Genomic DNA, 72,089 nt, shown 5'->3' with positions numbered 1-72,089 from the left:
GGGTACATGTGTTGTGTTTGTTGACTCTTCAGAGGTTGCATGGCGTTTCACCTTTCTTTTTATGACGTCTTTAACAAAATGGGCAACAAAAGTAATGGACAACAAAAGTAATGGACAATAAAAGTAATGGACAATAAAAGTAATGAACAACAAAAGTAATGGACAATAAAAGTAATGGACAACAAAAGTAATGGACAATAAAAGTAATGGACAACAAAAGTAATGGACAATAAAAGTAATGAACAACAAAAGTAATGGACAATAAAAGTAATGGACAACAAAAGTAATGGACAATAAAAGTAATGGACAACAAAAATAATGGACAATAAAAGTAGTGAACAAAGAAAACATGAACAGAAACGTAAATATAAAAAATGTAATAGACAAATAAATAATTGACAATATATTAAATAGACAATGAAATTAACAAAATTAAATACCTCTAAGGGGCCGGGTGCACGTGCACCAAAACGTCCTCAAACACACTCAGTTTGTGTTGTGCATCTTCATGGTAAATGATCCAACTTTTCCTAATGGATCAACATTATACAATGGAAAGAAAACAAATGAAAAACATCAAATTTCACAACTTCAAATTACTAACTGATATATTATAATAAGACCAATTGATATTTTATTCATTATGGTCCCAGAATGGCATATAACGTTCATGTTCCTTGCCGAAAATTATTGTTTAAGAGTATAGTTTACTCTAAAACATTTTTTGAATGTGGCCTTCCAAATGTCTGCCAAATTTATAAGCAAAATATTTATAATTCCAAAAGTTACGATTTTATGACTAAACGATGACAAGGAAACATTAGAACTAAGAACTCTGCACATAGTAGGTAAAAATGGTGAGAATCTGTCAGAAACTGAATTTTTTAGTAAAGTCTTAAATTTGAAATTCGTGTTTTAGAGATAATTGAAGTTGAAGATATTGACAATGAATATGGGTAGTTCTAATTAATGAATTTTCTTGTATGTTTTAATAAACATTTCTTGGCACTCGTACTCGAATATAAGAAAGTTGTAGGTCAACATGTGTTGATATGATGTCAAGAAAAAATAACCCACCAAAAAACTAAATATAGGGATACGTTAGTGATAACTGTAAAACAGACACTGGGCCCCTTAAGTGTCTAACAGTAGGTTAGACATATACATGAATGAGATTGGGTGGATATAAATAGGAGCTGCCTCGTATGGGCCAGTAAGCCTTATGCAGTTACCTTCATTCTTATGTTCTTTAAGGAAACATATATATTGCAGTAACTTTATTGCCCATATATAAGTGATAAGGATCTCATCTGGTCCTCATTCATCAATACAACCTAATTAGACAAAGAAAATAGAGTTTGAAATCTGTAAATAAATCGATCAAAAAGAAATAGATGTCACAACTTCTGTCCAGGAGAGGAGAAAAAAAGTGGTTGTCATCTTTTCGTACAGAGGGACATAAGAAATATTGTCATTGGGCAATGTATTTATATAATATATAATAAAATACAGCATAATAACTCATTATTGTGTGTGACATCTGGTCCTCCAGGTGGCACCAGCTGCATATCCAATTTGTAGACCTTTCTACTACTTGTCTCGTTTGTGAGTCAGACAGGTGCATGCATCTCCTTATCCCTAATTGCTAGTAAATAGGAGGTGTTATGGTTATTATCACTACCGGTTACTGCCAATCGCGGACGCATTTAATAAAAAAAATTGTATAAAAAATCCATTTCTTAACATATTGGGATGAAATTTTCACGACGCTAATGCCAAATAATGGGAGATCTGTGTAAAATTTTCACTATTTTTCATACTTGGAAAAATACTCCTCGTACAACGAGCCCCTTAAATGGCAAAAAGCATAGCTGTGGTACGGCTATATTTCTAGTTAAGATTAAGAAAGCCTTGAGTTAGAAAGTATTCCAGAGTTATGGGTCGATCACCTACTGGTTGTCCAGCTGATAACCCACAGTGGGGTTACAGGGGCAGGTGGTGGGTTCACCAACTGAACTCCGTTGTTCATTCAGCTAAGCAAGTAACACTCTTCTGAATCTAGTTACACAATTTTTAAATATTACATACTTTTATACGTGCATATATATGTATATACATACATACATACATAAATACATACATACTTGTATTCACTTACACACACATATATACATACATACACATACACAAAGAGACATACTGAAAGTATGTCATACATACACATACTGAAAAAGTGTGCAGGAGCACTTTGCTTGCCACTCTCCATAGTGTATAGTAGGTCACTGGAAACGGGAGACATACCAGAAATATGGAAGACTGCTAATGTAGTACCAATATACAAAATGGGTGACAGACAAGAGGCACTGAACTACAGGCCAGTGTCCTTAACTTGTATACTGTTACGGCCCTCTCGGGACGCAACGGGGTCCTTACTCTGATGTTGTTAGAGGAAGATATATGTATCCGTTCCCAAGCCAGTAGTGGCTATCAAGGGATGAGATCCGTGACGCAAGTAACTTAAAAGGGAGTAGGGAAAGAAAGTTAAGAACTTAATATTATAATTAACACCATCACCGATTAAATATATAAAATAAAAGAGTGCACAAGGGGGGGAGGGGTATTAACACTTTACAAGGGGATTAATCCACAATCGATGTCTTCTGCTGAAGACGCTGGTGCCATAACTCTCGGTGCCGAGTCCTTGGTGCTTTCTTCGTGGCCTCACAACGAATTCTCCAAAGAAGTTGAGCCTACCCTTGAGGTTATCTTGAGATGGCCACCCTGATGGTACCCTGGCCACAGGTCAGCCAAAACACAGGTCCACTGGGGGCACCGCCGTGGAGGCCGTCAACCACACATCCAGCTGGTCTGCTGGCAGGTTCTGAGCCAACAAGGCTGGTACGGCCACTCCACGAACGATAAAAGGGGAACGCCCTAGACAGGAGCCTCGTGTGACACCACAAATAACTCTCCTGTCTTCCGTACCCCAGTGGATGATCGTCTCCAACAGTCGGTCCCAGGTAAATCCTTTTACTGCCACTCCACTGGCAGGCTAACACACCACAGTGTTCTTCCGGGGGGACGACTTCACAACAGCTGCAGCAAGGTTCAAGGTATGGAGACTGGCTGCCTCGGGTAGACTGACTCAACTCCCATCACAGCAGTCCCAGGTCGACTCTGTAAGCAGACACGTCATCAATAACAGGGACACTAAAACACCTTACTTACAGGCTCTCAGACAAACGCCCGACATATCCACTCCATAGATGGCGTTGTAGTCTGAGCACCACCTCACCAGAGGTCAGTGGCGGCGGTGTAGAGTGCTGAACGGGACTGGAAACTAGCCCTCGTAGCTGGTACACGGCGTCCTCACCAGGTGTCGTCGTCCTTTTGGAGGGGGTTTCGGGAGCTGACCCACAGATGGCGCGGTCGTTACGGCTCCGTGCTCGGACACTGGATCCGGGTTCGTAACATATACCATGCAAGGTGATGAAGAAGATTGTGAGAAAAAACCTAGTAACACATCTGGAGAGAAGAGACTTCGTGACAACCCATCAACATGGGTTCAGGGAGGGTAAATCTTGCCTTACAGGCTTAATAGAATTCTAAGATCAGGTGACAAAGAATAAGCAAGAAAGAGAAGGATGGGCGGACTGCATTTTTTTAGACTGTCGGAAAGCCTTTGACACAGTACCCCATAAAAGGTTGATACATAAGCTGGAGAAACAGGCAGGAGTAACTGGTAGGGCGCTCCAGTGGATAAGGGAATACCTAAGCAATAGGAAGCAGAGAGTTACAGTGAGGGGTGAGACTTCAGAATGGCGTGAAGTCACCAGTGGAGTCCCACAGGGCTCTGTGCTTGGACCTATCCTGTTTCTGATATACGTAAATGATCTCCCAGAAGGTACAGACTCATTCCTCTCAATGTTTGCTGACGACGCCAAAATTATGAGAAGGATTAAGACAGAGGAGGACAGCTTGAGGCTTCAAGAAGACCTGGACAAGCTGCAGGAATGGTCGAACAAATGGTTGTTAGAGTTTAATCCAAGCAAATATAATGTAATGAAGATAGGGGTAGGAAGCAGGAGACCAGATACAAAGTATAATTTGGGAGATGAAATACTGCAAGAGTCAGAGAGAGAGAAAGACCTGGGGGTTGATATCACGCCAGACCTGTCCCCTGAAGCTCATATCAAGAGGATAACATCAGCAGCATATGCCAGGTTGGCTAACATAAGAACGGCCTTTATAAACATGTGTAAGGAATCCTTCAGAACATTATATACCAAATATGTCAGACGAATCCTGGAGTATGCGGCTCCAGTATGGAGTCCATATCTAGTCAAGCATAAGAATAAACTGGAAAAGGTTCAAAGGTTTGCCACCAGACTAGTACCCAAGCTGAGAGGTATGAGCTACGAGGAGAGACTACGGGAATTAAACCTCACTTCGTTGGAAGACAGAAGAGTTAGGGGGGGACATGATCACCACATTCAAGATTCTCAAGGGAATCGACAGGGTTGATAAAGGCAGGCTATTTAACACAAGGGGCACACGCACTAGGGGACACAGGTGGAAACTGAGTGCCCAAATGAGCCACAGAGATATTAGAAAGAAATTTTTTAGTGTCAGAGTGGTTGACAAATGGAATGCATTAGGAAGTAATGTGGTGGAGGCTGATTCCATACACAGTTTCAAGTGTAGATATGATAAGAGCCCAATACGCTCAGGAACCTGTACACCTCTTGATTGACGGTTGAGAGGCGGGACCAAAGAGCCAGAGCTCAACCCCCGCAAGCACAACTAGGTGAGTACAAATACATATATCACTAGCCCATTTATATCACGTGATTCAAGATGAGGCTGGCAAGTCTGTATGAAAGGCATTATATCTGTGGTGAATCAGTTACCCAGTTACTAATCTTGCTCCACACCCATCCAAATGGGCGGCAACTTTACAGGCAAGTACTCTCATTATCTACAGTGGATGGGCTGCATTGGCTATTTTATAATTTTTTTCAAGTGTCGGTCTTCCTCACTGGTATTTTACCACCTCTGACAAAGCAATCTTTGATTAACATATTGGAATTCTTACAAACTTGACGCAGTTGAAAGGAAAGATTCTGCCTATTCTTGGTGAATCAGTTTTTCACGAAAACAGTGAGTTTTCCAGACCCAAAAGCTCTGATAAGGTCTAATCTTCACGAACAACTATGTAATTGGACACGAATTTTCCCAATGTTTTCAGTAGATACTTTGGTACCTCTTCTGTGTGCTGCTTTGTTTTCACCTGCTTGCTTGAAGTTTGTAATTCAGCTGCTCCCGTAGTTCCTTAACCACGAGTTGACACGGTCCGCTCATTTGGTTTCAAGGGGAAATATCGTGAGGAAATAATGACAGCAGCTAGGAGTTTTTATTGGTCTGATTCATCTTGGGAGACAGTTTGTTGCAATAGCAAGGTATTAAGTGGGGTTTAAAAGCTGGCAAATATTCTCTCCTTCATATTTTTTTTAACCAACCACTTGGGCTGGACGGTAGAGCGACGGTCTCGCTTCATGCAGGTCGGCGTTCAATCCCCGACCGTCCAAGTGGTTGGGCAACATTCCTTCCCCCCTCCCCCGTCCCATTCCAAATCCAGTGCTATGTAGTTGTAAGGGCTTGGCGCTTTTCCCTTATTTTTCCCTTTCCTATTTTCTAGTGGCTTCAATGGAATTCAGGTTTTAAACTTTGAACTGAAGAGAGCTTAGTTTCATGTAGGAAAAGATTAACTTCGTTGGCCAGTTCTTGATTTTGGGAAGTAATCCTGAGTTTATAACTAATTATTCAATACATTTTTCACAATATACAGCATCAGAAATACCTAAGCACAACTGCACTAAACAAATAGCAACAATGGTAAATGTTAACAAGTCTGTGATTATATATAAGAGCCTTCTGTCTCATAGATATTTTAACAGGAACCAAATGTTTGATCATCTTGCGACTTGGTCCTGCAGACCCTAGAAGACATAGAGACCGGAGAGGCGTAGCGAGGCGGCCAGGGCCTGGGTGGTGCCGGGTTGACCCTGTGGCGCTGAGAACATGGTCCAGGGGTTGCCAGCGCTGACGTTCCTCTCGTGAAGTTCTCGAATCAGTGTCTTAATACCCTCGCCTGCAAGCATCAGGAGACGTGAAGGCCAAACCTCGCTATGTCACACATCTAAATAGCAACTTATATCAGAGAAATACAGCATGGATTAATTAATATTTTGGTGAGATGAGCAGCACGTCTGGTTAATTTGAAGTTGTGACGATAATCTCCTTCAAGAGATTGAGCCTGCTCTTCCCTCCATAATTACGTCGTTGAAATTATATAAAACGACTATGGAAGAAATATCCAACAACGACAACAACACCAGCAAGGCTTGCCAGAGCGCAAAACGTTGCAGCCAGAGACACCTGTTCAGACTCAAACCGCCAAACTACATGTTGATCGCTACGGCTCCGCTGATTGGTCGCCGGTCTGGCTGCACCTGCACTCGCCCCCCCCCATACTACTTGATGTCTGGGGTCGCCACGACCTCAGACCTCAGAATATTCTGTGCTCTCGTTGTTACCACTCCTCCCGGCTAGACGTTAGCGTGTACTGAGGGAAGTGGTAGCTTAAAGCCAATATTCCAGCACCTCCCATTTAATTTTGTATTGCACTTCTTGTTATTTTGCCTTAACGTAACTTTTCATTGTGTCATTTAAGTATTCTTATTATTTTGATTGATTTTATTATAAGAATTTGTTTGTCCATTTTTTCATGTTTTGATTTATTTAACGTAATTAAAATTTCATTGTTAAAGATTACTTGTGTTTTGTGTGTCTTCTCCTTACCTTACCACAGACGAAGTTCCAGTTTTTCTATTTTTTTTATAACTGTGACGAGGCCATACCCCTAGCCTTAAACAGCCGAACACCAACGCGTTACCGTCACAGAAGTATATAAACATTATAGCTTGCATTAATCCAAACCAGTGTGCTAAAATTGATCTGGGTTAATCAGGACTCATAATAACTTGTTTAGTCAAAGGCAATGTTGGGTAATCAGTGCCAAGAATTATACTAGACGCATCTCAACAAAGTATACTAATACAATAATAATAATGATACTAGAGGCCAAAGAAGAGCATCAAGGAACTCTGGTTGTTCTGGAAATGCATCAAAATATATACGTACTGGTGAGAAGAGTACCCAGGAAGGTCAGGTCATCATAGTGCCCACCTCTGGAGTGAGGACATAATTGACTTATCAGATCACAACACCATACAAGGTCGGGGTCGTCATCTGTGAGGTCACGGTGGATGGTCAGGAAAGCCGATCACCTTCGTATGGGAGAGAAGACAGGGCGGCCACATCCATGCTGGTCGGAGCTTCCAGGGTAATACCTGAAGACGTGCACTACTGTACATTCACTGCCCAAGCTACTGAGTTTCTGCGATAGAACAAGAAGGCGATGGCATCTTTACTGCTGATTTTATAGCATGGAATTTAAGATGTTGAAGAGAGCTTTAGTGAAAAGGTTTCTTTAGCGACATGAGTCCTTTAGGGACATGTGTTCTTCAGCGACATGTGTTCTTCAACTACACGTTGTAACACCATAAATGGTTGTATTTAATATTTCAGCTAGGAGCCACACTCACATTCACAACGAGTGGCTTTCTATTGTAACCACTTAGACCCTCGCATCTTGGAATATATTTATATGGCCAAAATGAGACTAGAGTTCAACAGGTCTGGGGTCTTGTCTAAATAATTCACTCGCTAATTATCGTCCATTCAAAGTATGTGGTTAAGTCCATTAACACTTTATTATCACATCCTTCGGTATAGCAAGGACGTTCTTCCCCGCCCTTTGGCACGGGAAACAGGCCTTGCAATGTCTCCTCACAACAGCGTCCATTCCCAGCCAATAAAAATGCTCCCTCATCCGGCTTAGCGTCATGGTCCATCCCAAGTGACCTGCGGGATCCAAAGAGGGCGCAAGCTCTAGCGTCTTGTATCATATCATATTAAATAAATATTCAGATATATCATATCAACCGGCACCCGTCTCACACCGCAGGCCCTCCGAATTGCTGTGGCTCTCCGGCTCGCTGCCCCAATCCACACCAAATACAGGTGTATTTGTGGTGAGGCAGTGGCCGACAGGTACGGACGGCATGGCCTTCTCTGCCAAAGGACAGGAGGATGGCATGCAAGACACGGCGAGGTTAATGACATTATTAAAAGAATCCTTACTACAGCCGGTTGTCCAGCAGAGAAAGAGAGAGAGCCCCGTTACCTAATGTCCCGCAACTCTGATGAGCCTGTCGGTCGCCCAGATGGGATCACAGTGAACCCCTGGAAGAATGGTAGCGTTGAGGAGGGATGGGGATCAAGTTGTCAGCTCTGGGGAAATTATTTATTGCCCTAGTGACTGATGAGGCTAGTGACTTGCCTCCTCTTGCAGGTACGCCTAAGCAAATATTGCCAAACAGGAGCAAATTATGCCATATACCCCCTTGTGCTCAAATGTCGTATATATGTATAATTGTTCCAGCTGTAATGCTGGATATATCGGGAGTTCCATTCGGAACTTTAAGATTAGGATACTTGAGCACCGGGGATTATCTTTTAGGACTGGATTACCATTGTCTAAACCAGCATTTTCGGAGATTAGAAACCATTGTTATGAGTTTGATCATTCTCTGCTGGAATCTGATTTTAAAATTCTGGACACTTGTATAAATGGCCAGTCAGATTTGAGAGTAATGGAATCCTTATATATAAAGGAGCTGCGGCCTCTGTTAAATAGCAACCTTTCAGCTGTTCAATTGTACACTGTATAGTGCACAGTAGGCCCTGTAATTTGATTTATAGTTCATTCTGGTAGTTTAATTGTATTATAATTTTGTTTAGTTTACCATGTCTTTGCCCTTTCTTACTTATTTCAAGTCTTGACATTGTACATTATTATAATCTTTTATTTAGGATATATAATACATTTTTTGGTATTTAGTTTTTTGAATTTTTGAGTTTTTATAAGTTTTTGGTTAGTACTTTATAATTGTCGTTTATTCTGTTTGTATTTTATATACATTTTTTGAAGATTTGTAGTCATTATATGAATATTTGTTATAGTGTTTAGTATCTATGTGTTGGGTATCAAGTTTCACTTCTGATCGCTTCACGTAAGTTTAATAGAATATTTTGTTTTAGTAGTTATAAAATTCATCTTGTAGTATAATGGATTTTAAATTAGGTTTTATATATGTGACAGTTAATAAGTTTTATTTGTATTGATCACTTTAAGTGCGCTTAAGTGTTTTGTTTTTTAAGCATTTTCCTTTCTTTGATAGGCAATTATATTCAGTATGAGTTCTTTGTTTACCAGTTATTTGATTGTGATTTCTGTTTTTTCTTTTAGATCTGATGATGAATACGAGAAGTATTCGAAACGTTATGCATTTTAAAGTAAAGAATCTGAAACAAGATGTTCAGTATATCCCTGGTTTTCCTATTCATGTTAAAATATATATATATATATGTCGTACCTAGTAGCCAGAACGCACTTCTCAGCCTACTATGCTAGGCCCGATTTGCCTAATAAGCCAAGTTTTCATGAATTAATTGTTTTTCGACTACCTAACCTACCTAACCTAACCTAACCTAACTTTTTCGGCTACCTAACCTAACCTAACCTATAAAGATAGGTTAGGTTAGGTTAGGTAGGGTTGGTTAGGTTCGGTCATATATCTACGTTAATTTTAACTCCAATAAAAAAAATTGACCTCATACATAATGAAATGGGTAGCTTTATCCTTTCATAAGAAAAAAAATTAGAAAAAATATATTAATTCAGGAAAACTTGGCTTATTAGGCAAATCGGGCCTTGAATAGTAGGCCAAAAAGTGAGTTCTGGCTACTAGGTACGACATATATATATATATATATATATATATATATATATATATATATATATATATATATATATATATATATATATATATATATATATTTATATATATATATATATATATATATATTTATATATATATATATATGTCGTACCTAGTAGCCAGAACGCACTTCTATGCCTACTATGCAAGGCCCGATTTGCCTAATAAGCCAAGTTTTCATGAAATAATATATTTTCTCTATTTTTTTTCTTATGAAATGATAAAGCTACCCATTTCATTATGTATGAGGTCAATTTTTTTATTGGAGTTAAAATTAACGTAGATATACGACCGAACCTATCCAACCCTACCTAACCTAACCTAACCTATCTTTATAGGTTAGGTTAGGTTAGGTAGCCGAAAAAGTTAGGTTAGGTTAGGTTAGGTAGGTTAGGTAGTCGAAAAACAATTAATTCATGAAAACTTGGCTTATTAGGCAAATCGGGCCTTGCATAGTAGGCATAGAAGTGCGTTCTGGCTATTAGGTACGACATATATATATATATATATATATATATATATATATATATATATATATATATATATATATATATATATATGTCGTACCTAGTAGCCAGAACTCACTTCTCAGCCTACTATGCAAGGCCCGATTTGCCTAATAAGCCAAGTTTTTATGAATTAATTGTTTTTCGACTACCTAACCTACCTAACCTAACCTAACCTAACTTTTTCGGCTACATAACCCAACCTAACCTGTAGAGATAGGTTAGGTTAGGTTAGGTAGGGTTGGTTAGGTTCGGTCATATATCTACGTTAATTTTAACTCCACTTAAAAAAAATTGACCTCATACATAATGAAATGGGTAGCTTTATGATTCCATAAGAAAAAATTTAGAGAAAATATATTAATTGAGGAAAACTTGGCTTATTAGGCAAATCGGGCCATGCATAGTAGGCTGAGAAGTGCGTTCTGGCTACTAGGTACGACATATATATATATATATATATATATATATATATATATATATATATATATATATATATATATATATATATATATATATATTTAGGTGTACCAGCACTGGTTTAATTAAAGGGACCCACATCCTCAAAGAAGAAAATAAATAGTGTTCAGAGACGACCTTGTGGATTCTCACTGAATTCTTTAATCTTTTCCTCTCCTACCACCCCTGTTATTTCTTTTTTTTTTTATTTGATTTTATTGCAATGCTATAGTTTACAGAAAACACAAACTTATATAACAATATATCACTCAGTGTTCGAAGACCTCGTCCAGCTCCTCGGGGGTCGGGTGCGTACCCAAGATACAGCACGCATTTCCCCTCTGAACAGCGACACTGAGGCGCTGGAACATGAAACTGGCCGCTCTTGGGTTTCAAGTCTTCCCAATGAGTTCCACGCCCAGCTCCTTCAGGAACTTAAGTGCACATTTACCCCAGGCGCCCAGAGTCTCGGAGCCTATCGGCACGAACCTTTAACAACGTTCCAGGTCCCTGTACTTGTTAGTTTTCTGGGTCTCCCTGAAGGTGGCCGCCCCGCCTCCCTCAGCTGTGCTGTAAGGTAGATAGGTATCAGCCAATGTAGATGCACACGTGTAGTCCCACACGACCTGTTTACCTTCCCTCCACGGCTGCAGGGTGACTCCATCTGGGCGTTTTTGGCTGTTGTCAGGCTTGCACAACTGAGGTTCCCTTTGTGCTGGGCACCCAGCTGAAGCCAAACTTCTCTTGATGATGTCATTGACTGCTTCATGTCTGGCAATCTTTCCCTGTGTCTTACGACAGATGAGACCATGGCTGCCGTATTGGTCTGCCCGTGCATGGCCGCAAATACACTGGTGCTCGGTGGAGATAGGGGCGGCAAGGCGCAGAGCAACACCAATACTTAGGGTCCGATGGTCCAGGCGGGTGCCCAAGGCGGAATTAGGGACTGCCAACAGGAAGTCCCCGGCATGGGGCGCTTGCACAGCTAGAAGACGAGCTTTGTCCTTCCTGGAAGCTACCTCCAGCAATGATGTGGCGATGTTCTCCACTATGGGGCTATCCCATTTGGACTGTTTGCAGTCATTTGGAAAAGTCGGTCGAGGATGAGAGTTGACAAGAGTGTCCCACTGACCGGCTCCTTCCACGAATTTGGGATCATGAATCCCAATGGAGTCTCTTAGGTATTCCGGTAGTATTTACTTAACTAATTCACCTGTTGCACTGGTCGAGGATAAGAATGCCGGCAATGCTGTGTCGCCTTGCGAATACCTATTCCCCCCGAGTCTAACTGGGAGCGTTGCTTGGTCCCATTGGTCATCTTGCAGGGAGAGGTTTAACACTTTCACGGTTATTGACCTTAGGAGTGTGTCATATTCTGTTAATTTTGGGCTGTCGAAGGAGGAAGCACACCTTAGGAAATAGGTCAGTCTGGGCAAAGCCAGGCACCTTGTGAGTAGGTACAAAGCAACGTGGGCGTCCAAAGCCCCTATTCTTCCCTCCATCCTCCTCAGGTCGTTCAGCTTTTCTTCGAGGACTACCTCAATGGTGCTTGAGCCCAGAGGTGCCCCTAGCAGCACACTGTCGGTGGGAGCGATCACTTGGGCTCCTGGCAATATGATTCGCACTGCATCTATGGTTGATTGGCTAGATGAGATGATTTCACAATTTAATGGGTTTAGGGTGAATCCTAACTCCTCTCCCTTAGATTTCACCAACTGTAGATCTTCTAGTAGGGACTCCTGTGTCCCTACCAGGGTGCCATCGTCCAGGAACCAGATGTTGAGTTCGCTGGTCAACCTGCTTGTGACCTCTTTAACAGCCATGCAAAAAAGAAAAGGGGCAAGTGAGTCTTCCTGCTGGACACCTTCTGCAGAAACAACTTCATGTTCCCCAAACAGCAGCGTTGATTCCCTACTGTACCCTGCTGAGACGAAGGGGAGTAGAGAAGGAAAGCTTGTTCGAACTGCTTCCAGTACCACATCCCTTTTTACCTGGTTGAAGGCATTTTTAAAGTCTAATTTAATTAATGCCTTATTTTCTGGGAGGTGCTTGATATAGACTCGTGCTGCATGAGCTGCTGCTTCACAGCCATGGGGGACACCAAAACCTAGTTGATGGGGTCGAAGCATCGTCGCAGCGTCTATGCTAATTTTTCTGACAGCTGCCCTAGTAACAAGGCGCCGAAGTGTGTTACCCACGGCAATGGGTCTGACTCCACCATCTTTCTTCTTGAGGGCACAAAGGGTTTAATTATATCTGGGATCAACCCAGAGAGGCAGTCGTTGACAAACTTCGTGACCTCTGACAATAGTGTCTCGGCAACTTCTCCGAGAACTGGGTTTACCATCACCTTGAGGTGCTGAGGTCTTCCTCCAGTGTATCCCCCTGTCGAGCCTGGCGAAAATAACATGATTGCTTTGTATACCTCTGACGCTTGGAGGAATAGAGGTCCCATGTCTGGGACATTTGTGTCCTGAGCAGTGGGTTCCCACGGTACTCTAGGAGGGTGCTTCTCTCACAGCGAGTTGGCGGTAGCGGTATTTCTAGGGACGATTGTGTCTTCGCTGGTAAGTAACCTAATTGCCCCTACTATGTTGCTCTCTTCAATTTTTTTGGTCACTTGTGTTCCTAGTTTAAAATTGTCATTGGAACTCTTGGGTCTGCCACGACGGTTTTTGCGTTGAGGAGGGATGGGGATCAAGTTGTCAGCTCTGGGGGAAATTATTTATTGCCCTAGTGACTGATGAGGCTAGTGACTTGCCTCCTCTTGCAGGTACGCCTAAGCAAATATTGCCAAACAGGAGCAAATTATGCCATGGTTTGATGGTGGCTGCAGCATTAAGATTTGCAGACCGTTCATTTACTTTCCTTAAAACGTCTGTATATTTCCCTGCTGCAAATGGGCGCGCTGCTTTAGGAATGTGGGGAAGAGTTCTGGTGGTGGATGCTTTGATGACCCCAGGAGGTCATCTGATGACATGATATATATATATATATATATATATATATATATATATATATATATCATATATATTTATATATATATATATATATATATATATATATATATATATATATATATATATATATATATATATATATATATATATATGTATGTATATTATTAAATATGACCGAAAAAGTAAGATTAATAATTCTAACACGAATTTTCTCAATCTTTCGTACATTTCTTTTCACTGTTGGAGGTAATTCAAAAATCAATTCTCCAAAATTCATTTTTATTTCTCGTCTGACGCGACACGAGCGCGTTTCGTAAAACTTATTTTATTTTCAAAGACTTTAGTTTACAAATACACAACTGAATAGAACTTGCACATCTCCGATTTTGTTTATATCTACATTTGAGTGAGGTGGATGGGGTGAGGTGGCATTAATAGGGTATTAATTTCATCAACACAAGACAGAACAAGAGGTGGCATTAATAGGGTATTAATTTCATCAACACAAGACAGAACGCGAAACAATGGATATTGAAATGGAAGTGATTGTAGAAAGCCTATTGGTCCATATTTCATGATGCTTCTATATTGGAGCGGAGTCTTGAGGTGGGTAGAATATAGTTGTGCATTAATTGGCTATTGATTACTGGTGTTGACTTCTTAATGTGTAGTGCCTCGCAAACGTTAAGCCGCCTCCCATCGATGTATCTATCGATGATTTCTGTGTTGTTTACCAGGATTTCTCTGGCGATGGTTTGGTTGTGGGAAGAGATTATATGTTCCTTAATGGAGCCCTGTTGTTTATGCATCGTTAAACGCCTAGAAAGAGATGTTGTTGTCTTGCCTACATACTGAGTTTTTTGGAGCTTACAGTCCCCAAGTGGGCATTTGAAGGCATAGACGACGTTGGTCTCTTTTAAAGCGTTCTGCTTTGTGTCTGGAGAGTTTCTCATGAGTAGGCTGGCCGTTTTTCTGGTTTTATAGTAAATCGTCAGTTGTATCCTCTGATTTTTGTCTGTAGGGATAAGGTTTCTATTAACAATCTTTCAGGACCCTTTCCTCTGTTTTATGAGCTGTGGAAAAGAAGTTCCTGTAAAATAGTCTAATAGGGGGTATAGGTGTTGTGTTAGTTGTCTCTTCAGAGGTTGCATGGCGTTTCACTTTCCTTCTTATGATGTCTTCCATGAAACCATTGGAGAAGCCGTTATTGACTAGGACCTGCCTTACCCTACAGAGTTCTTCGTCGACTTGCTTCCATTCTGAGCTGTGGCTTAGAGCACGGTCGACATATGCGTTAACAACACTCCTCTTGTACCTGTCTGGGCAGTCGCTGTTGGCATTTAGGCACATTCCTATGTTTGTTTCCTTTGTGTAGACTGCAGTGTGGAAACCTCCGCTCTTTTCCATGACTGTTACATCTAGATAGGGCAGCTTCCCATCCTTTTCCATCTCGTAAGTGAAACGCAGCACGGAACTCTGCTCAAATGCCCCCTTCAGCTCCTGCAGATGTCTGACATCAGGTACCTGTGTAAAAATGTCGTCAACATACCTGCAGTATATGGCCGGTTTCAAGTTCATGTCGACTAAGACTTTTTGCTCGATGGTACCCATGTAGAAGTTTGCAAACAGGACACCTAGGGGAGAACCCATGGCGACCCCATCTACTTGCTTATACATGTGCCCATCCGGGCTCAAGAAGGGTGCCTCTTTAGTACAAGCTTGGAGTAGTCTCCTTAGAATATTTTCGGGTATGTCAAGAGGAGTACAGGCTGGATCACGATACACTCTGTCGGCTATCATCCCGATTGTCTCGTCCACAGGTACGTTGGTAAACAGCGATTCTACGTCCAACGAGGCTCTTATCCCTGTGGCCCGTGTGCCCCGCAGTAAGTCAACAAATTCCTTTGGAGACTTCAGGCTGAAAGCGCAAGGAACACAAGGAGTCAGCAGGCCATTGAGTCGCTTCGCCAGTCTGTACGTGGGTGTGGGTATCTGGCTAATGATTGGCCGAAGTGGGATTCCAGGCTTGTGTGTCTTGACATTTCCATACGCATATCCAGGTTTATATTCCCCAATGATCTTTGGCAGGTGGAGTCCGGATTTCTTGGCGTTCACAGTTTCGATCAGTTTGTTGACCTTTGCTTTCAATTCGGCTGTAGTGTCCTTCGTTACCCTTTGGAACTTAGTTTGGTCAGAGAGTATGAGGTTCATTTTCGCCAGATATTCGTCTTTTTTAAGAATGACATATATTGGTGACTTGTCACCTCTCCTGACAACTATCTCCTTGTTCTCACGAAGGCTTTTAGCTGCCGCTTTGAGCTCGGGGGACAGTATGGTGCTTCTGTAATTGCCTCGATTCTTTCCTCCTTCTGCAATAAGTTCTGCTTGTAAGGTATCTTTGGTAGTGACCTTCACAAAAGAAGGTTACTATATTCACAAACAAAACAACACCTACAGGAAAAACCTTTAAATATGAACCTATCCAAAATTATCAATTACTATACCTATCGCTCATAATCAATCTTTATTCCCTCAAAACTCCATATACATATATATTGAGCCCCGGTAGTACAGTCGGCTTCGTTCTCGACTCACAATCGGGAATTCCAGGTTCAAATCCTTGGCACGACATAAATGGTTGGACCACGTTATCTATCACCTGATGCCTCTGTTCCCCTAGCAGTAAATAGGTCCCCGGGAGTTAGTCAACTGTTGTGGGGTTGCATCCTGGGGAGGATCAGTACCTTGAAGGGGGGGGAACCTCTGTATAAGCCTAACATGTATAATACACACAGAGATCACACTAACGTGATGCATCAAATGAACAAATCCACAAGACATAGCTCGGGTGCAGGGGGGAGTTGTGTAAAACCCTGGTTTATGCCTCGGAGAGGCTACGGGATCCAATAAGTTCAGTAGAACTTCAGTTTCAACATATTTAACCCTGTCATAGCTCAGTCGATTAAGGCAGTGTCTGGGATGCTCCCGGACGCAGGTTCGAATCCTCGTCACGGCCCTTGTGGATTTGTTCATGTATAATACACTGGCTATCTGTACCTCGACACAAATAATGATTTAACTAATTATTCGGCAGCACTAGGCTGTTGAATGAGGCTACTTATAATACAACTCACACTTAAACTCACTTTAACAACAGCTATAAACTGTTTTAGAAAAGATTATATCAACTGTTCGGTGTTTGATTTGTTGACATGAGGTTCTGTTAAACCATTCATCAAAGAACCTTGTACAGTACTTGGGTGATTAGTAACATAAATATACAACAAACTACTACAAAGAATATAGAACAACTCAACGTACCTCTCTAAATTGGTGTCTTTCGTCTGAGTTTGTTGTAGTTTTATACGGAAGGTCTATAAGTTATAAGAGGAAAACAATTTTTGTGATGCATATATTTATATGTATATATGTATTTTTAATTTAATCCTGAAGACAGCATGTATCCAAACAATGATATATTAGGCATTACAAAATAATACTGATATAATGCGACACCGAAAACTATACAATAATAAACAATACAATCCTTATCCACCATCAGATATGTGACCAACGTGAAACTGTCTCTAGAGAGACCTCTGATACAGCTTAATCTTTTAAAAAAAATCATGTCTGTATAGCGATACGGTTATCTAGAATCTATTTTTTTCATCAGGTAGCTGTTATTCTAAGGCATAGTTATTGCTACCTGGCTAATTCACTGTGTGTACGTTCGATTCTATCTGTCAGTGATGTTGCCTCTTGGGACGGGGAGATTTCTGTTCTACCTCTTCCAGTGGGCAAGCCACCTAGCACTCCATGGAAGGACCTACCTGGTTGCTACCACTGGCACTTCTGACTCTACCTATGGTGATAGCGTGGTCACCCTTGAGTTTGTTGACCTCGGTCACTTCTCGTGGACTTTCGTGTTACTAAGATTAATATCCCCATACTGGAGTGCAGATTCCTATGGCATCACATCATCATCGTGGATCTGGCATGTGGTAGTCTCTAGTGGATGATCGCCACTCAATGATTCCTCACCAGCTTGGCACTGAGTACAACACCAGCCCAGCAGAACCTGTGCTGGATTCAAGGACATCACCGGGCCTCACGCACAAGAGGCCAAATTAATCACTTAAGTCATCCTTCATAATGTACCTCAGGTCTGCCTACAACCAGAATGATTCCAGATGGTCAAGGAAGTAAGTAATTATCAATAGAAGGCACCAAACCGGGAAGGCTGTGTAGCACCATCAAATGTATGGGATAATCAAAGGGCGCTAAATAACACCAAAAATGCCAATACGAGAACAAAAACGCATAAGGCGAACGATATCAAAAGTATCCGAGTCGCCAAGAATTCTATCGAGGGACAAGCGACCGCGAGGGATAGTCGAAAAACAAGACACACGCTCGTCCTGGAAGTCAGGACATTCAACAAGGATATGTACGATCGTAAGAGGAACAATGCAATTTGGACAATAAGGAACAGGGCGGCGCTCCATTAAGTGACCGTGAATTAAACAGGTTTGGCCAATACGTAACCTAGCCAGAGACCTTTTCCCACCGTCGGTTAAGGTGGTAGGAGGAAGGCCACTGGGACACACAACTCTTAAGAGTACGCAGTTTGTTACCAATAACAGAAGATCAACAACTCTGCCAGCGGGCAAAGATGGAGGCATGAATAACTGGGTAAAAGTTGGAATAAGGAATACCTTTATGGGAGATGGGACAAGTGCGGATAGCGTCCTTAGCAGCAGCATCTGCACGCTCATTTAAAGTGACACCAACATGGCTGGGAACCCAGCAAAACGTAACCGACTTAAATTTACTGGAGATAAGAAACAGCCAATGTTGAATCTCAATGACCACCGGGTGGACCGGATTAAAGGACCCTAAAGCCATGAGGGCACTACGAGAGTCAACTACCACCATGAAGGAGGATTGACACCGGAAAAGCAGGAGACGAAGAGCATAGAGAATAGCATAGAGTTCTACTGTGAAGATGCTAGCCTCCGGAGGAAGGTGACACATATAAATGTAGTCAGGAAAAAAAACAGAGTAGCCCACACCGTCAGCAGAATTTGACCTGTCGGTGAAGATGGGAACGGAGTGGGAGTGAGAAGAAAAGTGCTCAAGGAAGAGGCGTTTCAGAACTGTAGGAGGGGGTAAAAGCTATTGTGATGCGGGTCAGAGAAGTACAAAATTTGTGAATGGAGACCCTCCACGGGGGCAAGGACGAAACAATACGAGAAACATTAGTAAAACGAACTGAAAGAGAATCTTGTAAGCGAGACAAACGGACAGAAAGAGGAAGGTGGTGAAGAGGAACAGGAACTACAGGTGGGGAAAAAGTCAAAGCACGATAGAGGCGAGAGTGAGGATGCTGTAAGGATCGCGCAAGATAGCGAAGACTGTAGCGATTACGGCGATCCTGGAGAGACAAAGCCAGTGTCAGCGTACAAGCTGAGGGTAGGAGTTGAACGAAAAGCACCAGAGCTGAGGCGCAACCCAGTATGGTGCAAAGGATCAGGACGGCAAAGAGTAGGAGAAGCAGAAGAGTATGCAGGGCAACCATAATCGGGCTTAGACAGGACGAGAGAGGAATGCAAATAGAGGAGCGTGCGCATATCCGCTCCCCAAGAAGTACGGGACAAAACCTTAAGTAGGTTAAGGGCCTTAGAACATTCAACACGAAGGTAAGAGACACGGGGCGACCAAGACAAATGAGTGTCAAAGAACAACCCCAAAAGCTTCGTGGAATCTTTATACTCAAGGGGATGACCATAAAGTGACAAAGAGGGACGAAGAACAACCCGCTTCTGAGTAAAAATCATGGCACAAGTCTTAGTAGTAGAAAACTTGAAGTCATGATTGGTGGCCCAAGATGACACGGCATCAATCGCAAGTTGAAGCCGCCGTTGAAGGAGAGGCGAATCATCACCCCGACAGCAAAGAGTAAGATCGTCAACATAAAGAGCGGAGAAGGTTTCAGAAGGAAGGGAGGAAAGAAGACCATTGAGGGCAACCAGAATAAGAGTAGTACTCAGAACACTACCTTGGGGCACACTTTCATACTGCCGAAAAGAGGCAGAGAGAGTGGCACCAAGCCTGACTCAAAAGGTACAACGAGAGAGAAAGCTTTGAAGGAAGAGAGGGAGATTACCACGAAGGCCAAAAGAACGAAGTTGGGACAGAATATGGTATCTCCAAGTCGTGTCATAAGCCTTTTCCAAGTCAAAAAGGACAGCAACAACGGAGGTCTTCGCAGCAAAAGCAGTACGAATATAGACCTCCAAGTTCACCAGGACATCAGTCGTGCTGCGGCATTTGCGAAAACCAAATTGAGAAGGAGAGAGGTGGTGATGGTGTTCTAAGAACCACATCAGATGGACATTTACCATACGCTCAAACAGCTTGCAAACACAACTCGTGAGAGCAATAGGGCGGAAATCCTTAGGGGACGTACCGAGAGACCTTGGTTTCCGAATAGGGAGTACAACGGCATCGAGCCAGTCCTCAGGGACGGACGACGACTCCCAGACCTGGTTATACAGATTCAGTAAATACTGAGACGTGCACAGAGGGAGATGGCGAAGCATATTATAATGAACGTCATCCGAACCCGCCGCCATAGATCCGCAGAGGGCCAGGGCAGACTGAAGTTCAGAAAGAAAGGATTGTTATATTGAAGGCGGAGATGAGTGTGGAAATCTAAAGTATAAGATTCAAGAACAGGCTTACAAAGAAGGAAGGATTGAGGAAGATGAGAACCAGAGCTAACAGAAGAAAAGTGGGAACCCAGTTCAGCCGTGACCTTCACTGGATCCGCCACAAGAGTTCCACGGAGGTGGAGAACCGGCGAGTCATCTGGAACGAACTTGCCCGCAATCTTGCGGATCTTCTTCCAGATCTGCGGTAGAGGAGTATCGGACATAATGGTGGAAACATAAGATTTCCAACTCTAACGTTTAGCTGTACGGATGGTCCTACGGGCCACCGCACTTGCCTTCCAAAACAGAATAAAAGAATCAGCCGTCTGCCGGCGGCGGTATTTTTTCCAGGCTGCACGCTTACAGTGGACAGCCCGAGCACAGTCCGCATTCTACCAGGGAACACACTTCCGTGTGCCCCGGGAGGAAGAGCGAGGGATAGAGCAGAGGGCAGCGTTGAAGAATGTGTCAAAAAAAAGGAGGAGGTCGCGAGGATGAGGCAGAGAGAAGAGGTCAGAGAGAGTAGCAAGGAGGGTGAATAGGCACCAGTCAGCCTTGGCAAACTGCCACCTAGGGAAGGAAAGGGGAGGGTGGAAAGAGAAAAAGGAAACGAGGATGGGGAAATGATCACTGTTATGGAGGTCATCGAGAACCCGCCACGTGAAATCTAAGTAAAGGGACGACGAGCAGAGAGAAAAGATCAAGACAGGAAAGGGTGCGAGTTCGAGAGTCCACATGAGTGGGCTCACCAGAATTCAGAAGAGATAGAGAAGAAGCGAGGACAAACGGTTCAAGAAGACGGCCTCGGGTGTTTGTCAGAACATCACCCCAGAGGGAATGTCAAAAGTTGAAATCACCCAAAAGGAGCACTGACTCTGGCAAGGAGACCAGGAGGTACTTAAGATAAGGAAGGGAAAGAGGGACATTCGGAGGGAGATAAACGGAACAGACTGTATACCATTTACCCACAAAAACACGGGCAGCAGAACAATGGATAGGTGACGGAAGAAGTAGGGGGACGAAGGGAATATCAGAACGAATTAAGAGAGCAGTAGAGTTATGGGCCCCAGCAAGAGCTGGGGGGGGGGGGGGAGGGAAAGAAGAAAGGAATAACCACGAAAGTGACTAGGACGAGCACCAAGCATTGGTTCCTGGAGACAAACACAAAGTGGTGTAAACTGTGTAATTAGAATTTGGAGTTCATCTGAAGTTGGCATAAAATCCACGCATATTCCACTGAAGAATAGACATTATCAAAGAGAAAGGACAGTAACAGAGAACAAGAAATAAATAAAGGTAAAGAGGAACACAGTTTATTAAAGAATCTCAAGATCAGGATCAGTGTCTGGATCAGGAGCAGGGTCGGCAAAATCAGGGTTAGGGGGCATGGGTAAACTTAGTAAGGAGAGAGGGAAGAGAGTGAGAGAATAGACCAGAGGCGGACTGACGGGGTCCAGAGGAAGAGGAGACAACTGAGAGGGGCAGGCAAGGACAGTTGGAGGAGGGGGGGGGGCAGAAATCAGGGAGTGCACCTCAGGAAGGGCAGCAACAGAGAGGGAATCGGGGGCGGAAGAAACCTCCATATCAGACACAGGGGGTTCGACCACTGAATTGGGAGGGGATGTAGTGACAGAGTAAGAGGGAGGGGGTGAGGAAGAAAGCGAAACCTTCTTACCCGCTGGAGAGGAGCCAGGCTTACGTTTCTGACTCGAATAGACAGGCGTTCTAGTAACAACGTACCGGGCGACAGACTCAATGGTCTCAGCAGGAGAAGAGGAACGAGAGCGAACAACACAAAGATTGCTGGGAGGATGATGGATATCAGCCTGGACAGACAGGTGGCGTGGAGGGTCAAGAGACTGGGGGGAGGGTCGGGAAGAAAGAGTGGGAGGAGATAGGGAAGAAAGAGTGGGAGGAGATAGGGAAGAAGACAAAGGAGATATGGTGGACTGGATAGGAAGGGGGAGAAATCCCCAGATGGAGAACCGGGAGAGAGACTATCCAGGACAGGAGGCAAAGGAATAAGGGAGGAGGTGGTGGGTGTGGTCGGGTTTAAGGCCTGGAAACGGTTGTGAGACTGAGGGAGACGGGAAGGACGAGGAGAGGTAGAACGCAACACACGAGCGTAGGAGATGCCCGCAAAAGGGGTGAGACGACGAACTTGGCGTCTCGCTTCAGGAAAAGACAGACGAACACGGTGCTTCAAGTTGAGGACGGCTTTCTCGAGTTTGTAGTGCATACACGAGCGTGAGAAGGTAGGATGGGCTTCACCGCAATTGAGGCAGCGAGCCTGGGGAGAAGTGCACTCGGACTTAGAATGACTATTGTCCCCACACAAGGGGCACAGATACACAGTACTGGTGCATTTGAGGACACCGTACCCGAACTTCCAACACTTATTGCAAAGTCTAGGAGAGGGAATGTACTCCTGAACGGAGCATCTGGCACCAGCAAGAATAATAGAGGGCGGAAGGGCCCTACTATCAAAGGTGATTTTTACAACTCGAAGGGGCTGACAGCGACGACCACGAGGGGGTCGAGTAAACGTGTCCACCTGGAGGATAGAATGGCTTTGGGCTTCGAGGATATGTTTAATATCCTCATGGCAATCTTTGAGGTCCCGAACACCAGTTGAAACATGGTGTGGGAGGAGAACAGTGCCAACACTGGCATTTAACTGAGCGTTTTTGGAGACCCGAACAGGGGTCTCTCCAATGCAGAACAAAGCGGCTAAGCAAGTAGCTGCATCATGAGAAGGAGCAGCGACAACAGGCGTACTATAACTGGTGGAGTTAAAAGTAACAGAGGCTTCTACTGAACCAAAAAAGGTGTTTATGGAGGGAGAAATCGTCAGGAGGAGTAGAATCCAGATGGTGGAGATCAAAGTATTTAGCCCACGTAGCGGGACCAAACAAGGCATTGTAAGTTCTATTACGGGAAGGGATCATGCGAGTGCGGCCGTGGCGGGGACGGCGTTGAGAACCCCCCAGAGAGAGAGAGAGGGGGTAAAAGTCGCAGTAGTCACAAAGAGAGACAAAGCCATGCCAGGGGACGAGGTGGTCACCACTGGAGGCTGGGGAGTCGACCCTACCGCAGAGGAGGGAGGGGAGCTGGGGGGAGTAGTCAGGTCGGTGGGGCCCTTTGCAGCAGGAGCTACAGGGCCTGGTCTTCCAACACAGTCCGACTCGGGGGCTTGGTCGTCAACCCCACGTGCCTGAGAAGGAACAAGGGAAACATTATCAGCCATGAAAACGAGGAAAAAACTTTCATTCACGAATGTACCCCCACACCTACCATGGAGCCACAATTAGAGGCAGGACACCCAACAAGAAGCTATCGCCGATCTTGCCGGGGCCCCCCAGGGGTGCGTCGTGAGTATACACTCCACAAACGCCACCTTAAGAACCGTGAGTCCGTCGAGAGCGGGTTTAGTGATAAAAGGAGGATTGACAATAAAAGGTTCCCCTCGCTCGCGACGTTAGGTACTACAGGTGCAAGAATATGCCTCCTCAAACACCCGGGCATCAAAATAGAAGAAGTCCAAAGGAATAATGAAAACAAGCAAAAGGTCGGCAGGAAACGACAAGCAGATAGGAGAAGAGGGGGGAGAAAAACGAAACAGAAGGAATAGGAAAAGGCGTCCAGCAAAATTCGCGAGGACAGCAGCAGGACCACAAGTCTACAAAAGGACAGGGGACCGCCCTAAGGAGCACCACACTCCGGCAGCCGCCCACCAAGCCCTTCCACGAGTTGGACAGGGAGGGGAGATGGTCAAGGAAGAATCTAACAAGTTGTTAGCTGTGTGTGTTATGAGACGTACTAATAGTTTCTGAGCCTTCCAACTGCCTACGATTGCCAGGACAACCGCAGAAGATGTTTTTCCTTGTAGGAATACAGAGCCCTAATGTAAGGAAACTTTTGGACCAAAATCTGATCCCACACATTCAGGATTTCTTTAACGAACTGCAAGGAGCGAACACTTTCTCTAAAATATATTTAGTTTGAGCATTTTACCAAGTCTTGGTGTATCCTGCGTATGTCCCCAGAATAGCAAGTACTATATCTTTTGGCTAGTTTAAAATGTTTTTGATGCCATTTGGCCTCTGTCAAATAGTCCAGACATTCCAACATTTCATTGATCAAGTCATCAGAGACCTTTTCAAGTGCTGTGCCTACATTAATGCCTCGTCAGAGAGAGTCCTTCTACAGGTGAACATCGGCAACACCTTCTGCTACTCACTCACAGCTATGGACTCCAGATTAAGCAAGGTAAATACATTTTTTTAGGTGCCTGAACTCTACTTCCTGGGTCGCAAAGTACCTACTATTGATATCCTGTCATTGATGAAGAAGAATGAGGCTCTCCAAGAGTTCTCACGACCCGCAACTCCTAAGAAGCTATTTGAATTCCAGGGTGTAGCGAGTGTTTATAAGATTTATCTAATACTTTTCCAACATCTCAAAACTTTCGCTTGGATTGCATGGGGTAGGCAGTCATGGAAGGCAACAAGACGCCGAGGAAGTGTTCGCTAATCTCTAGCAGCTAGTTGATCTAAACCTCCTTGCCAATCCAGTGTTCTATACACCAACAGCCTCTCTACCAACAACTCTTGACACTAATATGGCAGTAGTCTTACAATATGTTCATTAATGACATATTATATCCAATTACTTCCTCCATGATACACTTAACCTCAGTGGAGGCAAAATACAGTACGTTCCAAAGGGGAAGAATTAATTACTCAAAACTTTAGTCATTTTCTATAGGGACATTACTTTCAGCTCCTCGCCAACTACTCCCAACTGACTTAACGATTTGGTGGTCAAGGGCAGTTCCCAATCACTGTGAGTCACTGAACACTAGAGCAATATATCCCAATTCCTGACTTGGTAAGGTAACTATGAGAAAGCTCTAAGTTGATATAACTGTATAGTACTTATAAGGATATGAGAACAAGGAGCTGGGATATAAGGGAAACTGTATATACCGTCGCCACTGCCATTTCTCGACCTAGTTGGTGTGCCATCCTCCATGTGACGTCTCACATTTATTTTGCTGAGGTTACCAGAATGCTGTGGTATGAGCGCGTACCCCCAACACCTGTGAATTCTCCCTCAGCACTTTACCTCAGTGTTGTACCCTTGCTGAAGTCCGAGGATACTGTTACTTAAGACACTTCTCTCATTGGTGTCCTACAGCTGTACATACTAAAGACACATTTTTAGCGGAGCTTCACGGCTGTCCACTCCTTGGCTAACCTTGACATCCAGAATACGTCGGGCCTCCTGAACAAGTAGGTGGTATGGCCAGGAATCATCAATGATGCCCGCTTTTAATGTTAACAATCAAAGATACACACAACCACACAGATGCCGCTGCAGTATTTCCCGCGAATTTCTGTCAGACTTGAAGTGGTTCATGAAGAGATCAGCGGCCCTCTTCCTCAACATGGAGGGCGCTCATTCAAACTTCACCTGGACCCACCACGTCTCAAGATGAGACCAGAACATATGGTGGAGATGAGGACAGAGTTGGTAGTTCTTAGTTTCCTCACTGGTTCAGTCTCTGGGATTGGAGCTTCCACAGCAACGATTATCTCCGACCAAGGATTGTAATTCGGGTCACACTTATGTTAGAAACTGCAGTAGTTCCTGGGAGCCGCCCACAACCACACCACAGCTTACTGTCTTCAGTCTAACAAGATGGTTGAACAGTTACCTCCAACTGAAAGTGGTGTTGTTGCCACAACCAGACATAACTGTTTGAATTGCCAACCTTTGAACATCTGAAAATGGCGCCACTCCTACTCTCCGCCTGTCCAAAGTTTCTCCCACATTATGTTACCAATGAAAACAAGTCACAAGTCCATCCTCACTCCCACTGGAGCCTCTTGCAGAAGTAAACACTTTTGTATTTTACTACTGCTACCACTGTGACATGGGGGGGAGGGGTGGTTCCTGTACTACTACTGACACACGTGCGGACTCCTGAACCACCACGGTGACGGCACCTGCCATGTTAACAGGGAAAGCTGCAGATACAGTTCTGGCTCAACCTGTACTACCAACTATGCTGATGATCAACTCAGGAGACCAGTCAAGTACCTGCCTGCCACTCAACTAGTCACACGGACTGAAACCACACAGATATAAATGCAGTACAGATGTGCAAATTCTTCCCGTAGGACCGGGAGCCGGTCGGCCAAGCGGACAGCACGCTGCACTTGTGATCCTGTGGTCCGGGTTCGATCCCAGGCGCCGGCGAGAAACAATGGGCAGAGTTTCTTTCACCCTATGCCCCTGTTACCTAGCAATAAAATAGGTACCTGGGTGTTAGTCAGCTGTCACGGGCTGCTTCCTGGGGGTGGAGGCCTGGTCGAGGACTGGGCCGCAGGGACACTAAAACCCCGAAATCATCTCAAGATAACCTCAAGAAGGATCTCTGAGCGGCGTTGATTCAAGGTCGTCCCAAAGCCCAGCTGTAAACTGATGGCATTAGGAATTCAAAATACTAGGCTTTAATCAAATTTAAAATAATGTAACCATATTAGCATATATTTCATTTAATCTTTATAAAGCACTGCTATGTATTTAAGTCTTATTTAAGTATTTATTTATGCTCTGCTCTTATTTGTAAGTGTTCAATACTATACCACAAAGTAACACAGATTATGTGAAAGGTTTAGTTCAAAAGTTTGGCTAAGTATAAGACTGTACCTTTAGGACCACATATGAAGGGCAATGGATCGAACCACGGAAACATTTTGGCCGGAAATTTTCTCTTGATTAACTCTGAAAGCAAAAAGAAATAAATTGATAATGACCAGATATATTATGTTTTAGATTCAACAGAGCAGAAGTTGTTAAACACATGGGGGCAAAATTTCCCCGAAGCGACCATACGAGTCATAAATACTCATACTCCGTCTAAGTCAAACAAAAACAAGCAACACTTAGTTGACCAGCCAGAGGCTTAGTGCCCGCGCAGTGGGACCAGCCAGAGGCTTAGTGCCCGCGCAGTGGACCAGCCAGAGGCTTAGTGCCCGCGCAGTGGACCAGCCAGAGGCTTAGTGCCCGCGCAGTGGACCAGCCAGAGGCTTAGTGCCCGCGCAGTGGACCAGCCAGAGGCTTAGTGCCCGCGCAGTGGACCAGCCAGAGGCTTAGTGCCCGCGCAGTGGACCAGCCAGAGGCTTAGTGCCCGCGCAGTGGACCAGCCAGAGGCTTAGTGCCCGCGCAGTGACCAGCCAGAGGCTTAGTGCAGCCAGAGGCTTAGTGCCCGCGCAGTGGACCAGCCAGAGGCTTAGTGCCCGCGCAGTGGACCAGCCAGAGGCTTAGTGCCCGCGCAGTGGACCAGCCAGAGGCTTAGTGCCCGCGCAGTGGACCAGCCAGAGGCTTAGTGCCCGCGCAGTGGACCAGCCAGAGGCTTAGTGCCCGCGCAGTGGACCAGCCAGAGGCTTAGTGCCCGCGCAGTGGACCAGCCAGAGGCTTAGTGCCCGCGCAGTGGACCAGCCAGAGGCTTAGTGCCCGCGCAGTGGACCAGCCAGAGGCTTAGTGCCCGCGCAGTGGACCAGCCAGAGGCTTAGTGCCCGCGCAGTGGACCAGCCAGAGGCTTAGTGCCCGCGCAGTGGACCAGCCAGAGGCTTAGTGCCCGCGCAGTGGACCAGCCAGAGGCTTAGTGCCCGCGCAGTGGACCAGCCAGAGGCTTAGTGCCCGCGCAGTGGACCAGCCAGAGGCTTAGTGCCCGCGCAGTGGACCAGCCAGAGGCTTAGTGCCCGCGCAGTGGACCAGCCAGAGGCTTAGTGCCCGCGCAGTGGACCAGCCAGAGGCTTAGTGCCCGCGCAGTGGACCAGCCAGAGGCTTAGTGCCCGCGCAGTGGACCAGCCAGAGGCTTAGTGCCCGCGCAGTGGACCAGCCAGAGGCTTAGTGCCCGCGCAGTGGACCAGCCAGAGGCTTAGTGCCCGCGCAGTGGACCAGCCAGAGGCTTAGTGCCCGCGCAGTGGACCAGCCAGAGGCTTAGTGCCCGCGCAGTGGACCAGCCAGAGGCTTAGTGCCCGCGCAGTGGACCAGCCAGAGGCTTAGTGCCCGCGCAGTGGACCAGCCAGAGGCTTAGTGCCCGCGCAGTGGACCAGCCAGAGGCTTAGTGCCCGCGCAGTGGACCAGCCAGAGGCTTAGTGCCCGCGCAGTGGACCAGCCAGAGGCTTAGTGCCCGCGCAGTGGACCAGCCAGAGGCTTAGTGCCCGCGCAGTGGACCAGCCAGAGGCTTAGTGCCCGCGCAGTGGACCAGCCAGAGGCTTAGTGCCCGCGCAGTGGACCAGCCAGAGGCTTAGTGCCCGCGCAGTGGACCAGCCAGAGGCTTAGTGCCCGCGCAGTGGACCAGCCAGAGGCTTAGTGCCCGCGCAGTGGACCAGCCAGAGGCTTAGTGCCCGCGCAGTGGACCAGCCAGAGGCTTAGTGCCCGCGCAGTGGACCAGCCAGAGGCTTAGTGCCCGCGCAGTGGACCAGCCAGAGGCTTAGTGCCCGCGCAGTGGACCAGCCAGAGGCTTAGTGCCCGCGCAGTGGACCAGCCAGAGGCTTAGTGCCCGCGCAGTGGACCAGCCAGAGGCTTAGTGCCCGCGCAGTGGACCAGCCAGAGGCTTAGTGCCCGCGCAGTGGACCAGCCAGAGGCTTAGTGCCCGCGCAGTGGACCAGCCAGAGGCTTAGTGCCCGCACAGTGGACCAGCCAGAGGCTTAGTGCCCGCGCAGTGGACCAGCCAGAGGCTTAGTGCCCGCGCAGTGGACCAGCCAGAGGCTTAGTGCCCGCGCAGTGGACCAGCCAGAGGCTTAGTGCCCGCGCAGTGGACCAGCCAGAGGCTTAGTGCCCGCGCAGTGGGCCAGCCAGAGGCTTAGTGCCCGCGCAGTGGACCAGCCAGAGGCTTAGTGCCCGCGCAGTGGACCAGCCAGAGGCTTAGTGCCCGCGCAGTGGGCCAGCCAGAGGCTTAGTGCCCGCGCAGTGGACCAGCCAGAGGCTTAGTGCCCGCGCAGTGGACTAGCCAGAGGCTTAGTGCCCGCGCAGTGGACCAGCCAGAGGCTTAGTGCCCGCGCAGTGGACCAGCCAGAGGCTTAGTGCCCGCGCAGTGGACCAGCCAGAGGCTTAGTGCCCGTGCAGTGGACCAGCCAGAGGCTTAGTGCCCGCGCAGTGGGCCAGCCAGAGGCTTAGTGCCCGCGCAGTGGACCAGCCAGAGGCTTAGTGCCCGCGCAGTGGACCAGCCAGAGGCTTAGTGCCCGCGCAGTGGGCCAGCCAGAGGCTTAGTGCCCGCTCAGTGGGCCAGCCAGAGGCTTAGTGCCCGCGCAGTGGACCAGCCAGAGGCTTAGTGCCCGCGCAGTGGACCAGCCAGAGGCTTAGTGCCCGCGCAGTGGACCAGCCAGAGGCTTAGTGCCCGCGCAGTGGACCAGCCAGAGGCTTAGTGCCCGCGCAGTGGACCAGCCAGAGGCTTAGTGCCCGCGCAGTGGGCCAGCCAGAGGCTTAGTGCCCGCGCAGTGGACCAGCCAGAGGCTTAGTGCCCGCGCAGTGGACCAGCCAGAGGCTTAGTGCCCGCGCAGTGGACCAGCCAGAGGCTTAGTGCCCGCGCAGTGGACCAGCCAGAGGCTTAGTGCCCGCGCAGTGGACCAGCCAGAGGCTTAGTGCCCGCGCAGTGGACCAGCCAGAGGCTTAGTGCCCGCGCAGTGGGCCAGCCAGAGGCTTAGTGCCCGCGCAGTGGACCAGCCAGAGGCTTAGTGCCCGCGCAGTGGGCCAGCCAGAGGCTTAGTGCCCGCGCAGTGGGCCAGCCAGAGGCTTAGTGCCCGCGCAGTTGACCAGCCAGAGGCTTAGTGCCCGCGCAGTGGACCAGCCAGAGGCTTAGTGCCCGCGCAGTGGACCAGCCAGAGGCTTAGTGCCCGCGCAGTGGACCAGCCAGAGGCTTAGTGCCCGCGCAGTGGGCCAGCCAGAGGCTTAGTGCCCGCGCAGTGGACCAGCCAGAGGCTTAGTGCCCGCGCAGTGGACCAGCCAGAGGCTTAGTGCCCGCGCAGTGGACCAGCCAGAGGCTTAGTGCCCGCGCAGTGGACCAGCCAGAGGCTTAGTGCCCGCGCAGTGGACCAGCCAGAGGCTTAGTGCCCGCGCAGTGGACCAGCCAGAGGCTTAGTGCCCGCGCAGTGGACCAGCCAGAGGCTTAGTGCCCGCGCAGTGGACCAGCCAGAGGCTTAGTGCCCGCGCAGTGGACCAGCCAGAGGCTTAGGGCCCGCGCAGTGGACCAGCCAGAGGCTTAGGGCCCGCGCAGTGGACCAGCCAGAGGCTTAGTGCCCGCGCAGGAATATCCCTGCGAAAAAATAGATAATATTAAAGAAATTACCTTGCTCTGAAATGATAATATCAAGAGTTATTATTTGCATGTAATTGCAATATTTAGAGAACAGTTTTTAAACCATAAATGAAATGAAGTTAGTTGAGGAAGCAATGAAGGAAATGTCTTTATGTGCTTGGGAAGGTTATCTTCAGGTTATCTTGAGATGATTTCGGGGCTTAGCGTCCTCGCGGCCCGGTTCTCGACGAGGCCTCCATTTTTTTTATACACACCCCCAGGAAGTAGCCCGTAGCAGCTGTCTAACTCCCAGGTACCTATTTACTGCTAGGTGAAAATGAACATTAGAGTGAAAGAAACTTTGCACATTTGTTTCCGCCTCCACCAGGAACTGAACCCGGAACCTCAGGACTATGTATGAATCCAAAGCGCTGTCAGGCCCCCTTATAACACTGGCCTGGGAAACACTCCTTCTGGGAAGAAGAAAGGGAAGGGAATTATCAGGAGAAAGCGCCAAGCCATTAGACTATATAGCATTGGGAAGAGGTTAGGATAAGGATTTGGGATGGGATGGGGGGAAAGGAATGGTGCCCAACCACTTGCATGGTCAGGGATTGAACACCGACCTGCATGAAGCGAGACCGTTGCTCTACCGTCCAGTGCAAGTGGTTGGAAAGTGTTTACAATTTCATCTACGTTGGTCTCATTTTCCTAATTGTAACACTTCCCCTACAGGAGTCAGCTTGAATTAATCCCGTTAATGCCCAGGAAACTGTGCAACATAGCACCGAGACATGGTGGGGGCGATTTTAACTCAATAAAGTTATATAAAAAAGTTTTTGTCACTTCTAATATGGTTAAAATGTATTCCCCTGATCACGGGATAAAAAAAAGAAAATTGTATATGACTGACTTCAGCCGTGGTGAAGTGGGTATATTGGTTGTATTATAGCGTCGTGACAGGAGTTGCTGTGGAGGTATATGTAGATATTTATATGAATATTTCAGATTTGTTTTCACTCTTTTTATATCCAGGATTATTCAATGGTGTGTCATTTGAGAAATTTATGTAATAAAATGTGTGAAACATCAGAATGCTCAAATATTCGTCTCGTAAATATGCGGACTATATTAAGTGTCTATAGCACAATATAGCGCCACACACTGACTAGCAGACGAGGCAACATGCGTCCAATGCAGTACAAACATTTCCCAGTGTTGTGCTGGTGTGATACAGTTGGATTAAAGTTTGCCAGCAGGCCTGATAATGCCGTCGTCTCTGTGGCTCGTGATATAATACGAGCTCACTTCCAGGCTGTGTTGGTTGTTACTCTTTGGTCAAGTTTTTTTTCTTTTTTTTATAAAAAAAAATACACAATGTACAAAACAGACAATACCAGAACAACAAATCATAAATACAAAGAGCACAAATATAACAAAATACGGAAACACGGATGCAAATAAACATACCCAACAAAAACCAAGAAAGAAAATATGATACAAGGCACAAAATAAGAAAATCCAGAAACGGGCACTGGAGTTAACACAAGAAACAGAACGTTACAAATGAATAACACAAGCTATAAATAACATAAAACATAGTCACATCCACAAAAAATCGTAACTACAGAAATACAGAAAGAAAACACACAAAACAAGCCCAGCCCAACAACCCAAACACAGGTGCAGAATAGTACATAACAACAACAGGCCTCCTAAACCACCGACACAGAGGCCAAATTACAAAGCTACTGGAAACAACAAAAAATAAATACAGAAAAATAATGAAACACATAAACAGGGAAATACAAAAAAAGATAACAAAAAGACAGAAATGTTACACACATAATAAAGCATTTCCACAAGGACAAGAAAATAAACACACGCACACAAGCGACATACACAACAACACCGCCCGCCACCCGAACACAATACACGGGGCGTGCACAACGACACGAGAAAAATAACACCAAACACCCACAACTGCACACAACCACAACACAAACACACACACACACATGGGTGGGCCTCGTAGCCTGGTGGGTGGGCCTCGTAGCTTGGTTGGGTGGGCCTCGTAGCCTGGTGGATAGCGCGCAGGACTCGTAATTCTGTGGCGCGGGTTCGATTCCCGCACGAGGCAGAAACAAATGGGCAAAGTTTCTTTCACCCTAAGTGCCCCTGTTACCTAGCAGTAAATAGGTACTTGGGAGTTAGTCAGCTGTCACGGGCTGCTTCCTGGGGTGTGTGTGTGTGTGTGGTGTGGAAAAAAAAAAAAAAAAAAAAAAGTAGTTAGTAAACAGTTGATTGACAGTTGAGAGGCGGGCCGAAAGAGCAAAGCTCAACCCCCGCAAAAACAAAACTAGTAAACACAACTAGTAAACACACACACACACACCAAAGGTAAAGCACAAAACATACAACAAAATAGGCCATGCAGGGGCAAGAACAACACCCACACGCACAGACAAGGACACCCACCTGTGCAGCAGGCACCGGGGAAACATCACGCACAACACAGACAGAAACCAAACACACCAATCACTCATACTTCTCCGGGTACTCCCGATCTGGAAACCGTAAGCAATAAGCTTCCCAAACAAGTTGGTTACATTCAGGAAGTGGACATCCAGGAGGCGCAGTAGGCCGAGGCATCGAATTCGGCACTCCCAAGACAAAACACTGCGCCTGTGGAACCCGGATGGTAGATGGGCACTAGGAAACAGGACGCACCAGGTCATCACACTCAAAAGCCACAGTTGTCGTAGATCTGTCGATCACCTCGCCGGACGGGAGGACGAAAGGGATGGGTTTTCCCCTAGGAAGCTGGTCACAGGGCCGCACACCAGGAAGCACACCGGACTGCACGTCAGGCCGCACACCGGCCCGCCCACTTGGTCGTGCACACTGGACGACTTCAGGGACCGCACCGAGACCCAAGGAGGGTGGCTCCGCATGGGCCCCAGCACTCCCACCAACCGGAACAGGAGCAGAGGCCCCTCACCGCACATCCTTCGACAATACCACGATAAGGTCGCGATCACCAGGGGCAACCGCCCACTGAGGGGAGCCACCAGCAGGAGGCAGTGTCCAACACAGAAGGCACCACACGAGGCAACACAGCGTCGGCCACAGCATCATCATCCATCGCATCACGTTCCTCTGCCCACGACCAGCGAGGTGACATACCCTGAGTCGACCGACGGCGCTTAAACAGAGGTCGCTGATCGTCGGAACTGTCACCCCAAGCAAGCGGCGCCCCAGAAAAACCAACGGCAGGTGGCCCCTAAGCCTTGGCAGCACGATCACGCAGAACAGCAGCCTCAACAACGCGGGGCAAAAAGCCACCACCAGGCACGGAGATCGGAATCGGAGAAGGAAGAGACACCGCAGGCGGTCCAACACACGTGAGGTATCAAGGGAGGGAGACGGAACCGGCAGAGGAGAAGAGGTAACTGTCAACGAGGAAACTGCCAGAGGCGACGAGGCAGAAGGGGTGGGTGGAGAGAGACAAACCATCGCCTCGCCAGCCCCGGGAAGCACATGTCCTTCAGCAGGCGACGCAGGCTCCATCCCTACAGCAACCCCCGAAGCCACCGGATGCGGAAGCACCTCCGCAGGTATCGAACGACGAAGGTCCGAAACAGGCGCCCCTAGGTCCCCCGAACTGACCTGTGGGGCAACCATATCAAGTCCAGACGTAGCGACAGCTTGAACCGCCTCGGGAACCTCGCCAAGCACCTGCACGGAGCGAGGATCTGCCGGGAAATCCACACTCACAGATAAGCTGGGAAAGTCATCCTCCAGGAAAACTGAAGGGGCCCTCTGCACGAGGAGCGTCGCAACCGGCAGCTACGTGGCCCTCAGCACCACACCGGAAACACGTGCGATTTTAACCTTGATAGAAGGTCCTCAGAGAGAGCCCACGAAACGAGACCCTGAATGGTATAGGGCTCGTTAGCCGCATGACAAGCATGCGTGAACCCAGCCGGACTCAGCCGGCCTGCACTCAAATTGTTGAACCGGTGCTTCACCGCCGTCCCAAACCACATAAACAAGGACATAAAGGCCGCCTCGGGGAAGGTCACCGGCACACCGTGAATACTCACAAACGACAAGGGCCCCCAGGGATCCGAGATCTCCACAGACACAGCCGAAGCCGTAAGAGGAAGCGTGCGGCCATCCCAGTGAGCCACAAACTCCCAGTAAACATGTGACGTGGCGAACGACACCGCAACATGGGTGGGCGATAACTTCTCGAGGCCCAGGAGGTCAGGGACGTCAACACGGAGAACGTCCAAAAGAGCAACCTCTACAATGGGCCAGTCCACAGCAGCAGAAATGTCCAGCTGCACTGTGTCGATCCTCTGAATACGGCTAGAACCAGCCGCGTCCATACCGGCAGGCGGGGCCCCGACCAGCGGGCGCTCCACACCCCGCACAGCAAACCGCCACTCAGCAACGGCAGACGACTACTGACAGCCGGAGCCCGACGTCTGCACCCTCTGGTGGCGCAGCCAGGAATCCTATTTTGGTCAAGTGGAATATAGGCTTGGTCAAGTTTGGAAGCCCTGAAGCATTTAAGAAGATGTCTTATGTGAGTTTGAAGAAATGCTTGCTCTGCCAAGAGTACCGACCTCTCACCTTGCACCAGCGACACAGTGTGTGCAAATATTGAACTTCAGCCAGCATTTGCTTCGCTTTGGTTCACGATGTTCCGTTTCCGTTTAAAATGATAGACTATGAATGCTAGTGTGATTGGGCGGTTTGGAGAGGTGCTAGGAATGGGCCAGAACCGTTCGTTTCACTCATGGGAATTTCAAGGGTATTGAAATAGAACCTGAACTGTGAAAGTTATTTTATCAAGAGATTTGCCTTCCACTGTTTATGTCCAGGGTTTCCGGCTTAGTATAGTGTAAAATGGTCAGCCATAACTTGTTTCGGGAGTGGGCTCCCCAGACGTTTTGTGACTCTGTGTACGGTACAGGCAAAGGACAAGATGAATATATATGGGGGATTTTCCAAGTCTGATGTATCCAGATCAACGTCATGCTCGTGGGTTCGATGGAGGTGGCACCTGCGCTCGAAGATGTGGCACGGAATGAATGTGTGACAGTTTCCGGGTGAGGACCATGTAATACGTGGGGTGTCAGCGATACCTTCAGTTGCTTCTACTATTACCGGCCTGATAGATGTGGATGCATAGGTTCAAGGCAGGGAAAGACATATATAGGTCTCCAATGGGGACCAGGTGGATGGTTCGATTGATACAGTTGGTTGTCCTGCTGTTTTACTGCCGGTGCATCAGAGTTCAGCCCTGTGAACTCGGTTGTGGTGGTGAACCCTGAGGATAAGGAGGACTGACGAATTAGTGGTGAATGCAAGCCACAGAGGGAGGATACTAATGGGTGTCTCCTGTAGAGAATTGTGTTTGTGTGATGGAGGCGGCGGTCCACGATGAGCTACCTAGCAGTGTCTCGCCAGAGCACTGGCCCTGAGAGGTCGTGCTGAACAGAAAGAGGTGTGGTGGAGTCTGGCGTTGCCCTCATGTTGGTAAGCGTCCACCACCTGGTATGGGAAGCCTTTGTGCATGTACATGGCTAAAGTGGAGGCGTACCTCCTCAAGTGGAATACTTCACTGCCCTGAAACTTCGAACTCTCAGGAGACCCTACACGGAGAGACCACTCCAGACCGACAACCAGAGGATTTCACAACCAGAGACTCCATAGTCTCCTGAGACTGATGGATGCCTACTACTACTACCTCCTCTAAGTGTAGGGTCTACTGGGAGTGTCGAAGTTTCTGAGCAGTGGAGTGCGGTGGCAGGGGAAAAGAGTAGTTTCGATGATGAACGTGTTGACGTTGTCTCTCCTGAAGGATTCAGAGGTTGGGTCAAGGGCTAGTGAGTGCCACTCTGTCGATTTCTGGTAGAGTGGGAGGTGGTGAGTAGTTTAAATGTGGCGTTTTCATCTCGAAGGTAGTAGGTTGCGTGTTAGGGATTGCTCAGGGATTGGGTGTGCTGTATAACGTTAATGCATGTCACGTGGGTTCCGAATTGTTTTGTGTCGTTATGCATTGTATTGAATTTTGATTTTGTGTTAAATTTTGGGCACTATGTGGTATTATAGTTCATAGTGTTCCTACCATACAATTGTTCGGGGTTTTATCCATATTACAAATTCATGTTTTCTTGCCTGTTACAACTTTGGTACCTAATTCCTAGTACATGTAACGACCATCGCTCGTTGGAGATCCTTTTCCTGAGTGAGTGAATTGGTACTTATGAATTAAGTGTGCCTGAATCTTTTTCTTAACGATTCAGTGTACGGAGTTATACTTTGTGCGTTGATATGTCATGTTTAATCGGTCATTGAGGGCCATTTTATTCCTGTTAATATGTCAATACATGTTTCTTGTACATCATTCCGTCAATGTCTGTAAGGCATTGTTACTGTGTGGTGTCTTGCCTTTATATTATCTTATGTATATTAAATTCCATTCCATTGTATTTAGTTTGCTGTACTTTCACTGCTTTCCAATGTGCTGTCATGTTCTCTGTATGTGCAGTTATCTGGGTATGGTTTTTATTTATATGTGATGTGTGTGGACAGTACATTAAGGGTTTTCAGTTTGTTCTCCTTGTGCTCACTCTGTCATCTGCGTGCTTGTGAACTATTTTGTTCTTCTGTTCATCGTAAGTCTTGTTTGCAAACGATGAGCCACAATAATGTGGCTGAAGATATATAGACCAAACTACACATCAGAAGGTGAAGAAACGACGATGTTTCGGTCCAACCTGGACCATTCTCAAGTAAAATTCGCCTTACGACAAACTAACGACGTTTTTCTGGTATTTTCTTTTTATTTGTAAAACAAATGAAACAACATAAACGGCACTGAAGCACCAAATAAAACCGATTAGAAGTTCCACACCCAACATCAACACCATAAAGGAGAAATACAACACAGAACATTCAGAGTAACACATCATGGGAAACACTGAAAACAATGAATAACAATGAACACAGAAACATAGTGCACAGAGCAATACAACACAATGTGAAAACGCAAATTGAACAGTAAAAATGGTACAAAGGAACACACTTTAGGAAGACCCGCACCACCCTGATGGGGCGTGCCAATATGACATAGTAAGTAAAACACCCAACACCAAGGTATCAAAATAATGAAAGACAGTGAATACAAGTGTACAAAAGAAAAACAAAATAATGAAAGCAAAGCAAAAACACACATAATACTCTGCACACCACACAACAACAGACATAACAAGGAAACAGAAACACATTACACACACATGAACAGAGCACAAACAAAACAGGACACACACAGCACACAGAAACCCCGCATACAAAACAATACGCACCAAATGTGAAAGCTCAATAGAGACATACAAATGACAACACAATAAGTTTAACACAGTAAATATAACATATGAAATAGAACAGAGTACATACAAACAGCAACCGCACCCAGACGGGTCGTGCCAACCTGAACACATGATATAAGCACATAATAAAAGGCATCAATACATAAGGACACGGAGTACACAATTCAAGCACAAGCACTACGTACATTTAGCCGGGAACTCCTGCGCCAGATAGCGCAAGCAGTACGTTTCCCAAATCAGCATGACGTGATCGGTTACACCCTGATAGTAGAAGAGCACCATGGGATTAGATGCACCTGAGTTCCAACATCTGATCCTCACGTACCAGAGGCTACAGTTAGTGCCAGCAAGCAACACATCCAGACGCTACAGTTAGTGCCAGCAAGCAACACATCCAGAGGCCACAGTTAGTGCCCACAAGCAACACATCCAGAGGAACAGTTAGTGCCCGCAAGCAACACATCCAGAGGCCACAGTTAATGCCCACAAGCAACACATCAGAGGCCACAGTTAGTGGCCACAAGCAACACATCAGAGGCCACAGTTAGTGCCCACAAGCAACACATCCAGAGGCAACACAGTTAGTGCCCACAAGCATCACAACCAGAGGCCACAGTTAGTGCCCACAAGAAACACATCAGAGGCCACAGTCAGTGCTCGCAAGCAACACATCAGAGGCCACAGTCAGTGCTCGCAAGCAACACATCAGAGGCCACAGTTGGTGCCCACAAGCAACACATCAGAGGCCACAGTTAGTGTCCACAAGCAACACATCCAGAGGCCACAGATAGTGCCCGCAAGCAACACATCCAGAGGTCACAGTTAGTGCCCACAAGCAACACATCAGAGGCCACAGTTAGCGCCCACAAGCAACACATCCTGAGGTCACAGTTAGTGCCCACAAGCAACACATCAGAGGCCACAGTTAGTGCCCGAAAGCAACACATCAGAGGCCACAGTTAGTGCCCACAAGCAACACATCCAGAGGCCACAGTTCGTGCCCGCAAGCAACACATCCAGAGGTCACAGTTAGTGCCCACAAGCAACACATCAGAGGCCACAGTTAGTGCCCACAAGCAACATCTCCAGAGGTCACAGTTAGTGTCCACAAGCAACACATCCAGAGGCCACAGTTAGTGCCCGCAAGCAACACATCCAGAGGTCACAGTTAGCGCCCACAAGCAACACATCAGAGGCAACAGTTAGTGCCCACAAGCAACATCTCCAGAGGTCACAGTTAATGTCCACAAGCAACACATCCAGAGGCCACAGTTAGTGCCCGCAAGCAACACATCCAGAGATCACAGTTAGTGCCCACAAGCAACACATCAGAGGCCACAGTTAGTGCCCACAAGCAACACATCAGAGGCCACAGTTAGTGCCCACAAGCAACACATCAGAGGTCACAGTTAGTGCCCACAAGCAACACATCCAGAAGCCACAGTTAGTGCCCACAAGCAACACATCCAGAAGCCACAGTTAGTGCCCACAAGCAACACATCAGAGGCCACAGTTAGTGACCACAAGCAACACATCCAGAGGCCACAGTTAGTGTCCACAAGCAACACATCCAGAGGCCACAGTTAGTGCCCACAAGCAACACATCCAGAGGCCACAGTTAGTGCCCACAAGCAACACATCAGAGGCCACAGTTAGCGCCCACAAGCAACACATCCTGAGGTCACAATTAGTGCCCACAAGCAACACATCAGAGGCCACAGTTAGTGCCCGCAAGCAACACATCAGAGGCCACAGTTAGTGCCCACAAGCAACACATCCAGAGGCCACAGTTCGTGCCCGCAAGCAACACATCCAGAGGTCACAGTTAGTGCCCACAAGCAACACATCAGAGGCCACAGTTAGTGCCCACAAGCAACATCTCCAGAGGTCACAGTTAGTGTCCACAAGCAACACATCCAGAGGCCACAGTTAGTGCCCGCAAGCAACACATCCAGAGGTCACAGTTACCGCCCACAAGCAACACATCAGAGGCAACAGTTAGTGCCCACAAGCAACATCTCCAGAGGTCACAGTTAATGTCCACAAGCAACACATCCTGAGGCCACAGTTAGTGCCCGCAAGCAACACATCCAGAGGTCACAGTTAGTGCCCACAAGCAACACATCAGAGGCCACAGTTAGTGCCCACAAGCAACACATCAGAGGCCACAGTTAGTGCCCACAAGCAACACATCAGAGGTCACAGTTAGTGCCCACAAGCAACACATCCAGAAGCCACAGTTAGTGCCCACAAGCAACACATCCAGAAGCCACAGTTAGTGCCCACAAGCAACACATCAGAGGCCACAGTTAGTGACCACAAGCAACACATCCAGAGGCCACAGTTAGTGCCCACAAGCAACACATCCAGAGGCCACAGTTAGTGCCCACAAGCAACACATCCAGAGGCCACAGTTAGTGCCCACAAGCAACACATCCAGAAGCCACAGTTAGTGCCCACAAGCAACACATCAGAGGCCACAGTTAGTGCCCACAAGCAACACATCAGAGGTCACAGTTAGTGCCCACAAGCAACACATCCAGAAGCCACAGTTAGTGCCCACAAGCAACACATCCATAAGCCACAGTTAGTGCCCACAAGCAGCACACCCAGAGGCCACAGTTAGTGCCCGCAAGCAACACATCCAGAGGCCACAGTTAGTGCCCACAAGCAACACATCAGAGGCCACAGTTAGTGCCCACAAGCAACACATCAGAGGCCACAGATAGTGCCCGCAAGCAACACATCAGAGGCCACAGTTAGTGCCCACAAGCAACACATCCTGAGGCCACAGTTAGTGCCCACAAGCAACACATCAGAGGCCACAGTTAGTGCCCACAAGCAACACATCATAGGCCACAGTTAGTGCCCACAAGCAACACATCAGAGGCCACAGTTAGTGTCCGCAAGCAACACATCCAGAGGCCACAGTAAGTGCCCACAAGCAACACATCCAGAGGTCACAGTTAGTGCCCACAAGCAACTCATCCAGAGGCCACAGTAAGTGCCCACAAGCAACACATCCAGAGGAACAGTTAGTGCCCACAAGCAACACATCAGAGGCCACACAGTTAGTACCCACAGGCAACACATCAGAGGCCACAGTTAGTGCCCACAAGCAACACATCCAGAGGCCACACTTAGTGCCCACAAACAACACATCAGAGGCCATAGTTAGTGCCCACAAGCAACACATCAGAGGCCACAGTTAGTACCCACAAGACACATTAGAGGCCATAGTTAGTCCCCACAAGCAACACATCAGAGACCACACAGTTAGTACCCACAAGCAACGCATCAGAGGCCACAGTTAGTGCCCACAAGCAACACATCCTGAGGCCACAGTTAGTGCCCACAAGCAACACATCCAGAGGCCACAGTTAGTGCCCACAAGCAACACATCAGAGGCCACAGTTAGTGCCCACAAGCAACACATCCTGCGGCCACAGTTAGTGCCCACAAGCAACACATTCAGAGGCCACACAGTTAGTACCCACAAGCAACACATCAGAGGCCACAGTTAGTGCCCACAAGCAACACATCAGAGGCCACAGTTAGTGCCCACAAGCAACACATCCAGAGGCCACAGTTAGTGCCCACAAGCAACACATCAGAGGCCACAGTTAGTGCCCACAAGCAACACATCCTGAGGCCACAGTTAGTGCCCACAAACAACACATCCAGAGGCTACAGTTAGTGCCCACAAGCAACACATCAGAGGCCACAGTTAGTGCCCACAAGCAACACATCCAGAGGCCACAGTTAGTGCCCGCAAGCAACACATCAGAGGCCACAGTTAGTGCCCACAAGCAACACATCCAGAGGCCACAGTTAGTGCCTACAAGCAACACATCCAGAGGCCACAGTTAGTGCCCACAAGCAACACATCAGAGCCCACAGTTAGTGCCCACAAGCAACACATCAGAGGCCACAGTTAGTGCCCACAAGCAACACATCAGAGGCCAGAGTTAGTGCCCGCAAGCAACACATCCAGAGGCCACAGTTAGTGCCCACAAGCAACACATCCAGAGGCCACAGTTAGTGCCCACAAGCAACACATCAGAGGCCACAGTTAGTGCCCACAAGCAACACATCCAGAGGCCACAGTTAGTGCCCACAAGCAACACATCAGAGGCCACACAGTTAGTACCTACAGGCAACACATCAGAGGCCACAGTTAGTGCCCACAAGCAACACATCAGAGGCCACAGTTAGTGCCCACAAGCAACACATCAGAGGCCACAGTTAGTGCCCGCAAGCAACACATCAGAGGCCACAGTTAGTGCCCACAAGCAACACATCCAGAGGCCACAGTTAGTGCCCGCAAGCAACACATCCAGAGGTCACAGTTAGTGCCCACAAGCAACACATCAGGGCCACAGTTAGTGCCCACAAGGAACATCTCCAGAGGTCACAGTTAGTGTCCACAAGCAACACATCCAGAGGCCACAGTTAGTGCCCGCAAGCAACACATCCAGAGGTCACAGTTAGTGCCCACAAGCAACACATCAGAGGCCACAGTTAGTGCCCACAAGCAACATCTCCAGAGGTCACAGTTAATGTCCACAAGCAACACATCCAGAGGCCACAGTTACTGCCCGCAAGCAACACATCCAGAGGTCACAGTTAGTGCCCACAAGCAACACATCAGAGGCCACAGTTAGTGCCCACAAGCAACACATCAGAGGCAACAGTTAGTGCCCACAAGCAACACATCAGAGGTCACAGTTAGTGCCCACAAGCAACACATCCAGAAGCCACAATTAGTGCCCACAAGCAACACATCCAGAGGCCACAGTTAGTGCCCACAAGCAACACATCCTGAAGCCACAGTTAGTGCCCACAAGCAACACATCCAGAAGCCACAGTTAGTGCCCCCAAGCAACACATCAGAGGCCACAGTTAGTGCCCACAAGCAACACATCAGAGGTCACAGTTAGTGCCCACAAGCAACACATCAGAGGTCACAGTTAGTGCCCACAAGCAACACATCCAGAAGCCACAGTTAGTGCCCACAAGCAACACATCCATAAGCCACAGTTAGTGCCCACAAGCAGCACACCCAGAGGCCACAGTTAGTGCCCGCAAGCAACACATCCAGAGGCCACAGTTAGTTCCCGCAAGCAACACATCAGAGGCCACAGTTAGTGCCCACAAGCAACACATCAGAGGCCACAGTTAGTGCCCGCAAGCAACACATCAGAGGCCACAGTTAGTGCCCACAAGCAACACATCCTGAGGCCACAGTTAGTGCCCACAAGCAACACATCAGAGGCCACAGTTAGTGCCCACAAGCAACACATCAGAGGCCACAGTTAGTGCCCACAAACAACACATCAGAGGCCACAGTTAGTGCCAGCAAGCAACACATCCAGAGGCCACAGTAAGTGCCCACAAGCAACACATCCAGAGGCCACAGTTAGTGCCCACAAGCAACTCATCCAGAGGCCACAGTAAGTTATTACAAGCAACACATCCAGAGGCCACAATTAGTGCCCACAAGCAACACATCAGAGGCCACAGTTAGTGCCCACAAGCAACACATCCTGAAGCCACAGTTAGTGCCCACAAGCAACACATCCAGAGGCCACAGTTAGTGCCCACAAGCAACACATCCAGAGGCCACAGTTAGTGCCCACAAGCAATACATCAGAGGCCACACAGTTAGTACCCACAGGCAACACATCAGAGGCCACAGTTAGTGCCCACAAGCAACGCATCCAGAGGCCACAGTTAGTGCCCACAAACAACACATCAGAGGCCATAGTTAGTGCCCACAAGCAACACATCAGAGGCGACAGTTAGTACCCACAAGCAACACATTAGAGGCCATAGTTAGTGCCCACAAGCAACACATCCAGAAGCCACAGTTAATGCCCACAAGCAACACATCAGAGGCCACAGTTAGTGCCCACAAGCAACACATCAGAGGCCACACAGTTAGTACCCACAAGCAACACATCAGAGGCCACAGTTAGTGCCCACAAGCAACACATCCTGAGGCCACAGTTAGTGCCCACAAGCAACACATCCAGAGGCCACAGTTAGTGCCCACAAGCAACACATCAGAGGCCACAGTTAGTGCCCACAAGCAACACATCAGAGGCCACAATTAGTGCCCACAAGCAACACATCCTGCGGCCACAGTTAGTGCCCACAAGCAACACATCCAGAGGCCACAGTTAGTGCCCAGAAGCAACACATCAGAGGCCACAGTTAGTGCCCACAAGCAACACATCAGAGGCCACAGTTAGTGCCCACAAGCAACACATCCAGAGGCCACAGTTAGTGCCCACAAGCAACACATCAGAGGCCACAGTTAGTGCCCACAAGCAACACATCCTGAGGCCACAGTTAGTGCCCACAAGCAACACATCCAGAGGCTACAGTTAGTGCCCACAAGCAACACATCAGAGGCCACAGTTAGTGCCCACAATCAACACATCCAGAGGCCACAGTTAGTGCCCGCAAGCAACACATCAGAGGCCAGAGTTAGTGCCCACAAGCAACACATCCAGAGGCCACAGTTAGTGCCTACAAGCAACACATCCAGAGGCCACAGTTAGTGCCCACAAGCAACACATCAGAGGCCACAGTTAGTGCCCACAAGCAACACATCCTGAGGCCACAGTTAGTGTCCACAAGCAACACATCCAGAGGCCACAGTTAGTGCCCACAAGCAACACATCAGAGGCCACAGTTAGTGCCCACAAGCAACACATCAGAGGCCACAGTTAGTGCCCACAAGCAACACATCAGAGGCCACAGTTAGTGCCCGCAAGCAACACATCCAGAGGCCACAGTTAGTGCCCACAAGCAGCACATCCAGAGGCCACAGTTAGTGCCCACAAGCAACACATCAGAGGCCACAGTTAGTGCCCACAAGCAACACATCCAGAGGCCACAGTTAGTGCCCACAAGCAACACATCAGAGGCCACACGGTTAGTACCTACAGGCAACACATCAGAGGCCACAGTTAGTGCCCACAAGCAACACATCAGAGGCCACAGTTAATGCCCACAAGCAACACATCAGAGGACACAGTTAGTGCCCACAAGCAACACATCCTGAGGCCACAGTTTGTGCCCGCAAGCAACACATCCAGAGGCCACAGTTAGTGCCCACAAGCAACACATCCAGAGGCCACAGTTAGTGCCCACAAGCAACACATCAGATGCCACAGTTAGTGCCCACAATCAACACATCCAGAGGCCACAGTTAGTGCCCACAAGCAACACATCCAGAGGCCACAGTTAGTGCCCGCAAGCAACACATCAGAGGCCACAGTTAGTGCCCACAAGCAACACATCCTGAGGCCACAGTTTGTGCCCACAAGCAACACATCCTGAGGCCACAGTTAGTGCCCACAAGCAACACATCCAGAGGACACAGTTAGTGCCCGCAAGCAATACATCAGAGGCCACAGTTAGTGCCCACAAGCAACACATACAGAGGCCACAGTTAGTGCCCGCAAGCAACACATCCTGAGGCCACAGTTAGTGCCCGCAAGCAACACATCCTGAGGACACAGTTAGCGCCCGCAAGCAACACATCCTGAGGCCACAGTTAGTGCTCACAAGCAACACATCCAGAGGACACAGTTAGTGCCCGCAAGCAACACATCCTGAGGCCACAGTTAGTGCCCGCAAGCAACACATCCTGAGGCCACAGTTAGTGCCCACAAGCAACACATTTGTAATTAATCACAGCTTACGTTTGAAAGTACTTCAAGTCAAAAACTAAATCTGTACTCTGGTTTAAGTTGAAAGTCCTATAGGCGTATGCAGGCAAAATTTATTATATATATATATATATATATATATATATATATATATATATATATATATATATATATATATATATATATATATATTTATATATATATTTATATATATATATATATATATATATATATATATATATATATATATATATATATATATATATATATATTTTTATATATATATATATATATATATATATATATATATTTATATATATATATATATATATATATATATATATATATATATATATATTTATATATATATATATATATATATATATATATATATATATATATATATATATATATATATATATTGTGACGATAATCTGTTTCAAGAGAGATTGAGCCTGCTCTTCCCTATATCATTTACGTCATTCTACAAGTACAAGATACTATATTGAAGATACGTCCACCAGTATCACAAAACGTTTTGCCCAGGAAGCAAAGCGTACCTTGCACCACCAGACACACCGGCTCTCCACCGGTCAATGAGCAAACTACCCATTCTCTGCCAGCCTGCTCCTGATTGGCTGGTGTATCGCCGATAGCACCTGCACCTGCACTCACGCCCTCTACCTGAGTCGACGTCTGGGCCAGCTCACGCCGTCCTCCTCAGAATATCTTTGTGCTCTTAGAAGTTGACATCTCTCTCTGGTAGACTAAGCCCTGGCTGTCGTGTACTAAGGGAGGTGGCAGCTCTAGCCAATATTCTCAGCACCTGATTATCATTATTATTGTCTTGCACCTTATTTTGTTTTAGAGTAAAATTTCATATCTACTAATTATTTATGTTTTGTTTGTTGACTTGTTTTGAATTTTACGTAAGCCAAGGGATTGTCTTTGTTCATATCTTGTTTTCTAAAGTAATTAAAATTTCATTATTTATATTTTGTGTTTTGCGTGTCTTCCCATTACCTTACCACAGACAAACAGGCAAGCAGCCTCTTTTTTTTTTGTAAGTGTGACAAGGCATTGCCACCTGCCATTGGAGGACTGCCGAACATCAACACTCCAACACTTTACCGTCACAATATATATATATATATATATATATATATATATATATATATATATATATATATATATAGTGCTGGAGTAAATATGCTGATATATATGGAGCTTTGTCAACTTTTGTAGTTAAATTTTTATATATAATTAAATAATAAAGATGCATTTACCAAATACCTTGATGATAAAAGATCCCTTTAAGCAGCAGGAGACCTAAGCGCTAACGGGACCCCAAGATAATTAAAGCTTAAGGAGCGTTGTACGTACACGTCCGTCCGCGGTGGAGGCTGGTGAGACACTGAGGTTTGGCCGGTTGGTGTCTCTGGACGGGAGGACGGGTGCTGCCTTCTGGTGGTGGAGAGCAGCTTTGTGGTGGTGGTGGAGGGCAGCTTTGTGGTGGTGGTGGAGGGCAGCTTTGTGGTGGTGGTGGAGGGCAGCTTTGTGGTGGTGGTGGAGGGCAGCTTTGTGGTGGTGGAGGGCAGCTTTGTGGTGGTGGTGGAGGGCAGCTTTGTGGTGGTGGTGGAGGGCAGCTTTGTGGTGGTGGAGGGCAGCTTTGTGGTGGTGGTGGAGGGCAGCTTTGTGGGGGTGGAGGGCAGCTTTGTGGTGGTGGTGGAGGGCAGCTTTGTGGTGGTGGTGGAGGGCAGCTTTGTGGTGGTGGAGGGCAGCATTGTGGAGGTGGTGGAGGGCAGCTTTGTGGTGGTGGTGGAGGGCAGCTTTGTGGTGGAGAGGGCAGCTTTGTGGTGGTGGTGGAGGGCAGCTTTGTGGTGGTGGTGGAGGGCAGCTTTGTGGTGGTGGTGGAGGGCAGCTTTGTGGTGGTGGTGGAGGGCAGCTTTGTGGTGGTGGTGGAGGGCAGCTTTGTGGTGGTGGTGGAGGGCAGCTTTGTGGTGGTGGAGGGCAGCTTTGTGGTGGTGGTGGAGGGCAGCTTTGTGGTGGTGGTGGAGGGCAGCTTTGTGGTGGTGGTGGTGGAGGGCAGCTTTGTGGTGGTGGAGGGCAGCTTTGTGGTGGTGGTGGAGGGCAGCTTTGTGGTGGTGGAGGGCAGCTTTGTGGTGGTGGTGGAGGGCAGCTTTGTGGTGGTGGTGGAGGGCAGCTTTGTGGTGGTGGAGGGCAGCTTTGTGGTGGTGGTGGAGGGCAGCTTTGTGGTGCTGGTGGAGGGCAGCTTTGTGGTGGTGGTGGAGGGCAGCTTTGTGGTGGTGGTGGAGGGCAGCATTGTGGTGGTGGAGGGCAGCTTTGTGGTGGTGGTGGAGGGCAGCTTTGTGGTGGTGGTGGAGGACAGCTTTGTAGTGGTGGAGGGCAGCTTTGTGGTAGTGGTGGAGGGCAGCTTTGTGGTGGTGGAGGGCAGCTTTGTGGTGGTGGTGGAGGGCAGCTTTGTGGTGGTGGAGGGCAGCTTTGTGGAGGTGGTGGAGGGCAGCTTTGTGGTGGTGGAGGGCAGCTTTGTGGTGGTGGTGGAGGGCAGCTTTGTGGTGGTGGAGGGCAGCTTTGTGGTGGTGGAGGGCAGCTTTGTGGAGGTGGTGGAGGGCAGCTTTGTGGTGGTGGTGGAGGGCAGCTTTGTGGTGGTGGGGGGCAGCTTTGTGGTGGTAGAGGGCAGCTTTGTGGTGGTGGTGGAGGGCAGCTTTGTGGTGGTGGAGGGCAGCTTTGTGGTGGTGGTGGAGGGCAGCTTTGTGGTGGTGGAGGAGGGCAGCTTTGTGGTGGTGGTGGAGGGCAGCTTTGTGGTGGTGGTAGAGTGCAGCTTTGTGGTGGTGGTGGAGGGCAGCTTTGTGGTGGTGGTGGAGGGCAGCTTTGTGGTGGTGGTGGAGGGCAGCTTTGTGGTGGTGGTGGAGGGCAGCTTTGTGGTGGTGGAGGGCAGCTTTGTGGTGGTGGTGGAGGGCAGCTTTGTGGTGGTGGAGGGCAGCTTTGTGGTGGTGGTGGAGGGAAGCTTTGTGGTGGTGGTGGAGGGCAGCTTTGTGGTGGTGGTGGAGGGCAGCTTTGTGGTGGTGGTGGAGGGCAGCTTTGTGGTGGTGGTGGAGGGCAGCTTTGTGGTGGTGGTGGAGGGCAGCTTTGTGGTGGTGGTGGAGGGCAGCTTTGTGGTGGTGGTGGAGGGCAGCTTTGTGGTGGTGGAGGGCAGCTTTGTGGTGGTGGTGGAGGGCAGCTTTGTGGTGATGGAGGGCAGCTTTGTGGTGGTGGAGTGCAGCTTTGTGGAGGTGGTGGAGGGCAGCTTTGTGGTGGTGGAGGGCAGCTTTGTGGTGGTGGTGGAGGGCAGCTTTGTGGTGGTGGTGGAGGGCAGCTTTGTGGTGGTGGTGGAGGGCAGCTTTGTGGTGGTGGTGGAGGACAGCTTTGTGGTGGTGGTGGAGGGCAGCTTTGTGGTGGTGGTGGAGGGCAGCTTTGTGGTGGTGGTGGAGGGCAGCTTTGTGGTGGTGGTGGAGGGCAGCTTTGTGGTGGTGGAGGGCAGCTTTGTGGTGGTGGTGGAGGGCAGCTTTGTGGTGGTGGAGGGCAGCTTTGTGGTGGTGGTGGAGGGCAGCTTTGTGGTGGTGGAGGGCAGCTTTGTGGTGGTGGAGGGCAGCTTTGTGGTGGTGGAGGGCAGCTTTGTGGAGGTGGTGGAGGGCAGCTTTGTGGTGGTGGAGGGCAGCTTTGTGGAGGTGGTGGAGGGCAGCTTTGTGGTGGTGGTGGAGGGCAGCTTTGTGGTGGTGGTGGAGGGCAGCTTTGTGGTGGTGGTGGAGGGCAGCTTTGTGGTGGTGGTGGAGGGCAGCTTTGTGGTGGTGGTGGAGGGCAGCTTTGTGGTAGGTGGTGGAGGGCAGCTTTGTGGTGGTGGTGGAGGGCAGCTTTGTGGTGGTGGTGGAGGGCAGCTTTGTGGTGGTGGAGGGCAGCTTTGTGGTGGTGGAGGGCAGCTTTGTGGTGGTGGAGGGCAGCTTTGTGGTGGTGGAGGGCAGCTTTGTGGTGGTGGAGGGCAGCTTTGTGGTGGTGGTGGAGGGCAGCTTTGTGGTGGTGGTGGAGGGCAGCTTTGTGGTGGTGGTGGAGGGCAGCTTTGTGGTGGTGGTGGAGGGCAGCTTTGTGGTGGTGGAGGGCAGCATTGTGGAGGTGGTGGAGGGCAGCTTTGTGGTGGTGGTGGAGGGCAGCTTTTTGGTGGAGAGGGCAGCTTTGTGGTGGTGGTGGAGGGCAGCTTTGTGGTGGTGGTGGTGGAGGGCAGCTTTGTGGCGGTGGTGGAGGGCAGCTTTGTGGTGGTGGTGGAGGGCAGCTTTGTGGTGGTGGTGGAGGGCAGCTTGGTGGTGGTGGAGGGCAGCTTTGTGGTGGTGGTGGAGGGCAGCTTTGTGGTGGTGGTGGAGGGCAGCTTTGTGGTGGTGGAGGGCAGCTTTGTGGTGGTGGTGGAGGGCAGCTTTGTGGTGGTGGAGGGCAGCTTTGTGGTGGTGGTGGAGGGCAGCTTTGTGGTGGTGGAGCGCAGCTTTGTGGTGGTGGTGGAGGGCAGCTTTGTGGTGGTGGTGGAGGGCAGCTTTGTGGTGGTGGTGGAGGGCAGCTTTGTGGTGGTGGTGGAGGGCAGCTTTGTGGTGGTGGTGGAGGGCAGCTTTGTGGTGGTGGAGGGCAGCTTTGTGGTGGTGGTGGAGGGCAGCTTTGTGATGGTGGTGGAGGACAGCTTTGTAGTGGTGGAGGGCAGCTTTGTGGTGGTGGTGGAGGGCAGCTTTGTGGTGGTGGAGGAGGGCAGCTTTGTGGTGGTGGTGGAGGGCAGCTTTGTGGTGGTGGAGGGCAGCTTTGTGGTGGTGGTGGAGGGCAGCTTTGTGGTGGTGGAGGAGGGCAGCTTTGTGGTGGGGGTGGAGGGCAGCTTTGTGGTGGTGGAGGGCAGCTTTGTGGTGGTGGTGGAGGGCAGCTTTGTGGTGGTGGAGGGCAGCTTTGTCGTGGTGGTGGAGGGCAGCTTTGTTGTGGTGGAGGGCAGCTTTGTTGTGGTGGAGGGCAGCTTTGTGGTGGTGGTGGAGGGCAGCTTTGTTGTGGTGGGGGCAGCTTTGTGGTGGTGGTGGAGGGCAGCTTTGTGGTGGTGGAGGGCAGCTTTGTAGTGGTGGAGGGCAGCTTTGTGGTGGTGGAGGGCAGCTTTGTGGTGGTGGAGGGCAGCTTTGTTGTGGTGGGTGGTGGTGGAGGGCAGCTTTGTTGTGGTGGGTGGTGGTGGAGGGCAGCTTTGTTGTGGTGGGTGGTGGTGGAGGGCAGCTTTGTGGTGGTGGAGGGCAGCTTTGTTGTGGTGGGTGGTGGTGGAGGGCAGCTTTGTGGTGGTGGAGGGCAGCTTTGTTGTGGTGGGTGGTGGTGGAGGGCAGTTTTGTGGTGGTGGAGGGCAGCTTTGTGGTGGTGGAGGGCAGCTTTGTTGTGGTGGGTGGTGGTGGAGGGTGTCGCGAATCTTATTACGATTCTGCCAATTCTCCCGAACCTCGCATTATGTTATTGTTTTCTCTACGTAAATATTGCTGTCAGTTGTATAATTTTTGTGTATATAGATATATATACATTATATATATATAACATAGATAGCTGGGTAGAGTGTGTAAGGTTTGTTTTGGTGGTGGATGTCACGTGAAATTAGCCGTGTGGGCGTTTGACAATATTTGGGAATGGCCAGGGCGATTGTTGGCAAATCAATTGCCTATAGTTTTATATTTATTTATTCCCATATGTGGTAGCTGTGAGACCGGTCTCACATTTCAAGGAATGTGAGACCGGTAATTACAACTCTTAGTTAATAATGTTGGAGTTAGGGCTGACCTTTGTAAATAGAATGTTCAGAATGTTCATGCGAACGTTAATTGGTGTTTGGGTAGACGGTTAGTCGACGTTGGGCCTGCGGACCACGTCCTGGGCAGTAGAGTAGCAGCTGCGGTCGAGTGCAGTTGTGTTTAAGCTAAGTTCTTGGTTTTTGTTTATTTTAAGCCCATATAAATATTTGTTTATCTGGATAGACGATTTTAGTGTATTTATGGCTTACTCCATATTCTGGTGATAGTGCTCAGGTCTCAAATAATTACTTGCATTCTATAGTATTACATGCTGATAAATATTTCTGGCTACTATTTATTTAATTGTTGTTAAGTTGTCACCCTTAGCAAAATATATTGTTCTCCCGTTTTATACAGTGATTAATTATACCCCTAGACACCTATTGGCATGGCAGATTTTTATTTGTTCTTTACACTGTGGGGAGAAGAACATTATTTAGTCTCAAGGGTCGTGACACATGGAGGCCTGTCCGGGAGAGTGATAGATTATACTTTAACTCACTGAAATAGTTGTTCAATTAACAGTACTACTTATTCCTAGGTACTCTGTGATTATCTAGTGAAACCTAAACCAGCCTGTGAAATGGACTGTTCAAACTAAGCTGCTGTGAAAAGTTCTAAACACTTCACGATTGAGGTAAGTGTTCAGCTTGTGCCAGGGGCCAAGTATAGTTTGTGTTAAGTGTAAGCTGTGATTATTGAGCCAACCATGGAGGATCAGGTTGCTTCGCTGGTGGATCAGGCCAATTTCGGTAAAATTAAAGACTTAACGAAGTCTGGTTTATTATTGCTGGCTGATAGATTGAACCTAGCTATTCCCAGTAAGATGTTGAAAGCTCAAGTTTTAAGAGTGATTGTCACACACTTGGTGGAGGAGGAGAGACTTGAAGAAGAATGTTTGGGAGAGTTAGAAGAGAAGTCAAGTGACAAGGTGGCAAGCTTAAAGTTGGAATTAGAAATGGCTAAGTTAGAAGCAGACAAGCAGAGGTTGGAAGCAGACAAGCAGAGATTGGAGTTGCAGAACCAGACAAAACACCTTGAGTTGGAGGCTCAGTTAAAACTAGCAGAGCAACAAACTAAACAATTAGAAATTCAGCAGAGTATGGCTGAAAATAATAACAGGTTAGAACAGCAGAGAATTGCGGCAGGTTTGGGTAACACTAGTAATAATCCAGAGAGTACAAATAGTTCTTCTAAGTACAGTAAACATGTAGAATTACCTAAGTTTAATGAAGAAGATCCAGAAATATTTTTCTTGCATTTTAAGAAACTAGCAGTCAGCATGAACTGGCCTGTCGATCAATGGGTTAGCATATTACAAGGTCAATTTAAGGGTAAAGCCCAAGAGGTATTTGCATCTTTGCCGGCTGAGAATTCTTTCGATTTTCAATTTGTGCAGCAAAGTATTTTGAATGCTTACCAGCAGATCCCAGAGGCACATAGAATAAAGTTCAGAAGTTTAAAAAGAGCACATGACCAGACTCTTTCTGATTTTGTAAGAGTAAAATTAAACCACTTTGACAGATGGATTAAAGCACTTAATATTACAGAGTTTGAGACTTTAAGAGACCTCATAGTAACTGAGGAAGTAGTGGGATGTCTACCAGAGAAATTAGCTTTATTTATGGCTGAAAATAAACAAACCACTGATCTTATCAAATTAGCCAAGCTAGTTGATGAGCATGATTTACTCACTAAAGGGCCTTTTAGAGCCCCAATGAGTCATTTTAAGGCTAAAACTAATTATGCTCCTAACCATAATGTTTTCAAAACTCGACCAGCTAATTCACCTACTCCCCTTAACCCTTCTCCTGTAAAGCCAGGGTTGTCAACCTCAAGTAATGTAGTGCCTAAGCTTGCAGAGGGTTCGGCTGTTCCGACCACTAGCAGATATTGCACGCATTGCAGGAGAAGAGGTCATGTGGTAAATTCCTGTTATGCTTTGCACCCAGAGTTAAGACCAACTGGTCTGAATATGAGTAGGGGTTTGCAAACCATTAATGCCAATGTTGCGCCAGTCAAGCCCAAGTGGATGACTAATTTTGATCCATACCTACATTCAGGAACCCTATTATGTACTAGTGGAGCCTGGAAATCAGTCCAATTGTTAAGGGACACTGGTGCTTCCCAGTCTTTAATTTCTCGCCGTGTTCTTACTGATGTTAGCACAGAAGACACTGGAGAGGTAGTGTTATTGCAGGGACTTGGAGGGCATATACAGAGTGTACCCTTAATTAAGGTTAACCTGAATTCTTCTATTACACCATGTTGGTGCACTGTAGCAGTCAGTGAGCAGTTGCCCATTCCTGGGATTGATATCATTGTAGGTAATGATTTTGACAAGTGTCAATTTAGTGGGACCGATTGTCCTGTTATGTATACTAAACCTGATGCAGTACTGGCTCAACCCGATGCGGATGATGTAATTTATCCCGTCTGTGTTGTGACCAGATCCATGGCTAAGCAGAATGTGGTAAGTCCTGCTACTACCAAGGTGGATGTTCTCGAGGCCAGGACCCCTTCAGACAGAAAGGTGGAGGTGGACCTTGAAGATACATTTTTAGCTGACATGGATGACGAGAGTGAGGCCGGTGCCAAAGCCCTAATTTATTCTGACCCAGATGGTCTGGAAGATGTGGCCCAGGTACCAATTCCTTGCCCGCTCGCTCCAGGTGCAGAGTTCCAGACCTTGCGTAAGTTACAGAGTACTGATCCCAGTTAGCTGAGTGTTATGCAGAAGCAGCCGACTCTATTGATACTTTGGAGGAGAGTACGGGTTGTTATTTTCAAGATCGTTGTCTGATGAGAAGATGGAGACCACCAGGAACTCCCTCATCAGATGATTGGGAGTCTAGAACCCAGCTCGTTGTGCCAACAGAGTATAGGGAACAGGTATTGCAAGCTGCTCATGATGACCTGATGGGAGGCCATCAAGGCATTACCAGTATGTATCATAAGATCTGTAAACATTTTTATTGGCCAAAACTTAAAAAGGATGTTGTCAGATATTGCCACAATTGTGTTGTGTGTCAAACTATTGGTAAGCCTAATCAAACTGTGCCACGAGCACCATTATACCCTATTGTAGTGCCAGAGGAGCCTTTTACTCATGTGGTACTAGATTGTGTCGGACCTTTACCCCGTACCAAATCCGGAAATGTGTATATATTCACAATTTTATGTATGACCACCAGGTTCCCTGAAGCATATGCTTTACGGAACATTAGAGCTTCTACCATTATAAGACAGTTGGAACGATTTTTCTCACTATTTGGTATGCCCCGTACAATTCAAACTGATAATGGGAGTAATTTTTGTTCCACCACTTTTACCCACTTCTGTAATACTTTTGGTATAAAACACAATTTTTCCAGTCCTTACCATCCTCAGAGTCAGGGGGGAATCGAGCGGTTCCACCAAACTCTAAAACAAATGTTGAAGGCAACTGGGGAAGATTCACCCAGACATTGGGATGATAATCTGCCATTTGTTTTATTTGCGGCTAGAGATGGACTGCACAGTGCACTAGGCTGTTCTCCATTCGGGCTGGTTTTCGGACATCAGGGGAGAGGACCTTTAAAGATGTTATATGAGAAATTGTTAGGAGATGTTACAGCCAGGCAGAGTGAGCGTTATCTGACGGATGTCAAGAGCAAGCTGTCCAGAACGAGGGAGTTGGCCTTACGACATCTAGGTGAACAACAAGAAGTAATGAAGCAGAAGCATGACCAGAGATTCAAGGCCAAACTCAGAGTTTTTGAGCCAGGAGATTTGGTATTGGTCTTGAAGCCTCGTATGGGTACGTCTATGTCCAACAAATTTGCAGGACCATATCAAGTATTAAAACGTCTTGGAGAAGTGACTTACAAGGTTTGCCATCCCAAGCAGAAACGACAGACCATGAGTGTACATGTAAACCGGTTGAAGGCTTGTTGTGGGCCTAGTATTGTGGCTTGTGTTGCTGAGGAGGTAATTCCTGAAGAGTCGAGTGTTGCTGAAGAAGATAGTAATAATTATTTATCTAATTCCAGTAGTTCCGGGGAAGAATTGAGTCATTTGCAGGATGAGGAGAGAACGGAGTTCCAGGACCTTTTGGAGGCGTCTTCTAGCTTGTTTTGGGAGGTCCCTACTCAGACTCCTCTCATTACGCATGATATCACCCTGACAAATGTGACTCCAATTCGGCTGCGCCCTTATCGCGTGACACCCGTGAAACGTCGTATCATCCAGGAGGAGGTTGATTATCTTCTTCGACATGGATTCATCAGACCCAGTCAGAGTTCCTGGAGTTCGCCATGTCTGTTAGTACCAAAACCAGAAAATAAGTGGAGATTAGTAGTGGATTATAGAAAGCTCAACCAGGTAACTGTAGTTGATGTTTACCCTTTACCATTATTGGAAGATTGTATAGATACTATAGGTCATGCTAACTTTGTATCTAAGTTGGACCTATCTAAGGGATATCATCAGATACCTCTTACAGATTTTGCAAGGGAAGTGACAGCATTTATCACTCCTGATGGAGCTTACGAGTTTAATGTCATGCCTTTTGGATTAAGGAATGCTCCAGCCACGTTTCAGAAATTAATGAATTCTTTGTTAAGGGATGTCCCAGACTGTAGAGCATATTTGGATGACATTGTAATTTTCAGTCAGACTTGGGTAGATCATATGTCTAGTTTAAGGAAATTGTTTAATGTGTTACAACATGCTAATTTGACTGTCAATATGAAGAAATGTAGTTGGGCTAAAGGAACTATAGTGTATTTAGGACATGAGGTAGGACAAGGAAGGATAGTCCCATTGCAAGACAAGATTCAGGCAATTGTGGAGTACCCAGTCCTAACAAATAAGAAGTCGGTGCAAAGATTTATGGGAATGTGCCCCCTCCCCGCTCAGCTCGTTGTCGCCGTGTGGGGGCTTAGTGGGCGGCTGCCGGAGTGTGATGCTCCTTGGGACAGTCCTCTGTCCTTTTCTAGCCTTGTGCTCCTGCTGCCGTCCTCTCCAATTCTGCTGGGCATCTTTTCCTTTTCCTTCTGTTTCGTTTTTCTCCCCCCTCTTCTCCTATCTGCTTGCCGTTTCCTGCCGACCTTTTGCTCGTTCTGGTTCTTCCCTTGGACTTCTTCTATTTTGACGCCCGGGTGCTTGAGGAGGCATACTCTTGCACCCGTAGAACTGCAGTACCCGACGTCGAGAGCGAGGGGAACCTTTTATTGTCAATCCCCACTTCGTCACTGAACCCGATCTCGACGGACTGTCGGTTTCTTAAGGTGGCGTTTGTGGGGCGTATACTCACGACGCACCCCTAGGAGGCCCCGACAAGATCGGCGATAGCTTCTTGTTGGGTGTCCTGCCTCTAATTGTGGCTCCATGGTGGGTGTGGGGGCACATTCGTGAGTGAATTCTTCTTTTCGTCAAGATGACAACCCCTGTTTTGGCTTCTTCTGGTTTACCTTCTCAGGCTCGTGGGGTGGGCGACCAAGCCCCCGAGTCGGTCCGTATTGGAAGACCGGGCTCTGTAGCCTCCGCTGCATCGGGCCCTGACCTTGCTCCTCCTTTGGCCTCTCTGACTCCTTCCTCTGGCTCCCCTCCCTCCTCTGTGGTTGGGTCGAGCCCCAAGCCCCCAGTGGTGACTACCTCGTCCCCTGGCGCGGCTCCTTCTCTGGTTGTAACTACTGCACCTTTTAACCCCTCTCTCTCTGGGGGTTCTCACCGCCGTCCTCGTCACGGCCGCCCTCGCTCGATTCCTTCCAGTTCTGCTACCTATCAAGCCTTGTTTGGTCCCGCTTCGTGGGCCAAATATTTTGATCTCCTCCCTCTTGATTCTGCGCCTCCTGACGATTTCTCCCTCCATCGACATCTCATTGATTCCGTGGATGCCTCCATTACTTTCAACCCCACTCGTCTCGGTACACGTGTCGTTGCTGCTCCTTCTCAGGGTGCTGCTTCCCGCTTGGCTGCCTTATCCTGCCTTGGCGAGACCCCCGTTCGGGTCTCGAAGAACGCTCAGTTGAATGCCAGTGTTGGCACTATTTTGCTCCCGCCTCATGTTGCGACCGGTGTTCGGGACCTGCGCGACTGCCACGACGATATTCGACATATCCTCGCTGCCCAGGGCCATTCTATTCTCCAGGTGGACACGTTTACTCGTCCCCCTCGTGGTAGTCGCCGTCAACCCCTCCGGGTTGTGAAGATTACCTTTGATGGTAGGACCCTTCCACCCTCTGTCATTCTTGCTGGTGCCAGGTGCTCTGTCCAGGAGTACATTCCTTCTCCTCGGCTCTGCAACAAGTGCTGGAGGTTTGGGCATGGTGCCCTCCGCTGCTCCGGGACTGTCTCTCTCTGTCCTTTGTGTGGTGGCGAAGGTCACTCTAAGTCGGAGTGCGCTTCCCCCCAGGCTCGTTGCCTCAACTGCGGTGAGGCCCATCCTACCTTCTCCCGTGCGTGTGTCCATTACAAGCTTGAAGCAGTAGTCCTCAACTTGAAGCACCGGGAGCGTTTATCTTTTCCTGAGGCGAGGCGCCAGGTTCGCCGGCTCCCGCCTTATGCTAACATCTCTTATGCTCGCGTGTTGCGCTCTTCCTCTCCTCGTCCTTCCCGCCTTCCTCAGACTCACAACCGTTTCCGGGCCTTGGACCCTGATGCGCCCACTGCCCCATCCTCTGTCCCTTTGGGTTCTCTCCCGAAGGATCCTCCTCCTGGTCCTCTGTCTGGGGTTCCCCTTCCTTCTACCCGGGCTGTCGTGTCTTCTGTGTCTTCTTCCTCGTCCCCCTCCGATCCTCCTTCCCATCCTCTTCCTCCATCTATCGGCTCTCCCCACCGCCTGTCGGTGCGGGCGGATGTCCATCGCTCTCCTAACGGCCGTCGTGTGTGCTCTCGTTCGGCTTCTCCTGTTGAGACACTGGAATCCGTTGCCCGGTACGTAGTTGCTGGGACACCGGTCTCTTTAAGTCAGAAGCGTAAGCCTGGCTCCTCTCCTTCCTCTTACCCGGCGGATAAGAATGCTTCGCTTTCTTCCTCAGCTCCTCCTTCTGGCTCTGTTGCTCCTTCCCCTCCCGTTTCAATGCTTGCGCCCCCCTGTTCCTGCTATGGAGGTTTCTTTGGCCCCTGCTTCCCTTTCGGTTGCTGCTCTTGCTGGGGTGCGCTCCCCTCTTTCTACTCCCCCTCTTCCTGCTGCTGTCCTTGACTGCTCCTCTCCGTTGTCTCCTCCTCTTCCTCCTCCTCCTCCTCCTCCGGACCCTGCCCGCCCGCCTCTGATCTGTTCTCCCGTTTCCTTCCCTCCGTCTTTACTCAGTTTACCCATGCCCCCTAACCCTGACTTTGCTGACCCTGATCCCGACCCTGATATTCTTTAACGTGCTCTGTTGCTCTTTCGCCTTTGTTTCTTCCTTGTTCTCTGTTTTTGTCCTTTCTCTTCTCGTCGTTGTCCATTCTTCGATGGAACGTTCGAGGTTATTACGCCAATTTCCTCGAACTCCAACTTCTGATTTCGCGGTTTTCGCCCCTTTGTGTCTGTCTCCAGGAGCCAATGCTTGGTGCTCGTCCTGGTCGTTTTCGTGGCTATTCCTTTCTCTCCCCCCCCTCAGCCATTGCTGGGGCTTCTAATTCTTCTGCTCTCTTGATTCGGGCTGATGTTCCCTTTGTTCCTTTACTTTTTCCTTCGCCTCTCCATTGTTCTGCTGCTCGTATCTTTGTGGGGAAATGGTACACAGTTTGTTCCATTTATCTCCCCCCGAGTGTCCCGCTCTCTCTTCCTGATTTGAAACACCTAGACTCCTTGCCGGAGCCTGTGCTCCTGCTGGGTGACTTCAATTGTCGTCATTCTCTTTGGGGTGACGTTCTGACGAATACCCGGGGTCGCCTCCTTGAGCCGTTTCTCCTCTCTTCTTCCCTGTCTCTTCTGAATTCTGGTGAGCCCACTCATTTGGACTCTCGGACTCGCACCCTTTCTTGTCTTGATCTTTCTCTCTGCTCTTCTTCTCTTTACTTAGATTTCACGTGGCAGGTTCTTGATGACCTCCATGGAAGTGATCATTTCCCCATCCTTGTTTCCTTTTTCTCTTTTCGCCCTTCCCTCTCTTTCCCTAGGTGGCAGTTTGCTAAGGCGGACTGGACCCTATTTTCCTCGCTCTTCCTCTCGGGGTCCACGGAAGTGCGTTCCCTGGTGGAATGCGGACTGTGCTCGGGCTGTCCGCTGTAAGCGTGCAGCCTGAAAGAGGCACCGCCGTAGGCAGACGACCGATTCTTTTCTTTTCTTTCGGAAAGCGAGTGCGGTGGCCCGTAGGGCCATCCGTACGGCTAAACGTGAATGTTGGGCATCTTATGTCTCAACAATTACGTCCGAAACCCCTCTGGCCCAGATCTGGAAGCGTATCCGCAAGATAGCGGGTAAGTTCGTTCCCGATGTTTCACCGGTCCTTCACCTCCATGATACTCTTGTGGCGGACCCGTTGCAGGTCGCTTCCGAACTGGGTTCCCACTTTTCTTCTGTTAGCTCTGGTCTTCATCTTCCCCAATCTTTCCTTCTTCGTAAACCTGTCCTTGAGTCTCGTCCTTTAGATTTCTGCACTCATCTTCAGCTTCCCTATAATGATCCCTTCTCTCTCTCTGAACTTCGTTCTGCCCTGGCCCTCTGCGGTTCTACGGCGGCGGGCTCCGATGGTATTCATTATGAGATGCTTCGCCATCTCCCTCCGAGCACGTCTCAGTATTTACTGAGTCTGTATAATCGGATCTGGGAGTCGTCGTCAGTCCCTGAGGACTGGCTCGATGCCGTTGTCCTCCCTGTTCGCAAACCAGGGTCTCTGGGTACTTCCCCTAAGGACTTTCGCCCTATTGCTCTCACAAGTTGTGTCTGCAAACTCTTTGAACGTATGGTTAACGTTCGTCTGATGTGGTTCCTGGAACACCATCACCTCCTCTCCCCTTCTCAATTTGGTTTCCGCAAGTGCCGCAGCACGACAGATGTCCTGGTGAACTTGGAGGTCTATATTCGTACTGCTTTTGCTGCGAAGACCTCCGTTGTTGCCGTCCTTTTTGACCTAGAAAAGGCTTACGACACCACTTGGCGTTATCATATCCTATCTATACTTCATTCTTTTGGCCTTCGTGATCATCTCCCTCTCTTTCTCCGCAGCTTCCTCTCTCGTCGTTCCTTTCGGGTGCGCCTTGGTACCGCTCTCTCTCCCTCTTTTCAGCAATACGAAGGTGTGCCCCAGGGTAGTGTTCTGAGCACTACTCTTTTTCTGGTTGCCCTCAATGGTCTTCTTTCCTCTCTTCCTTCTGGTGTCTTCTCCGCTCTCTGTCGATGATCTTACCCTTTGTTGTCAGGGTGATGATTCGCCTCTCCTTCAACGCCGGCTTCAACTTGCGATTGATGCCGTGTCGTCTTGGGCCACAGGTCATGGCTTCAAGTTCTCTACTTCTAAGACTTGTGCCATGACTTTTACGCGGAAACGGGTTGTTCTTCGTCCCTCTTTGTCACTTTATGGTCATCCCCTTGAATACAAAGATTCCGCGAAGCTTTTGGGGTTATTCCTTGACACTCGTTTGTCTTGGTCTCCCCATATCTCTTACCTCCGTGTTGAGTGCTCTAAGGCCCTTACCCTCCTTCGGGTCTTGTCCCATACTTCTTGGGGGGCAGATAGGCGCACTCTCCTTGCTTTACATTCCTCTCTCGTCCTGTCTAAGCTCGATTATGGTTGCCCTGCTTACTCGTCTGCTTCTCCTTCTACTCTTCGCCGTCTTGATGCTTTGCACCATACTGGGTTGCGTCTCAGTTCTGGTGCCTTTCGTTCGACTCCCATCCTTAGCTTGTATGTTGACACTGGCTTCCTGTCTCTCCAGGACCGCCGTGATCGCTACTGTCTTCGCTATCTTGCGCGGTCCTTGCAACATCCTTCCTCTCGCCTCTGTCGTGCTTTAACTTTTACCCCTCCTGCGGTTCCTGTTCCTCTTCACCACCTCCCTCTTTCTGTCCGGTTATCTCGCCTACAGGATTCTCTTTCCGTTCGTTTTTCTGATGTTTCTCCTCGTGTTGTTCCTTCTTTGCCCCCGTGGAGGGTCCCTCTTCCGCGGTTTTGTACATCCTTGACCCGTATCACTAAAGCTTTTACCCCTCCTACGGTTCTAAAACGCCTTTTCCTCGAGCACTTTTCTTCTCACTCCCGCTCCGTTTCTGTCTTCACCGATGGGTCTAAGTCAGCGGACGGTGTTGGCTACTCTGTTGTTTTTCCTGATCGCACTTATATGTGTCGCTTGCCTCCGGAGACTAGCATCTTTACAGTGGAACTTTATGCTATTCTCTATGCTCTTCGCCTCCTGCTTTCTCGTTGTCAGTCTTCCTTTGTGGTTGTTGTTGACTCTCGTAGTGCCCTCATGGCTCTTGGGTCCTTTAATCCGGTTCATCCAGTAGTTGTCGAGATCCAGCATTGGCTGTTTCTCGTTCACAGTAAATTTAAGTCGGTTGAGTTTTGTTGGGTTCCCAGCCATATTGGTGTGTCTTTAAATGAGCGTGCGGATGCTGCTGCTAAGGAAGCTGTCCGCTCTTGTCCCATCTCTCGCAAAGGCATTCCGTATTCCGACTTTTACCCGGTTATCCATTCCTCAGTCCTTACCCGTTGGCAGGCTTCTTGGTTGTCTGTTACTGGTAACAAGCTACGTACTCTTAAATGTTGTGTTTCCTCGTGGCCGTCCTCCTTCCACCGTAACTGGCGGTGGGAAACAGCTCTGGCGAGGTTGCGTATTGGCCATACTCGCTTAACCCATGGTCACTTGATGGAGCGCCGCCCTGCTCCTTATTGTCCTAGTTGCATTGTCCCTCTTACGGTCGTGCATGTCCTTCTTGAATGTCCTGACTTCCAGGACGAGCATGTGTCTTGCTTTCCGACCGCCCCTCGCGGTCACCTGTCCCTCGATAGAATTCTTGGTGACTCGGATACTTTTGATATCGTTCGCCTTATGCGTTTTTGTTCTCGTATTGGCATCCTTGGTGATATTTAGCGCCCTCTGATTATTTTGCGTATTTGATGGTGCTACATAGCCTTCCCGGTTTGGTGCCTTCTTTTGATAATTACTTACTTACTTACTTATGGGAATGTGCGCATATTATAGAAGGTATTGTAAAAACTTTTCAATTGTTGCGGCCCCCATAACAAATCTCTTAAGGAAATAGGTAAAATTTAAGTGGACGCAGGAGTGTCAGAACTCTTTTCAGCAATTGAAAGGAATTCTCTCTACTTCACCTGTGTTAGCGAGTCCACAGTATGATAAACCTTTTATTCTTCACATAGACGCTTCCGATGTAGGAGCAGGTGCTGTTTTGTTCCAAGTAGGACCAGATGAGTTAGAACATCCTGTTTATTATTTCTCCCGTGAATTTGACAAGACCCAACTTAATTACTCTGCAGTGAAAAAGAAGCACTTTGTTTAATACTTGCGGTGAAGAAATTTGAGACATATATATCAGGAAATAAAGTAATAATATATACAGACCATAATCTATTGACATTTATCAATTCTATGAAGTGTAAAAACCAGAGAATACTTAGATGGTCATTATTGCTACAAGAATTCAATATTGTAATTCGTCATATTCCTGGGAGGCAAAATGTTATTGCTGATGCCTTATCCAGAGGATTTCCTGTTGCAGTGCCTTAACATGTTGTTAGGAGATGTTATTGACCCTTGAGTCATGGGTCGATGACTCAAGGGTCGATGTCACGAATCTAATTACGATTCTGCCAATTCTCCCGAACCTCGCATTATGTTATTGTTTTCTCTACGTAAATATTGCTGTCGGTTGTATAATTTTTGTGTATATAGATATATATACATTATATATATATAACATAGATAGCTGGGTAGAGTGTGTAAGGTTTGTTTTGGTGGTGGATGTCATGTGAAATTAGCCGTGTGGGCGTTTGACAATATTTGGGAATGGCCAGGGCGATTGTTGGCAAATCAATTGCCTATAGTTTTATATTTATTTATTCCCATATGTGGTAGCTGTAATATTTCAAGGAATGTGAGACCGGTAATTACAACTCTTAGTTAATAATGTTGGAGTTAGGGCTGACCTTTGTAAATAGAATGTTCACAATGTTCATGCGAACGTTAATTGGTGTTTGGGTAGACGGTTAGTCGACGTTGGGCCTGCGGACCACGTCCTGGGCAGTAGAGTAGCAGCTGCGGTCGAGTGCAGTTGTGTTTAAGCTAAGTTCTTGGTTTTTGTTTATTTTAAGCCCATATAAATATTTGTTTATCTGGATAGACGATTTTAGTGTATTTATGGCTTACTCCATATTCTGGTGATAGTGCTCAGGTCTCAAATAATTACTTGCATTCTATAGTATTACATGCTGATAAATATTTCTGGCTACTATTTATTTAATTGTTGTTAAGTTGTCACCCTTAGCAAAATATATTGTTCTCCCGTTTTATACAGTGATTAATTATACCCCTAGACACCTATTGGCATGGCAGATTTTTATTTGTTCTTTACACTGTGGGGAGAAGAACATTATTTAGTCTCAAGGGTCGTGACAGAGGGCAGCTTTGTGGTGGTGGAGGGCAGCTTTTTTGTGGTGGGTGGTGGTGGAGGGCAGCTTTGTTGTGGTGGGTGGTGGTGGAGGGCAGCTTTGTGGTGGTGGTGGAGGGCAGCTTTGTGGTGGTGGTGGAGGGCAGCTTTGTGGTGGTGGTGGAGGGCAGCTTTGTGGTGGTGGTGGAGGGCAGCTTTATGGTGGTGGAGGGCAGCTTTGTGGTGGTGGTGGAGGGCAGCTTTGTGGTGGTGTATGATGGGGCTCCTAAGCTCCTTCATACACGTTTTATTCTTGTTAATGGCAGCACCTGTTGCTCTCTGAGTCGTCCTACTCATCCTGAACATTCACCACCGAGTCATCAGTCGACACAAAAATAGTGGTATCATCTGCATAACCAACAACAGGAAGTGTCACAACATTGGGAAGTAACAAAATAAGCAGACTAACAGACGTTGTCACAGCTCGTATAAGACTTGGCTACAAGTATCTCTGGCAGTTCAGCATCTATAGGGATCTAGATGAAATAAAGTGTAAAGTGTGTGAACAAAGACAGGGACACACACACTCGAACACTTTATCTTGGACTGTAGTAAAATTGAGCCATTTAGAGATAAATCTAAGCTCACGTTGTATGATATGGCAACCTATCTTATAGGTTGCCTTATCCTTTTATTTCAGGATAAATTACCTGAAATCCTTGCACCGTATCCATATTTTGCTTCCAGTAGATAAACGACATATGAGATTAAGAAACAAGTTGTGTATTTTGAAGACTAATAATAAACAGAAGCTCCCCTATGACTGTAATATCTCCATTGTTCAAACAATTATATATATTAACGATAGACCTACCATGTATGTATAATGACTTACTGTTAATTTATTATATAGCCCCTGAAATAGAACGTTCTCTGTATTTAGCTGTCATTGTAATTGTAAGGTGTGAAGGATAGATGAAATTGTTTATGTAATAATCTAAGATGAGGTCTGACAAAGACCTTTTGTGCCCTCAGTAATGCCTTTTGCATTACCGCTCACATGATGAGTATGGGGTGCACAATAAACTACCCGCCACCGGCGCCAACAATCATCATTGGGAAGACAAGGTGGAACAATAAAGTCATTGCATTATATTGCCACGAACAATGGCTCTTGAAATATAACATACAACATCATTGAAAAGGGACATCCCTGATGTAACGATCGTTCAATTGAAAATGGTTCACTCAAGACGCCACTGATACCACTGTTCCGATATTGTTTATAAAGCATACAGATCCAATCAGTAACTTCCTGTGCCACTTGTCGGAAAATCCGACACCATTTAATATCATACAGATAATAATTGCTTTATTGTATAAACAAGTTATCCATAGAAAACATAACTTGTAGTGGAATTACCGGCTATAGAAAATGGGATATCATTACCACATACTATTATAATTCACCACCTATTATGGTCGGAATTATTCTTAAATACATTAGTCTTTGGACTTTACCATCATAAAAACATCTCATATAAATTAACTTAATTATCAATATTGAAGTAGAGTAAATGTGACCCTTTTATCACTTTCTGTTATCTGGACAATGTAAGCCAGGCAGGAGTGAGGAAGAGGGAGCGGCCGTTGTTGTTGTCACCTCCGAGACGCGTGGAGCAAATTCGGCTCCTATTATATCTGGACAATGTCGGCCAGCAGCGTCACTAGTATGGAGTGTTAGACATTGCCATTGTTTATACTAGACCAGAGGCACACGGGAGCAAATACGGCTCCTGTTAATTTTACTTGGACGTAGTGTTATGGAAACCAAAGGTGTACCATCTCCAACACGCTGTCATCAAATCAAGTTAAGTGTTCTTTCCGAAACCATATCATTAGTGACCATTAATGTCATTGGGTAGGGTTAGCCGGTTAGAGCACGAGATAGCCTCAAACTAAAGGTAATTAAGCCAGGTCTTTATTGTTCCATGTACAGTGTTTCTCTGATATACCTGTCATATATAGGATTCTGGCTTTACAGCTAGCGCCCTTTTAACAGGTCAAGACGCGGGGTCACAGGCTCGTACAGTACACCTCCTCATCATTCTCCCCCTCCACCCACCCATTTGTGTCTGTCAACAGTAGTGTAGATATCCCCCTGGGCAAAGCTAAGTATTGAATCAATGTTTATAACATTGATTTTTCTGTTGATTAAATGTTCCTGGAGAATGTCTTGTCCATCAAGTAGTGTGTGTCTACCTTCCTAGTAGATAACCGTCATGGACCTATGGGTCGTGTCTATCCATCTTTCCACTGTACTGTCGCTCAACAGTTTTGTCTATCTTTCCATTGTACTGTCACTCAACAATGACACTTTTGGAAACAAGATTCTACAATATTACAAGATTTGTCATAGCAGGACACTGGAAGATTGCCTGTGTTCACTGAGGAATTTTTCTGGAGGCACCAAATGGTGGCTTGCAATAGCTAGTTTCACGAGATAGCTTCACAACTGTAAGTCTCATCATTCTTTGTGAGTCCTTAATAGCCTACCTGAGACCAAAGGCAAAACCTGGCATCTCCTAACACAGGTATAGGGAGCAGAGGATTCATGATTACCCCTCACTAAAGAAACAAACCCCCAGAAAGGAAGCAATGCAAAATGGACAACTGCAAGGTTCACAAAATTTAAACAGTGCAGCAAAGAACTCGGCAATTTAATCCACCCAGTAGCTCAGTCATACGCCCCAAGTAACAGCTGACCACCACCAGGTGTCAGCACCACAAGAGCTGCCAGCTGCTCTTGTCAACAATTATCAGTTCTTCACCTGATGTCACCCTTTGGACTCTGTCCTGTTGGGACCCATTTGCATGTATATAATTTCAATATTTTGCATTTGCTTCAGGTGCATGTATTAACAAGCTTCACTTGTTGTGTGGACTTTTAAAAAGTGTTTGCCATGAGCTGCATGTGCCTAGGGCAGCCCTTCACTAGGGCTACAGTTGGTGGTGTCGCTGCTCAGACAGTGTTGCTGTCCTGGTGGGTTTAGGGTTTCATACCATAGGAGGCAGTACTATAATTGTATCAGATGTTTGATATATGCTGAATTGTAGACGATGACTTGATGGAAAATGATATTACCCGACTGGGATGTACATTATCAGATTTATCACACAAGTTATCAAGCTGTTTATAAATGTCTTTCACCTCCTATTTTGCTAGTCATGTACTGAACATATCGTCTTGCCTTTTGTGATTCAAGAACTTTGTCTTTCATGACATAATAAATTTGTTTTAATATTGTTTGAAAGTTTTTTTTCGTTTATGGAGGGATATTTATTTATGAGGGGTCTTTTAGCCTTGTGTCAGTTACTGGTAATAGTTAGGCTATTTAGCATCCTGTATATCTTAGAACGTGTTCTCCCAAACATTTTTCAACCAGGGTCTCAATTACTGATGGGTGTACAGAGGTGAATGGTGCCGAGTTGTTCCATGTTTGCTCAGGGTTCAAACTCGGATCACTAACCATTAACCTCTATACAGGGCTTTGCTGAAAGTTTTATTAACACTTACAATTTTCAGTCACAGAAATTTGACCAGTGTAAATAACATTTTTCTATTCCCAAGGAGCAGACCCACTGGCGTGATGATTGTCTGAATGGCTGGCGTACTCCTCAGTCCCCAAGTTCACCTCAAACTCCAAAATTCAGCACCTTAGGAAGAAGCACATTGTTCTGTGTGTTCCCTAGTGACCAGACACTTAATGAGAGAGAAAATGCTGGGTCTCTCACTCCTGGAATCTCAACTGATGGTATACTTCCTTCAAGAGAAGATGGAGCTGCCATCAGTAATCGAATCTGTGTTCAGCCAGAGATGAAGGATCAGACACCAAAAGAATCTCCAATAAGTTTGAATAATGAAGGGGACTTATGGAAGAATACTGATTTTAAGACATGTAACATGAATGCCTTATTAGATACTGAGTGCAAGAATTCTTCCAACCCACCAAATGGCGTCACTTATGTTACTACTAGAGAGGAGAAGGTGGTTAACTCGGTGCCCCAGAGTGATGAGGCCTCCAGCAGCAACACCAAACACAAGAACTCGTCTTCAGAGGTTATGCTTAATAACAATGCTTCGTCTTATAGTTCCGAGTCTGATTTTCATAATGAAAATAGTAATCCATCAGTCTTAGAAAACAGTGAATCAGGGGAACTTAATTCCAGCCTCGATGACCACACGCCATCAAAAAGGGTGGCTATGAAAACGGGAAGTTCTGCTATTAGAAGACGGCCGGGCAGACGAATGGATAAGACCAAGCTCAAGGTAAGTAATGGGTGCATAAACATTATATTAATGGATGTTTCTCCCATAATGTGCCACAAGGGAATACAAAGATATTTGAATTAGAAACAAGATAAAAATCAAAGAATACAGCTTATTTGAATCCTGCACCTCAGTCTCTCACTTTAACAATAAGTTATACTTGTGTCATAACATTGCCCTGAGAATTTGTCTGTCGTTCACGAAGCTGAATTTGTCTGTGTCCGAAAGTGTAGAAATGAAATAAATTTCGGCTGAGTTTGAGTCACAACAGTGAGATGTTTTTTTCATCTACACACATGCACAGAAAAGTTATTAAAATTATATGTATTTCTATTCTAAACTGATAAGTCTATTTTGCCTTCTAGCCACAAGTCACTAGTACTGAGGTACCTTTTCATGGCACAAGTCACTATCACCCCATAAACACTGAAATGGTGATAAACTGAAAATAAAATGTTTTGAAGAGATAAAAATTGCCGTATTCCCTGAGACTTTTAAGAGCATGCAACATAAAAAAAAAATGCAAAATATTACACATTATATTAAAAAAATGTAATAAAATCAATTTAACACTATATCGATCATTAGTTGATTTACCATGTGTTCAACAGAGACGGTGCTCCATCAATGGCCACTTCTATTTAAGAGAAACGAGCTCCTTCACGCCCCCTCACGGGTCACCGTGTAGTGTGTGGGTGACGTCCTTAATCACAGCCGAGGAGGTTCTCAACATGCTGCTGGAGAAGTATCGAGTGGAAATGTCAACTCGGAATTTTGCCCTATATGTAATTAAAGATAACGGAGGTAAGTGTGCTAAAGGCATAGATTATTGAAACTCTTGTATATAACTTTTGGCTGTGTTTTTAGTAAAGAAAATAAATACTGTATATATAGAGTCAAGACAAAGTTCTGTGTAGGACTAAATGAATGCATCTCTCTCATTTTCAAAGTGCTCAGAACCTCTTCCGCAGCTCTGCCGAGTTACTGTGTTACATTATACCATCATAGTAATGTTACTATATACTGTACCATCATAGATAGTTGAAACAGGTTGGTCAGTGAAAGACCATCTTATGCCATGAGATACTAAGTCTTTTTCAGCTTCCTCTATGATTTTTAAGCTGCCACTTTGATTTTATAAATTATATTTATAAATACATTTGATACAATCTTTGTGTTTTTGCTGGTAGAGAGACGAAGGATTAGAGATGATGAATATCCCTGATAACACGAGTGATGCTGGGTCCTCATGAAGATGTGGCACGTGTATTTATTGTGGATGCACAGCAAACAGAAGAGATTTCACCCCAGGTCAGTGTACGATGTCACGCCAGTTTAGTGTGCAATATCACCCCAGGTCAGTGTACGATGTCACTCCAGTTTCAGTGTGCAATATCACCCCAAGTCAGTGTAAGGCCCCCAACTATTTCTTGTAAAATGAAATCAGTCCCAATATCCTAAACAAATCCACACATTCCCCTGCTTCAGTGAACTCTTGTTCGTTGAATAAAGTAAGTGAATCCGGCATGTGCATGTTCAGTCAGAGAGGCACCATATACTGTATGTAATATTTGTCCAGTCTAAAAATATTAGTATCACTTACTCTACTGTCCTGCCATGTGTGATGGTGATAACAATTTTATTCAGAGTTACTTCTGATGTATTTGTATGAGGACAGTATTTGAATATCTATACAGTACTGTATCTGTAAATCCCTAATCCGCTGAATTTTCTTGCTTTGAAATTAAAAATTTTATGTTTATGTCTATGAGTTCAGACTAATTATTTTCACATCTATCTTTTATTTTTCCTGTTCAAAGGAGTGCAGCAGATTATAGAATTCATCACCTATTTATTAGTGTTCAGAAGTGTTTTGTATAATTAATATATATGGAAAAAAAAAGGGTTTGGGTTCTCATTGTCGGGAACAGGAAGCCTGATAGGTTTACCAAGGTATCCTTCAGTCAACGACACCTGACCTTTCTCTCGGTGGAATCTGCAATAATTGCTTAACTCCTGAGCTCTTTATTTACTGCTGGATTAAAGAAGACATCAAGGGAAAGTGAACGTGTACAAGCATCTCGCCCCGCCCAGATTATCAGACCGATTAAGTCTAATCGGACGTAAACAGACTGTTGTAGCCACTTTGATGCATCTCGTCATCACAGTGAGGTGACCCTCGCATGAGTGAAGAATTTTATTCCTAGTTGTGTTAAGAAATAGGTTATGGAAAAGCTGGGTGGGTTCCTCCTCAGTAAATAGGAGTAGGCTAAGTAGCTAAAGTAGCTAAAAAAATATATATATATATATTTTATAATTTTTCATCAGCTTTCAATATTGTAATTATTTTTCACATTGTACGTTATTTCTTTAATTGTAATACAACATGTAGAAATTGTATATGTATACAGTACAATATACAATATTTAAATTAGAATGTAGAAGGTGCCTTAAATCATATGCATGTTTATTTTTTGTTACGTGACACTAATTATATTAAAGTTAAAACAAGCTTTCAGATGAGAATACACTAGTAAATACAAATAAATATGAATCAGACTAAATTAGTTTGTTGAATAACAGTTGATATTTTTTCAGTTGTCGTATGATATAATTTAGAGCAAATGGATGTATGGAGTGAGCTACTGGAGAAACTAGACATACAGTACTGTACTTGATTGTAATGGAACTCATTTCAGGTGGCCCAGTTCCTCAACCTCAGCCTGGCCGAGTGCCGAGCCATCCTTCGGCAGTATGAGCAAGAAGAACAGCGGCAGATTCTTGCCGTCAGACAAAAGTTAGTTAAACTCCTGTGGCACTATCTGAAGAGTGTCAGAAGCTGAAAGTTAAATTATATTTGGTTAGGGTTAGACATATTTGGGTAGGCCAGTTTACTTTGTGTGGTTATCTGTGGGTGTTCTTAATTTTGTTGTGGCTACAGAATTTGACTTCATTTCTGCACTTTGTCTTAAGAGTTATAATGATTTCAGGGACAAAGACCAGAAGTAAAGGAAAGATGAGAGCTGGCATATATGTGGTATAGCTGGAAACATCGACTCAAAATGGAAGCAACATTGTGGCTATATTATGAAACTAATTAGATGTAGCACAGCAAAGGATGTTGTTTGAGTGAAAAGAAATTGGGAGAATTGTCGAGAAAAATATAAATGTTTAAGTTTCCCCTGTAGTAGGTTTTGAGAGTTTTGTTTACTCTTTGTAGCCTGGCCTAAGGTTTTGGCCTACCGGGTTTTTGCTTGGTTATTGACGGAAGCAGGGAATTATCAGGAGAAAGCACCAAACCATTACAACTATATTAACACTTGGAAGGGGTTAGGATAAGGATTAGGGATGAGACGAGGGGAGAGGAATGGTGCCCAACCACTTGTGGATGGTCGGGAT

The 72,089-nt window shown here is 46.9% G+C and overlaps 1 protein-coding gene across 1 annotated transcript; it reads right to left on the bottom strand.

Moving 5' to 3' along the window:
• Positions 1-21,231: 21,231 nt before the first annotated feature.
• On the bottom strand, positions 21,232-47,426 carry LOC138363439 (uncharacterized). Its single transcript, XM_069322617.1, has 3 exons — positions 47,300-47,426; positions 27,324-27,398; positions 21,232-27,092 (listed from the first exon to the last, which is right to left on the bottom strand). Exon 3 carries the CDS (start codon positions 23,524-23,526, stop codon positions 22,126-22,128), a length of 1,401 nt encoding a protein of 466 aa, XP_069178718.1. The 5' UTR covers positions 23,527-27,092; positions 27,324-27,398; positions 47,300-47,426; the 3' UTR covers positions 21,232-22,125.
• Between the last annotated feature and the right edge of the window lie 24,663 nt (positions 47,427-72,089).

The sequence above is a fragment of the Procambarus clarkii genome, chromosome 11 (assembly GCF_040958095.1).
Source record: "Procambarus clarkii isolate CNS0578487 chromosome 11, FALCON_Pclarkii_2.0, whole genome shotgun sequence".
Taxonomy (NCBI): Eukaryota; Metazoa; Arthropoda; class Malacostraca; order Decapoda; family Cambaridae; genus Procambarus; species Procambarus clarkii.
Note: the sequence above shows the minus strand (reverse complement) of the source record. Positions and strands in the feature narration are given on the sequence as shown.

Excerpts from the sequence above, each read along its gene's own strand:
- LOC138363439 (XM_069322617.1), bottom strand. The coding sequence starts at position 23,526 with ATGCCTTGTTTGGTCCCGCTACGTGGGCTAAATACTTTGATCTCCACC.